The following is a 56828-nucleotide window of genomic DNA, read 5'->3' on the forward strand; positions in this document are numbered from 1 at the left end:
TTCAGATAAAAACAATGCCAACCTTAACCTGCGACAATTGAGAATATTTAAAGAAACCCTCAACGCTTGCGAGCTCAAGGAGATCACACTACAAAATCGTCGATATACCTGGAGCAATGAGCAAGATAACCCGACTCTGGTCAAACTTGATCGTTTCTTTTGTAGCCCAAATTGGGATACCGCCTTTGAGAAGCACCTCCTCCATGCGCTCTCGACTTCGCTCTCAGATCACTGCCCCCTCTTATTATCGGGACAAGGAGACGCGCCGTGCGTTAGAACCTTCCGTTTTCAGAACTACTGGATTCACCTTCCAGGTTTCCAGGAGATCGTTGCTCAAGCCTGGGCTGTGAGCCCTCCACATCATGAAGTTCATCACAGACTCTACCACAAGCTGGGCGCAATAGCTGGTAGACTGAAAGCTTGGAGCAGAAATCTCATCTCCCAAGGAAAGATGCACCTCCACATGGCCCTCGAGGTCATCCTTCGGTTAGATATAGCACAAGAGTCAAGACAACTCAGTCAAGCTGAGCTCAACCTAAGACGGGGCCTCAAGGACAGAGTCATGGGACTGGCAATAATTGAAAGAGCTCGCAAAAGGCAAGCTTCAAGGATCACCAATCTCAAAGAAGGCGATGCAAACACGAAATATTTCCACCATAAAATGAATGCGCGAAGGAGAAAAAATTTTATTCAACGGCTCCGCGTGGGGAATATTTGGAAATTCAAGCATGAGGAAAAAGCGGCCATCATTAAAGATCACTTCGAAGCTTTTTTAGCGCGCCCGCCACCACGCCTGGTAGACTTCGATTGGGATGCCCTGCAGTTACCACCTGTAGACTTGGCAATGATTAACGGGCCCATCACCGAGGAGGAGGTGCTTGCTGCCTTAAAACAATTGCCTGGGGATAAAGCGCCTGGGCCAGATGGTTTCACAGGAGCCTTCTATAAAGCTTGATGGGGCACGATCAAAGAGGACATCATGTTAGTAATTCACTCCTTTGACCAATTGCGAAGCAACAACCTTCAGATTCTGAACTCGGCTAATGTGGTGCTTGTCCCAAAAAAGGAAGGAGCTGAAGGCATAGGCGACTTCAGGCCAATCAGCCTAATTCATGGCATCGGAAAGCTAATCTCAAAAGTTCTTGCTCTTCGCCTCCAACCCCACATGGGCTCCTTGATAAGCCAGGCTCAGAATGCTTTCATTAAAAAAAGGAGCATTCACGATAACTTCATGTACGTTCGGAATTTGGCAAGAAAATTCCACCAAACAAGAACACCAGCGTTGCTGCTCAAATTAGATATCTCCAAGGCTTTTGATTCCGTTAGATGGGACTACCTCATTGACCTTCTTCAACGAAGAGGATTCACAACCAGATGGACAAACTGGATCACAAATCTACTAATCTCCTCAACGTCAAGGGCTCTTCTTAATGGTTGCCCAGGAATTCCAATAAAGCATGGTAGAGGACTCAGACAAGGAGATCCTCTGTCGCCCTTGCTCTTTATTCTGGCCATTGACCCTCTCCATCACCTACTGGAGAAAGCAACAAACCTTGGGCTACTTTCTACTTTGCATGGCAGAGCACCAAGATTCAGAACCTCCCTTTATGCTGATGATGCGGCCATCTTTGTAAACCCTACTGTACAAGATATGACGAATCTAACAGAAATATTGCGAGCTTTCGGAGGAGTTTCAGGCATTCGAACAAACATGAGCAAAAGCCAGATTGCCCCCATTCGTTGTGGGAACATTGACCTTACTGATGTCACGAGCATCTTCCCGGCAGCTTTGGCAAGCTTCCCAATGAAATACCCCGGGCTACCCCTAGTGGTAGGTAGATTGAAAAAGGTCCACATTCAGCCGCTGATAGACAAGTGCCAGTCCAGACTAGCCCCCTGGCAAGGGAGGCTAATGTCATCTGCTGCTAGGATCTGCTTAACGAAGTCAGTCCTCACGGCACAACCAATCTACCACTTAACATCTCTGAAACTACCCGATGGTACCCTCGAGGACATTGACAAAATCAGGAGGAAGTTCCTCTGGGCTGGGGGTGAAAGTATTTCCGGCGGCAAATGCAAAGTCAACTGGAAAAGGGTATGTCGGCCAAAAGATCTAGGTGGCCTGGGAGTAATGGATCTACAGTGTTTCACGTCCGCCTTACGCCTAAGATGGCTTTGGAACGAATGGGTAGCCCCTGACAAACCGTGGGTGGGGATGTCAGTTCCTTGTAGCCTTCAAGATAAAGAACTCTTCTCGGCGGCAACAACCATAACAGTTGGCAACGGCAAAACGGCGCGATTCTGGGATTCGAGATGGCTGGAAAATCAGATGCCCCAGAAAATTGCACCCAACATTTTCTTAGCCTCTAAACGGAAGAATAGAACGGTGCATGACGCCATATAGAATAATAATTGGATCCAAGATATGGACATCCTCCGCATTACATAAGTGGAGCACTTACGCCAGTTTGTCCATCTATGGTCCATGGTTAGAAGAATGCCCCGTTGAATGAAGAACAAGATAGCATTCGTTGGAATCTAACAGCGAATGGGCAATACTCAACAAGATCGGCATATAGGCTGCAATTCATGGGAGCGGCAAGGTCTGCTTTCTACCAATCAATCTGGAAAGCATGGGCGCCGCCAAAATGCAAATTCTTCTCTTGGCTTGCTACCCAGAACAGACTTTGGACGGCGGACAGACTGGGGAAAAGAGGCTGGCAGAATCAAAAGATCTGCCCCCTGTGCTGTGTAACGGATGAGTCAGCCCTGCACCTACTGGCCAAATGTAGAGTCACTAAGATAATCTGGGCCGAAATCCAACAATGGACACAAACTGACCTCCAATTGAGTAAATGGAATAACTGCCCCCCGTCAAACTTTGGTGGAACCTTGTTGCTGAATCCCCTAATACTCCACGAGCCCCTCTGCGAACTCTGCTGATGCTTGTGTCCTGGGAGATTTGGGGGGAGCGTAATGCAAGAATCTTTCGGAGCACAGCCTCCACCCCTGCCTCAGTTATAGCAAAAATCAAAGAGGAAGGGAGAGCCTGGGTTAAAGCTAGAGCGACAAAGCTACAGGAGTTTGGAATTTTGGGAGACAGCTTTTTCCGTTTGCGGGTTGGCTTTTGGCTGACCCTGTACATATTTTCTCTTGTTTTCCTGCTCCTCTATTAATATACGAGGCAAAGCTTTTGCCCTCCATTCAAAAAAAAAATCTAGTTAGGCCCTGTTTAGTTTCAAAACAAAAATTTTCACGCTGTCACATCGAATGTTTGGATACGTGTATGGAGTATTAAATGTAGTCAAAAAAACCAATTGTACAGATTACATGTAAATTGCGAGATGAATCTTTTAAGCCTAATTGCGACATGATTCGACAATGTAGTGCGACAGTAAATATTTACTAATGACAGATTAATTAGGCTTAATAAATTCGTCTCGCAGTTTTCTGGCGGAATCTGTAATTTATTTTGTTATTAAACTACGTTTAATATTTCAAATATGTGTCTGTATATTCGATGTGACTACCAAACCCAAAAATTTCCCCCAACTATACAATAGTAGACTATAAGCCAGCAATAAACTTATATATTAAAGAAATAAAAGAAGAGAGAGAAGAGCAGCATGCTACAGATGTGTAGCCAGCTGCAGCACGGACTCTAAGACGTAATGTGTATATGACAGGTAGGACCAAATATTAATAGTATAGTAGGTAATTATTATATAAATTGACCATTACATTAGTTATAGATGATTCGAAGCTAGTAGTTGGCTATTCTATTAAACATGCTCTAAACAAGGCCTTGATACTGTTCTTACTTCGTGGGGAACAGATTAACATAATGGATAGCCGTAGATGAACGTGTCCACTCGCTAGCGCGACCAGGTCCATCCTATAATCTTCGGATCACATTCAGATCACAGAATCATAGTGTTAATATATGGTTTTATAAGGAAATCACCAATATTTACTACCTATTTTATTAATAAGGGTAAGCTCTATGTCAATAGGTATTAGTTATTATTGTAATCATAATGGTGAAAGAATAAAAGTGGACGGTAAGCTAGACCCCACAGTCACTAGCCATGAGAAAAGATGAGAGAAATTATTTATTTATTCCTTATAACTAGGTAATAAGCATATTATCTAGTACTGGTTACTTACCACTTTCACTGTGTATACTAACTAGTACTCCCTCCGTTTCACAATGTAAGTCATTCTAGCATTTCCCACATTAATATTGGTGTTAATGAATCTAGACATATATATTTATCTAGATTCGTTAACATCAATATGAATATGGGAAATGCTAGAATGACTTACATTATGAAACGGAGGAAGTAGTATTTTATTCCTGGCTGTCCACTTTAGATGCTAAATGCAAGTTCGATTGCTAAATTCGGTTACAAAAAAATTAATTTAGAAGTTTGGACAGAATAAATCCAAAACAAACGTGTCTTCGCTCATCTTAATTATTGCTTATCGAGATGTGATTAGTGATTACCTCTCATCATTCAAGTAAACATGCATCGTCTCATGGAAAAAAAAAACTACTAATAAAGAAACAGATACGTATGTAAGATTTGTGTATAGAAATTGTTTTTTTTATGGAGAGAGTAATGTGAGGATAAATGATGATTTTTTTTTCTCATTCGCTCTACAGCGGTCGAAATATATGCTCCCTCCGCCCCCAAAAATATAAGGGGCACATTTTAGACAGATAGAACACTTACTAATACTACGAATCTAGATAGGGTATCTGGATTCGTATAGTGTGTCCCTTCCATCCAAAATCTTCCGGTCTTGTTCGATAGCCAGTTTTGCTGCAGCCAACAATTGAAAATCGCTGCACCTTGCAGCCGTTTTGAACTACAGTAGGCGCATCTGCTACCAAAAAATCTGTTTCAAACACACTATTTATATTTTGGGATGGAGTAAGTAAGATTGGAAGTTCTAAGTACAGTGGTCTGGACACTTGGTTAAGTGAGAAACCATGTGCATAATATGTGAACACGCTGAGTATTTCCTCGAACGATCGACAGTTGAACATTTTAATTAACTGAACGAGCTAATCTGACTTTGCTATATATACCCAATTTGGTAAGCGTATATTAATCGATGTTTGGCTTGCGGTGCAAGTAAAAAATGGGCGCCCTGATCGACTACTGTACATGCCGTACGTTGAATCACTCTACGGTCTTGATCAGAAAATTAACTGAGAGCTAGACATAACATTGTAGTTACCACTAATTCATCAGGTCCATTAGTACTTGACTTGTAGTGTTGGCCATGCTTACGAGCTAGGAGACGTGCTCGTGGAAGCAATCACGCAAATGAAGGTGAAAGTGTAACATATAATGTGCAACCTTTACAAGATCGTGCTTTAATTTGTTACAGCTTCAGCTTAAAACCTAAGCTAATTTTGAATCTCTTGTTAAAGCTTCATGAAAAGAAAGCCAGGCAACACAGAGTGACAAAAAGGGTCCTTAACACTCTAATCATCTACACGTGGACTTATATATAAGCGATTTTGATTTGTTTTCACTATAAATTTATAGTATGTTATTTTAATCTTGGCTTTCAAATTACGAATAATACAGATTCAAAAGTTTTGTCTGGTTCATTATTTTTTCTACGACTTATCAACAAATCGATCGGTCGAAAGTAAATTAGAAACAGGAAGATTCAACTTTTAAACTCAAGTGACATCAGCAAGCATGCTCCAAGTCTGGTGACCATGCTATAGCAAACCATTTTTCATAGATCATTTTAAGCACATGATAAATTTCAAAAATAGAAACTGAGCACATGATAAACAATCTTTGTGCCACCCAATTTTATGATGGTTTTTCTCAACAATTGCAGTCCGAAGAGGCGTACTCCATTGTACTACGATCCAATAGTGGTCGTCGAATATATGCTTGATATAACCAAAACAGGCATCCCCCATAACTTGATTCGACTGAGGGAATTGCTAAAGATACTGATTTTATATCATTTTTGTTAGCATTTTTTTTAAAGTGGTAAACGTCCTACTTTGTACGGGAACTTTTTATATAAAAGTTCTTTTAAATATCTTATAAAGTCATTTCTAAATTTAAAATAATTTAAACCCAATTAATTAGTAATATGAGCTAATAATATTCTCGTTTTACGTGTCCAAGCTTAATATCCTCATTAGTATAATCAAACGGAGAGTGAACATCCTTATTTTTTTCGCTTATGTTTATACTTGTCAGTCAAAATTTTAATTTTCAACCAAAAATTTAGAGTTGAGTTTAAGATTTTTTTTCATTATAGTTTTTTTCAGTCTTTTTTTAGATAATTTAAAACACATATATGAGGAGGAGAGCTAGGGTTAATATCTCTGCACGAATCTTAAAGCATATTCGGTGGTCCAAAATTTAAAAAATAAGATGTGAGATTTTATATCAATAGATATATAGACAATACAATAAAAGTTAGAGTTTTATTTACAAATTATTTTTCGTTAGCAAATACTCCCTCTGTTTCGAAATATTTGGCACCTTTGACTTTTTAGCACATGTTTAACCGTTCGTCTTATTAAAAACTTTTGTAAAATATGTAAATTATATGTCTACATAAAATTATATTTAACAATGAATCAAATGATAGGAAAAGATGTAATAATTACTTAAATTTTCTGAATAAAACGAACGGTTAAATATATTTAAAAAAAATCAATGGCGTGAGATATTTCGAAAGGGAGGGATTATTCCGTTTCGCTTTTACCTCAAACAAACCACGATGGAGGTGGAAACTTTCCGTGTGGCCGGAATGTAAACGCGATCCCCGAGGTGGATACTGACAGCGACCTCCGCCTTCTTCAAACCGGGCACGTGCCACGACGACGCCCTATCCACCACACTATCCACACACACAAAACCGCATTACTACTCGATCGCCGGCGTCGCGGTCGCCATCCGCCGCATGCATGCACACGCCGCCGCAGCTTCACCGGAAGCTTCGCCTCGACCACCACCACCACCACCGGCCTCAGCTCCCCCGCCGCCGCCGCCGCCTTCACATGCCGCGCGATGGCGACATGCGCGCGCGTTGCGTACGTGCGGGCTCGCGCCACGAAGTCGACGGCGAGCGCCCGATATTCCTCGCGGAATTAATCATCCCGCGCCGTGCGCGCCGTGACCCAACGCCAACGCCGCCGCCGCCCCGCCGTACCGGAGCACGGTGGCTGTCCACGTGGCACCCCGCGCGGGGCCCACCCACCACCTCCTCTCCGCGACGTTTCGAGGAAGGTGAGGGGTGAGGAGGCGGCGGCCGCTGTCACGGGGTCGGGGACGTATTCGAGACGGCGACGGTGTCAACGATCCTCAGCCGTTGATGTCATGATCGGACGGCTGAGATCGTCTCCCGGTTCGGTTGGCCGTTTGACCGGTCGCCGCGTCGCTATAAATACCGTTTCGTTTCCACCGTTTTTACTCCGATATTTTGCAATTCGCGACGCGATCCGTCTCTCGCTCGATCGCCATGGCGGCCATGAGTGACACTGGCTCGAGCTTGGCGCAGTGGGCCGAGCTGTACCACGACGCGTCGGCTGCTCACGGCGGCGTGGTGGCGAACGGTGCGGCGGCGGCGGCGACGAGCCCGGCGTCGCCGGCGGGATCGACAGGCGGGAGCCCGACGCGGGCGCCGGGGGTGGAGGGGCCGCGCGTGGGGAAGCCGGCGAGGAGGCGGTCCAGGGCGTCGCGGCGCGCGCCCGTGACGCTGCTCAACACGGACACCACCAACTTCCGCGCCATGGTGCAGCAGTTCACCGGCATCCCGGCGCCGCCCGCGGGCGCGTTCGCGGGGCCCGGCGGCGTTCCGGTCATCAACTTCGGCTCCGACTACGGCTTCACCGGCGCCGTCCTTCCCTTCTCCGACCACCTCCAACCGCGCCGGCCGACGTTCCAGGACCACCAACAGCTCCTCCGACCGCAGCAGCAGTACACCGGCGCACCGTTCGGTTACGGCAACCTGCAGCAAGCCGGCGGCGCCGGCGCCGGCGCCGGCGACATGTTCAGCCACGCGCTGAGCTCGGCCGAGGACAGGTTGCTCCTGCAGAGCCTCCAGTCAGCTCAGATGCCTACTTCCGCCGCTAACCACAGCGCTAATGGCTACTTCGCCTAATTAACCAACGGTTAATCGAAGACACATCACAAGCAAAGAAGATTCATGGACCAGTTGTGTTTAACCCCCTACAAGTTAATTTTACCCTCTCCTCGATCGTGTGCAATTTCTTTTCTTCTTATTACTTTCACATGTTTGTTCAGTTAAGAGAGAAGATCACTAAAATCAGCTGATCAGCTATCCATGCTGCAGCGATGTAAATACTCCTAATTTTTGCTTCAATTCGATTTCGCTCTTTGGTCACTCTCATAGCCCATGTGTGGATTTTGACAAGTAGTAAAAAAAAAAATTCTGCGTGATTTGATTAGGCCAGGGGAGGAATCAACTTTTGATTTGGGTTGCCAAGTTTCAGAAGCAAAGCTGTGGCGGGCGCACGCTAACCACATGTTGTTTTCACGGGTTTATTATTGCATCGCATCTGCTCCTTCTTCTGGATTAATAGCGAGTGTTTTGTGGCGCGACGTGTACTAGCGTGGGGTTTTTTGTCGACGGATTTGATTGGTCGGCGGGGGCTGACGGGTGGGTCCCACGACATTTCGGGGTGTGCGTGTGACGTGGGCGTGACGTCATGGGGTGACGGGGCAGGGTCAAAGTCAGAGTTGTCATGCTGCTTTATTTAGCTACTGTTCTGCTTTTGGGGAGCGAGGCTCAGAAAACTAATTTCTGAAGCTTCTACTAATCGTCAAGATGAGCACGGGTAGTTTGGACGATTAGTGAGACACCCATGGTATACCGTCATGTACCATTCCTCTATACTTTAGTGTATATATGTCTAGATTTATTAACATCTATATAAATATAGAAAATACTAGAAAGTTTTATAATATAAAGTTTCCACACAATATTTCACTACCTCCGCCCCAAAATAAACGCAGTCGTGGATATCCGTGTCCAACGTTTGACCGTCCGTCTTATTTGAAAAATTTATAAAAAGTTAAAAAAATAGTTACGCATAAAGTATTATTTATATTTTATCATTTAATGACAAAAAAAATACTAATCACAAAATATTTTCAAATAAAACGAACGGTAAAACGTTGGAGATGAATAGTGTAAAACTGCACTTATTTTAAGATGGAGGGATTAGTAAATTTATAGTTTAGTGCCTAACTATCACCGAGTCAAAGGCTCATAGCATTGTGGTGGTAGGCGGCGGCACATGTGGATCCACAGTGGTTGGAGGCGCCTCGTCGTGATGAAGGATAACGAGGAATGGGATCGAGCGGCGAAAGCACCTAAAGTTGTTCCACTATACGCTAAGAATTTACAGGTTACTTATTACTAGCAGGATATATTACGAGTGTATTTTACTGTAAAAGTTCTCTTGAAAATGCTGAAGCTTTTACTAATCATCAAGATGAGCACGGCTAACTAGGTATTAAGTTTTAATAAAATTATGACAGGGCTTTATAAAGATGACCTGGAACTGGAATCCTTGATGCGGCTATGTGTTTCTACTTAGGAAAATATTCAGAACCATGATTTGTACAGCCACCGGTTGGAAGTTCAAAACTGCATGTGAGCTATTATGCTGAAAATATACAAACATATATGGGCTGGTGTTAGTGAGCTGCTAGTGAAGCCTGTGAAGTGAATTTGTGATTCTGCAATTCCCAAGTTCTTGTTGTCTTGTTGATCTACTTCTATGGTGCTAATTTAATTCTCATACAACTTGTGGAGTCATTTCGGTCATCACTCATCTGTCAAAAACTGATAAACTGTTTGTGACCAGCACCAACTTGTTCTACCAGCAAAGTTTGGTGAAGAGCCATATAGCAGATAGGAAACCAACCCCTAATATTCAGAAATTTAGAATGCCTGAGCCGGCCGTGTGCTGTGAGGCATCTACCGGGGTAATTCAGTGCGAAATTAAGATCTTGGTGTCAGATGTTTTGGATGCATAAATCTGGATACGTTTAAAACTTGGGCAGATTAGTGTTCAATGAGTTTCTGTCTGCTGGCTGGCCTGACAAGTTTTAACAATGCTATAGGTCAATTGTTAGTTACTCCTGCCTTAGATCGATACGATATTGGAGTTGCCAATACTCCCAGTTGTTTACCAAACAAGCAGTGTAATCTTCACGCAGAGGTGCAACCAGAGAGTTGATCAAGCATATTGACAAAGCACACTTCAGTGAACGGAAACCCTGAGAATTTACTGCAAATTCAGTCAACAGCTTAAACCTCTCTCTCTAAAAAAAGTTTTAAAGCTCTGAAAGTCTGAATTACTGATCACGTGATCATGTGAGATCATGTGAAAATATATTTGTTTCAGAAATGAAGGTTGAAAAACCAACTCTCTTTTCCGTGCCTGTACAAAAACATTTTCAGATTTCAGGACCCTCTCTTCCTCCTTTGTTAAAGCATGTATTGTTTATGTAGTTACACCATTTATCTTGGAAGTGATGTTTACAGCGGCCAAATATATTCCAGTTTTGCATATGCTTAGCTTTTAAAGATTCAAATTGAAGGAATTATTCTCACACTTGTGTCGATTATATGTTGATCTCGGGCAAGTGAATACTAGTGTGATCTCCTTATCAGTCAATTCGCCTCCTTTTTCAAGAAAGGTAAGAACAGATTCTTCTCGTGCAAGTTGTGCTGTTGCTTTGGTTCCAATACTTGTATAGCTATGACCAGTATTCATACCTTTTCGTACTTGATACGTCCTGCTGATGAAACACCGGTGTCACTCTATCAGAACAGTATTCAGGTTATAGAATTTTTTTGATGTGTCCAATTGTCCATCATGAATCTAAAGCTCCATTCAAAACAGACTATTGGACGGATCGTTGCTATGAATTATCTACTCAATTATAAGAATAAATTAAATAATTTAAAACATGTGGTCTAAACAATATAGTTAAAGGAGTATATTTTTTAGAAAATGTGTTTTTCAAATTATGGAGCAATAATTTGTTTCAACAATCAGATGGATAATCTGAAAATAAGATGCATATGTACTTAGGGGTGTGTTTCCCATTTCCTACTTCTCGTTTTTTTACGCCCATATGTTTCCCAACTAATAAATGGTGTGTGCTTTTTTAAAAAAAAAATCTATAGGAAAGTTGTTTTAAAAATCATATTAATCTATTTTAAGGTTTTTTTCTAATATTTAATTAATATGCGTAAATACATGTTTCGTTTTGTGTAACTGAAAGGAGGATTTCCAACCCTTACTCTCGAACACAGCCTTAAAAGCCTATTAGCACTAAAATTTGTGTATGAGCATATTGGCACTAAAATTTGTTTCGATCACTTTGCTTACTGCTATAGCTCTAGCTCTTCAGTTGTCACCTTTTGTTTTCTCCTTGTCTTTCTCTGCGATGTCGTGGTTGCTCCACTCTCTTCTCCTCTTCTCCTTGCCTGTCTGATCGATCGCCTCGCCACCGCCGCCGCCGCCGCCGCCGTCGTCGTCGTCGTCGTCGTATCGGCATGGAGGTGTCCCACATGGCCAACTGCAGCAACGTCTCCTCACCGGAGCAGCAGCCGATGCCGCCGTCTTCGGCGGCGGCGGCGTCGTCGCCGTCGCGGCCGCAGCTTGACTACGACGTGGTGGTGATCCTGGCGGCGATGCTGTGCGCGCTGGTGTGCGCGCTGGGGCTCAACTCGATGCTCCAGTGCGTGGTGCGGTGCACCCGGCGCGCCGTGGCGGACCCCGTCGGCTGGGTGGAGCACCGCCGCGCCGGCGCGGGGCTCAAGCGCGAGGACGTCGTGGCGCTGCCCGTCGCCACGTACGTCGCCTCGCCGGCGCCCTCCGCCGCCGGCTGCGCCATCTGCCTGTCGGACTTCGCCGACGGGGAGAGGGTCCGGCTGCTCCCGGCGTGCGGCCACCGGTTCCACGTCGTGTGCATCGACAGGTGGCTCCTGGCGCACTGCTCCTGCCCGACGTGCCGCCGCCGCCCCTCGCCGGAGGCCGACGGCCACGGCGCCGTCGTCGGAGAAGACCACCACCATCGCCTGCAAGTTTTGACTGCTGCTTAATTGATCGGCTAAACTTCTTTTACTATAGATTATGAGCGTGACCTATATATGCTCATTATCCGGTAAATAACTTGTATAATGGCTGATGGTTTTACTTCGCCATCATGAGTGAGTAGTTATTATTTTCGTCTATCCAGGAAAATCATCCTGAATGACAGTTGCTTTTATGTATGAGCATCCCTTGTTACTGCATAATAATGCAAAGCTAATCATTAAAACTGGCAATGGGTCTACAGTATTTGCCTTTTTTTTAAAGGAAACAACTCAGAACGCATACTCACACACCACAATCACATCACAACACACGAACACACACAGTCCCTAACACACGCTAGGATTGAGAATGGAGGCACTAGACCTCAGTGCACGGGAAACGTGCAGTCCAACTGAACGCACATGCGTGTGTAACCTATTTTCTAGTTGAGACTGCCCTGAAGGACGAAGGACAGTCCCGAAGAAAATACGGGAAAAACCCGTCGAGGTGAGGCCCCGCGAGTCGAATTCACGACCGACTATTCGCACCACAGCGAACATGCCAACCGAGCTAAGCTCGATCCTTAGTATTCAAAATTTCCAAAAGACCTAAAAAAAAATACACAATCGACTGCACTACCACTCCCTATTTTCTAGTCGAGACTGCTCTGAAGACAGTCCCAAAGAAAGGACTGGAAAAACCCGTCGAGGTGAGCCCCCGCGAGTCGAATTCACGACCAGCCGTTCGCACCACAGCGAACTTGCCAACCGAGCTAAGCTCGGTCCTCAGTATTTGTAGTTTTTTTTTTTGGCGAGGAACAGTATTTATAGTTAACTACTCCCTCTGTTTTAGGTTATAAGACATTTTGACTTTAATCAAAATCAAACTGCTTTAAGTTTGACTAAGTTTGAAGACAAATATAGTAACATTTTCGACCCAAGACAAATTTATTATAAAAATATATTTAATTATTGATTTAATGAAACTAATTTGGTATTATAAATATTATTATATTTGTCTATAAACTTAGTCAAACTTGAAGTAGTTTGACTTTTACTGAAGTCAAAACGTCTTATAGCCTAAAACAGATTATAACCTAAAACAGAGGGAGTAGCTAAGAGATGTACTGTTCACTTACTTCATCAATCAAAATTTCCAAAATACCATAAAAAAGCACAATCGACTGCATTACCACTCCATCCCTAAAAGAATAAACATCTTACTATAAATATTTTTATGAGCTATGGGGAACTAAAGATTTTTTTTTTCGATAATGAAAATCGATCTAGCCTCATAGGACCGGGAGATATGAACAGACTGGCGATGTTCGTTTCACTAAAAATGGAAATGAAGTTAGGGCAAGATAAATGATAAAGTCATTAGAATATGATTAATTGAGTTTCATATTGTCAATTGTTACAAACTTGGAAAATAAATTTATCAGATATTTTAAAATAACTTTTATATAGAAAGCTTTTACATAAAATATACTGTTTATCAATTTGAATAGCGTGTTAACAAAAACTAAGATAAAATCTTTATCTTAACCAGCAAAGAACAGGGCCATTGTACAGTTAGGAAAAATACAACAGGCAGGTCTCACGACTCTCATCATTGTATAGAAAAAAAAAGGAGAGGGAAAAATGAAGTGATTCCCACGGTTTATCTGGAGGGCGTGATGCCCCTTCCACTAAGAGAAACCACTTGACGGCTGGCAGGGCAGGAATGGGATGTGATGAGGAGGACCGAGGGCGACACTGCCGGTTGTTGTCAGTGTCATTGCTCCGCGAAAGCTTAATCGGAACCCAAATTGCCATGGACAGGGAGGGAGAATATCATCATCAATATAGGAATACGGGACACCTTTTTGGAGATATCGATCCATTCCATGGTGTACGTTAATGCACCATACCAAGTGTAGGAAATCAGGTCTGTTTGTTTTGTGTGCAAGCAGTGTGTTACTACTTGCTTCATTCACCCCAACTCATGGAGTCCATGTGTCGCACAACAAAATAACAAAATTCAAACAGGCCAAAAATAAGCTCGGATTATCACAACACAGCATGTATCTTCATGTCGGCAATGGTTTTGTTCGGTGTGCTTAATATTATTCCGAGATACAGAAGGGGCCATCAAGTTTGCAGCCTTCTCTTCCTACATTACTAGGGCATCTGCTGTTATCAATGGCATCAGGGCTTAGCGTTGACGAGAGCCATGTGCCCGATCAAATCCAAGACCCGGTTGCTGGAGCAAAGAAACAAAATCTTCAGGTCAGATAAAGATAGATGGAAAAAATACATGCAAGGCACCATTTGGAACACACGAGTTGCGTATGAAACATTCAGTTTCTGCAGTAATCAGGAAAACGAATAGGTTCTGAAAAGGGCTGGCTAAGGCGTTATGCCATTAAGTGGATGCTCACCTGTAGCCCCACTCGTTGTCGTACCAAGAGACGAGCTTCATGAAAGAAGAACTTAAGCCAATTCCAGCCTTGGCATCAAATATGCTAGACCTGGAAAATATAGATAGGCTTTAGCAATTTTTGCTCCTATGTTCAAGAAAAACATTGTGAAGACGAAAATACTTACCTGGTGTCACCAATGAAATCATTCGAAACGACGTCCTCATCTGTGTAGCCTAAAATACCTTTCAAAGAACCTTCTGAGGCTTCCCTGGGAACAAGGACCAGGACATGGTTAAGTACTATGTTGGATTAACAACTCTCCAGTCCAATCATTCGAACAATTGCAGACAAATGATGACCCAAATACTAACAAAAAATTGAGAAGTTAAGCCAGAAATGATTAGAAAGCATAGAGCGAGAAACTGAACAGAATATAAACACCAACGAAAAAATGAGTGCATTAAGCAATGAAGCAGCAACTAAATGTGCTAGGACATGACAAGAAGATTGGAGGCATACTTGATAGCTGCTTCCACATCCTCATAAGAAGCACTTTTCTCAAGACGGCATGTCAAGTCAACTACAGAGACGTTAGGTGTAGGAACTCGGAAGGCCATACCAGTGAGTTTCCCGTTTAATGCTGGAAGGACCTTTCCAACAGCCTAATATCAAAGCAAAAGGTTTGAACATGAGAAACTTGAAAAAAGAGGAACTCTCCCACTCACCGCGAGAAGAAATAACCTTTGCTGCGCCAGTAGAACTAGGGATGATGTTCTGACTAGCACCCCGTCCTCCCCTCCAATCTTTCATTGAAGGACCGTCGACAGTCTTTTGGGTGGCTGAACAAATAAAATCATTTGATTCAAAAACAATGCTACTTTTATAAGCTTTTAGATGAGAAGAGCAGTAAATCCTGTATGTGCAAATCGAAAAGTATAAAAGAGGAGAAAACCTGTTGTAGCATGGACAGTTGTCATGAGGCCATCAGCTATGCCAAATTCCTCGTGGACAATCTGAAAAGTACAAACCATGATACAAACCAGTATGGTGGCATGGTGCTACATTTTGTAACAGCGAAATGTACTTATCATCTGAAGTCAAGAACCGATCAAAGTAGACACAACATACTCCATGTGTATCCTTAACAAAGAAAGGATACAACAGAACAGAAAAATACCTTGGCAAGGGGCGCAAGACAGTTGGTAGTACAACTTGCATTAGAGACAACATTCATGCTGGGGTTGTAATTCTTCTCATTTACTCCGACTACAAACATAGGAGCATCTGCGGATGGAGCAGATATCACTACTTTCCTTGCACCACCCTATATAAGCCAGATGGAATCTCAGCATTTTTTGCATGTGAATGGCTTAGTTTATTTTCTGATTGGCCAGAGGGGTTGTGTAAATGCAGAGGCAAACCTTTAAGTGTGCTGATGCTTTCTCAGTTGTTGTAAAAACACCAGATGATTCAACAACATATTCAGCTCCAAAGTTTCCCCAAGGAATATCTGAGGGATCTCTGAAATGGAAAGGAGAAGCACCAACAAATAATTTTAGCAAAACTAAAGCACGTGGGAGAATTATTACAACCCAAAACTATATAACAAGAATATAAGGAGTCAAGTATGTCAAAAGTACAATTTTTAAACAAAACCGTGGATTCAACCAGACCTGAAGAATTCATGTTCTTACCTTTTGCTTGTAACTGAAATTTTCTTCCCATTAATCTCCAAGGTTGACTCATCCACAACCTTTATGGTGCCTTTAAATGGACCATGTGTCGAATCATACTTGAACATATAAGCCTAGAACAAGAAGAATATCACGATCAAAGAACTTGAAATACTCTAAATGAAACATATGAAGTTGTAGCACTCAATACAGTTATGTTCAAAAACAGTTTAGTAAAGGTGAACCTGTCAATTTTCTCATTAAGAATAATTATGGTTATCTGAAACTAACAAAATAGTAAAAAAAAAAAAAGTGAATAGCATGGGTTGGGTTCGTGTTCTCATGCAAGACACACCTCCAGCATGTAAAGGACCTTATATAGGAATGCCTTTTCTCTTTAAGATCTTAAGTCAGATAATGATAAACAAAGCATGTTTACTAAGTTAAGAAGAGCTAAAGAGTACTTAGGCATATTATCATATTAGAGTAACAAGCATTTCTACTCAACATGTTTACACTGTTATTTGTAGAAATAATATAAAGATACATTGAACATCATCGGTTCCACTGCAACAGGACGTAATACATACTGTGCTTTTCCAAAATCTAGCAACAGAACTTACCATGTACTTAGCATCGATAAAAGGATCATTAACAGCCACAACTTCAATGTCATCTCTATTAGTTGCAATTCGTAGAACCAACCTCCCAATCCGTCCAAATCCTGCAATAACAAGAATAAAGAGTTCCTTTACAACCAAAGACTAAATAAAGACCAAAAGTAATTTAAGGTCACCTACAGAAGCAATGAAGTTGAACAAGGGTTCACTTCAACGTTCCAAGTTGAGTTAGCATAGCGCAACTTCCAAATAGTAATCATACATTACAACAACTTGATAATGTCATTATTTTTCCAATCTACAGGAGGAACTCACCATTGATGCCAACCTTTGTCTTCTCCGTGCTAGAAGATTCTACATAAAGAAGAAAAAAAAGTTAATCATAACACCACTGCAGTCCTCATAAACCCCTTTTAGTGTTTGATGGATGGAGCAACTTACGATGGGTGGCAAGGGGTGCTTGTGTAGCAGTTGCTCTCACCGGCTCAACGCTGCTAGCACTGCAGTAGAAAAGCAGTTTATTGAAAATGCAATGTGCTACAGCTAATACTGATCAACCGTATCCATGATATGCACAGAGCAAAAACCACAAAAACACAAGTTGAGAAAACGAGGGGTCAAGTCCGTTTTGCTCTCAGAAATTTTCCGCTCTAACCAACAGCTGTGCTCTCGGTTGTCAAATTTTGTTATTCAAGGAATTCGAATAATCTGGATGATGGAGGCACTCACAGTGAAGACGAAGCCCCAACGGAAGGAAAGCCGCAGGTAACCTTGCTCCTAACGCACGACACCTGCAACACAGCAGCAACATCGATCAATTTGGTGGAAATTTAGCAAGTTTCAATCTGCGAAATCATGGCTAAACAAACGCGAACGAATTTCAACTGAACTCGGAAAATCAAGCGAAATACAAGCAATTAAAGTGGGAAACAGCTGAGTGTTCACTACAATACTCCACTCCTACACATAGAAACAAAAACATCGCCTTACGAACAACAGTTTCATGCGCATGAGTTGGCAGCTGTCAGTCACACGAAACAGGAACAGGTTCTCACCGAAGAGACCAAAAAAAAAAATCAGAGAGGGAGAGAGATCGGGATGGCGAATGGGGACCTTGACGGGGTCGGCGGCGCGTGATCCGCCGCCGCTGCCGGTGCCGGCGATGGCCGGGGTGGCGGAAGCGCGGAGGGGGACGGCGAGCGACGCCATGCAGGTGCGGCGGCGCTGGAAACTTGGCTTCCTCTAAGGAAGGCGGCGGAATGGAGGCGGGGGCGGAGGAGACGGCGAGCGGAGTTGTGCGGCGGCGGGGGTCGTCGTCGGCGGCGTGGTTCCGTGATGCGTCTCCCGGTATCTCGGCCTCGGGCGGAGTTGTTTATGGCTTTATTATTACTTGTAGGTTTTTTTTTCTTTCTGTGCCTCTTTTGTTTTATCGCCTATCTTTTAACTTATACTTATACTTATAAATATAAGCTATAATTAAAATTTTTAATCTTAAATTTAAATTTAAAGTTGATTTTAGAATTTTTTTTAATTTCCATCCTAGTTTATTTTTCAGCTTAAACTTTTAATCTTTTAGATTGTTAAGAACATGTATATAAAATTTTTATTTACAAACTATTTTCTATTTGCAAATATGTTATTTCACAAAACTATGGAGTCCTTAGTTTGTTCTCTCTCTTTACATTTGAAAAACGTGTAAAAATATTTTTATTGAGGATTGACTCCGATAATCATTTACAGTTAGAATCGGGTATATCTATCGGCCACTGTTAGTACAGGTGCGGTTTTGCAAAGGATCCATATCAGTAAATTTTGGAAGGAAAAAAACCAAAAAGAGAAGTCACGTGCTTTTCTTGTGAAGCATCTACTACACATTTTGTGAGCGATTCATGCATTCTGTTGTAGGTTCTTCAAGAACTTCGTATGACCATGGACATTTAAAACTTCGTATTTCTTTTCCCTTGTGTTCGAGAATATTTGGAAGGAGTTATTGCTCCTTTCGGTGTATGAAAACAGCAACGAATAAGACCAAAAACCTGCATATGTTAAAAGCGCGAGGTTTAACGTGGGCCTGCACGAATAATTGCACAGTACCTTTCACGAATCTACGGTTTGTTTGGTTTCGGTCAGGAGACGGATCAAACGTCGCGAAACGTTTCGTTGCATCCGTCCGATCTGAGGCGAGGCGAGCCCGGCCCGGCCCAACTGTTCGTCGGAGCTACCCGCCTGGGGGCCCACCCTCAGAGGCGAATATGCCAAACTTTGATGCGGACGAGTCCTTCCCTGTGTCCGCCGTCTCCATCGACACACCCCAAAGGCCCAAAGGTGACCCCAAATACTACTCTACATTTTGAAACTGTAGGGTAAATCACTCAATGTCTTCACTTCGGGTCTGTTTACTTGGGGAAAAAAAAATTTTTAGGTGTCAGATCGGACGTTTGACCGGATGTCGGAAGGGGTTTTCGAACACGAATGAGAAAACTAATTTCATAATTCGTCTGGAAACCACGAGACGAATCTTTTGAGCCTAATTAAACCGTCATTAGCACATGTGGGTTATTGTAGCACTTATGGCTAATTATGGCCTAATTATGCTCAAAAAATTCGTCTTGCATTTTACACGTAAACTGTACAATTAATTTTTCTTTTTATTTTATATTTAATGCTCCATATATATGTCCAAATATTCGATGTGATGTTTTTGGGAAAAGTTTTTGGGAACTAAACAGGCCTTAATCAGACTATAGAGGCCTGTTTAGTTCCAAATTTTTTTTTTTCCAAACTTTTAACTTTCCATCACATCAAACCATTCATACACACACAACTTTTCTATCATATCGTACCAATTTCAACCAAACTTCCAAACTTCAGTGTGAACTAAACACAGCCAGAGGCTCTTTGTTTTCCCTAATAGGTCCGCTAGTTCAATCCCAATAGCTATGATCCTTCCTTTTAGAAACACGGTACAAACACGCGTACTCACAACACGAGCGCGCTTTATAAACACACACAGACAAAACAGGATGTGAAGGGAGATTGTGAACCGAGACGAAACGATGGTCGGTAGACAGGCGCCAGGCGCGCGGGAGAACGGTTGGGCTAGGCTAGTTGAGGAGGGTGTGAAATAATGATGTTACAATTTATTATTATGTTGTTTTTAAATATACATGTAGGACGTAACGTTTGACTATTTATTTTATTTAAGATTATTAAATATTGAAAAAAATAAGTCATTGCTGAAGTATCTTTGATGACAAACAACGGATTAATACTTAAATAGATTTTCAATTAGACTAATGATAAAATAGCATGTCTAAATATACTAGCTTCATTTTCTAACCATAGTTATTTTCTATATGCCCAGTGTAATACTTAATTATCACATCAATCACGTATATGTAATTATTTTCCTTATGTTATCTCAAACAGAGTTTCCTCCCAACCTTCATTTAACGGGTAGCATTACAAATTATGATAGAATTATCTTCAAAAATACTGTAAGTTTTATAGTGGGACACTTTTAAATATAACTACATTATATTTATAATATAATTCCACCACAACTATACAGTAAGTACAATATAAGTTGTATATAAGTATAAAAAATATATGTAAATTTATACCTAAGTTATATAGCGATTATAATGTAACAACAGTATAATTACGTTGTAGTTACACTACTTACATTTTAAAGCTTTTTGCGACAGTTTTTAGCAATTTTTTGTTAAATCCTAATCTCACTTAAACAACCAAACAATATTTATATTTGGAAACTGAGAGAGCAGTATCAAAGCTTGCCTTGAAGTCAAATTTTGCATCAAATAATCGCCCGTAATTACGCCGTGCCGTCAATCAAATCTGGCGAGAGACGAAGCGAAGCGACGCACAACTACCACTCCACCAGTGCGCGCGACTTCCGAGACGAACCGATCTGACGGACGGAGAGAACGCCATCCTCGATCCAACGGGCCAGATCCTCCCTAGCCTCCTCCGTTCCCGTGTCACTATAATGGCAAGACACACACCTCGTGCCACACACAAACTGCAACCAAGAACTGCCGCCGCCGCCGCCGCCGGTGACCTCTCCTCTCCCTCCGGCGACGTCGGCGAACACTCCGTCACCGATGGGCAGCGCCCTTTTCTCCACCATTGCCACCTCGGTGGAAAGCCTCCGCGTCACCGGCGCCAACGCCGACGTGGACGGCGTCGCCGCGGAGAAGAAGCCGCCCCGCAACGACAGGAAGAGGAAGAGGAATAAGGGCGCGAGCGGGAGGACGTACGAGGAGACGCGCGCCAGGTACCCGCTGCTCGTCGAGGCGGTGGAGGCGCTCGCCGCTGCCGGCGAGCTCGGTCTGCCGCCGCCGCCGCACGTGCGGGGGCACCGTCTCCTGCTGGAACGCGTCGGCGAGGACGACGCGCGGCGGCTCGAGCGCAAGCTGAAGGTAGAAGAGCTCGCGAGGGGGAAGTTCGAGCTTCGCCGGCGGCGGCTCACCGCGGCGTTGAAGGAGGCGCTGGTCAAGGCCGGCGGGCGAGCGCCGAAGCTTGAGACGATACAGGAGGAGGAAGACGACGACGACGACGACGACTCCCACGGCGACAGCAAGAGGAGGAAGGCGGCGGCGGCGGCGGCGGAGGAGGAGTGCGGGCGCGGGAGGCGGCAGTACGAGGAGATGCGGGATAGGTACCCGTTACTGGTCGCGGAGGTGGAGGCGCTCGCCGCCGCCGGCGAGCTCGCGCTGCCGCCGCACGTGCCGGGGCTCCGCCGCCTGGTGGAGCTCGTCGGCGGGTGCGACGCGCGGCGGCTGGAGGACATGCTGAAGAATGATGCGCTCATGAAGGTCGTGACCAACCTCCAGCGCCGGCGGCTCACCGTGAATTTGATGTCTGCGCTGATCAAGACCGAGGAGAAGCACAAATGAATCCGGCGAGCCGGCGATCGCCGGTGCAATGCAGCAGTACAGCTCCAGTGTTTTGGGTTTTGCAGTAAGCTCACGCATGGCTGCTTAAACTAATCAGTATCATTAGACAATAATGTAGTATATAATAGACTGGAGTAGTATCTTGGAAGAAGAACCCTAAACCCTTGTTTGGACTTTGGATAGTGGAGGGAAATTTAACTGAAATCCCGGGAAATCTGAATGGATTGGTCTGATTGATCCCCATGTATCTGGAGTATTTTTTATGGCAGCATTAGCTAATCAGCTTAGTGGTGGCAAACTAAACTTTTGGCCATGCATGTCATGTGTGATAATGTTGGAACTTGGAAGAACTCAATTATGTTGATGTTATGATGCTTGATTAGAACTTGGAAGAACTGATGGCAGCATTAGCCAATCAGCTTAGTAGTAAGTATAATGTCAACTTTCAGAACCTGAATAACTCCTAGGTCCTAGCTCAACAGTGCTGAAAACCTATAACTTGATTACCAGTTGACACGGCTAAACTTCATTGGTTTGGTTTATGGAGGAGCATCAATCCCCATATTTCTCAACCGTTGGGCTTGGAAAATTGAATTGGAGAGGTTCAAGTGTCCAACTCAAATCCCTTTGGTTTCGCAGGGATAGCAGTAGAAGGTTTTCGGATTTTTCATAATACCTATTTCTATACAAGCTTGTAGGTTCATACGATTATATATTGGCAGCAACAGAAATAAACTCATATATGTTTTGTTTTTTTTTTGTTTTTTTTTTTGTTCTTAATCTGATCCGCAGTTGCTTCCCATGTCAATCCACCGGATAGTCCAGCATATATTGTTTACTGTGAACTTTTGATTTTTTTCAGATATGTACTGCTTCATGGCCAAGCTCAAATTTAAATCGTGAATGTTCCAGTAGGTCGAGCATGATCAAAACACCACTTCATGTATCTGATATATGCATCCAAACTTGAAGTTCAATCCATGTTGTTTTACTGACCATTTTACACTTGTACTTGGTGAACTGAACCAGAGTTCCTGCATGGTCTTGTTAACAGAATGTGAAATATCTAAACATTGAAAATAGAAAGCTAGAATTTACAATTCTTTATAGCACTGCTCAATTGCTCATTGTTGGGAGAGAGATAAAAGGCTTACATATTTGCTCCTAGTATTGGGCATTGTCTACTCCCCTCTTCATGCATCAGGGTATTTTGGCATTATTCTGAAACAAGAAGCAATCTTCAGTCCTTCACAATCATTTTCTCCAATAACACAGCCTTCAACTACTCCTTCATGAACAGAGTCTCCAGTGTTGGATCGAGCTGCATTGCCATGGGCCAAGCTCGGATTAAGATCACGATACTAATTGCACTCGGCCAAAATTCCACTTAATGACAATTCATTCATACGGCCAAGGTCAAAGATCCGGGGTTGCCTGGCTGACTCTATTTAGGTCTCATTACCCAACTTGCTTGTTAGCTACTGAATGATAAATCAAATTGAAAGGCAAAACACAACATCAACTACGTGAAAAATAAAACAAGCAAGCAGAAGATGGATTAGATAGCTAGCTGGGCGCGGCTGCTTGAAGTTGATCAGCGTGGTTCCCTACTTCATTGCGACAAGGCAATGTGACGACGGAGGTTCAAACGGGTCGGACTTTTTTTAACTCCGAACCCCTCCTGGTAGAGTGGTAGGCTGGGGCCATCTCATGGCCCAAATGGAGATGCATTTACATGTAGATGGGCTGGGATTCCGGCCTGGTAAGGCCCAATAAGTAGCCCAATATCTCCATACCCTTCACAGCCAGCCGCACTAAAATGTGAGTCAAGTGGCCTCACCAAATAAATTGTGCATCCTTTGTGTAATAACTTATTTTCAGTGTTTCTGAACCTCTTTTTCATAGTATAATTGCAGTAATATAGACTAAATCAGCTAAGAATTTTTTTAAAATAAGCTTGAAGTTGATCAGCGTGGTTAACAACTACGCCAAGACAATGAAAAAACGGAGGCTCAAAGGGAATTGGAATTCGGAGTTTACGACCCTTGGTCCCGTCGCATGGCCCATATGAAATAAACATGTGGATGTGCCAGGTCTCGGGCCCTGGTGAGTCCTCAAGGCCCAATATCTGCCTCTGTTTCAGGCCTCAATTCCATAGCCCATCAGTACATCGCCTCCACGAATTCACAGCCGCAGACGCGACGCGATCCATTCGTTCATCTACCATTTCATGTCCGAAGCATATATACTATATAGCAGTTACCGTTCCGATTCTGGGAATTGATCATCATGTCGGCATCCATGTCAGCCATCAGGCTATGACAAAAGCCAAAGGTAATTAACATACCCTAAACATGGCAGTTTAAAGTGGCTGCTCACACTGACGACGACGAATCTGTTGACGATGAATCTTACTAATTTGTGAATTAAGTGACACAGAGAGTCAGCTGCATGCGTGACACCATGTGATAGATCGATGTTAGATGCATAGTAGCTTGCAAGTTGGGGAAATGAGCACCACATGAAAAGAGGTAAAGCTAGTTAGCATGTGTAGCTTGAATGCTTAATTAGACGCAACAATACGTAAAGGCAACAAAATGTGAGATTATCATATTATATTCCTAGATTATATAATCTGTTCTAGTGTAGCATTTGATGGATTCATCGTCAGTGAACCAATGATAGATCGATGTACACACAAATCTTGTCGGATCTCTTGTCACCTATGTTTATCTAGTGTAGGTTTACATACAGTCCGGTGGCTTTGTTAATTTACTCAATGATGAGTAGTAGCCTTTATCTTTAAGCAACAGGACACTTCTCTCGGCTTCCCGCTGGTGTTCTCCAGTTGATTTTAAATTTGTATACGTCTACTAGTTTTTAGCTAGCTCGTCTGCAGGGTTCAGTATTTTGATTGAGCGCCGGATAGACCTTGAAACGGCATGGAGTCTTTTTTAAAAAAATAATAATAATCAAATTTTGATATACTTCGACTTACTTCGATAACATTATGGTCAATTATACTGTTTCAAATTTGAATTCTCGAAAACCATTTGAAATTTTAATAGGAATCTACTTTCGGACGGTGTCAAAACCTCAAAATTTCACAATTTTCGATCACAACGTGAATCCTGGTCATCTGCAGACTGCAGGCATATGGTAAAACCGTGATGACAACAAAACGTACTACATAGTTTATGGTGTTTCTGCAAATGAGCCAAATAATGTGTGATCAGCTATAGTTAATTGTTCATTATCAGTGTGCCAGGATTTTTATTAAAAAAAGAGAAGCAAAAAAAGGGATCAGAATGTTGACTAGGGTCATGAGTCATGCTGCCGTGGTAGTAGACTGGTGAGTTGGTGAGTCGCAAGTCGCAACTGCGCGTGCATGTGACGAGGCTTGTGCGAGAGCCTCCAAAAACCATGTGATCCCTCCACTGTTCCCACATGGCGAGCACGCAGATTTAAAACGCTCCGATGAGATTTAAAACGCTCCAAAATGTTTGTGTTGTTCCGTGGAGCATGTTCTTCTGACCGGTCAAATCGTACGAAAATTCACTAGTTTTTGCTGCCAACTATGGGTACATGTGTGGTTTGCACACCACAGCAGAGGACTGTGTACAACCACTAGTAAGATGACTTTATTCCCGCTCTAATTATGATTTGTGAGCGTTTTCTTGTTTCCTGAACTAAACAAGGCTAGCTAGGTAGGAGTAGGCCGGATTATTCCTCCGTTCAATTTATTTTTCTGGGGGTTCCTGACATCTCAATCAAACAAAACTAAAGGAAACTTATTACACAGTGACATATGTGCATGCATCTCATCTCTCTATGTCTATGCTGTGTTTTCCGACCGTTGTCACCGTTGTGGGCCACAATGCTCACTCTTTGTGGGGGCAGAATCGATCGATAAAAAGCTATAAACACTATCGGATGTTCAGTACACGTATCAACGGATACTATCCGTCGCATCACTGTTGACAAGTCACAACAACAAATGCTGAGTTGTTGCGATGGCGATCGATCTGGCTAGTTGAGTCTCGCGTCGATCGATCGGCCGCACCGTTGTGCTTTTGTCACTGATATGCGAGTCTGATAGGCTTCGGATCCACATATCAGTGACAAATGCGCGGTGCAATCGACTGCGCGGATTTGATCTCCTTTTATTTTCGGACGCAACGGGCGGCGCGCGCGACATTGGCACAGCAGCCGCGCGTGGCTCCGACGCTCGCATGCACCGACCCACCGCCAAATGTTGTACTACAGTAGACTACTCCACCTCGGTACGACCAAAAAAACGTTGGCCGATGTCTCTGCCAATCTGCCATGCGTCAAGGTGCACGGTTGTCATTGTCAACAAGTAGTGTAGTAGTGGTACATACCGATGCAGGTTCATGCATGCGTGATTTCTTGGTTTTGTTTCTCCGGTACCACTACACTCGACTCCAGCTGCCGGCCTAAGCTTTTTTTGTTGGAGAAGAAGCTAGCATAGCCCACAGGTTCCCTTGATTCCTGGAGCTGGCTCATCCAGAGCCAGCTGCTCCCTAATCATCATCACTTACATTATTCTCTTTAACAAAAAACAAAAACAAACAAATGATACTCCATATATACTACTAGTACTAGTAGCCATAGTACTGTTGTAGTAGCTACAAAGAGAGGCTCATGGGTTATCCTTGTGTTTGAAGCCAAAGAAAGAAAATCAGAGACGAACAAGCCACACCAACTTTACACTGGTCCCCAAGCTCACATGGGCCAACGGGAAACCACTTCCCACTCCCCCACTCCCACTCCACTGCCCCACCCACCTCTACTCCTATAAAATCTCACCGACCACATGTACCCGAGACCTCGAACCATCCATCCATCTATCCACCCAACCACTCTCTCGCTCGCTAGCTCATCGCTCACCGGCCGGTTGAGATGGCGGCGGAGGGCAATGCGTCGTCGTCGTCGACGGCGACGGGAAGGGGGTGCGGGCTGGCGCTGGGGAGGTTGGTGAGGAAGCTGAGGAGGCAGAGCAGGATGATGCTGTCCACGGCGACGTCGTCGCGGCCGCCGGCGGCGGCGAGGTGCCAGTACGACCCGCTCAGCTACGCGCGCAACTTCGACCGGAGTGGCCTCGGCGACGACGGCGGCGACGTCTCCGCGCAGCTCTACCACCGCTACACCTTCGCCTCCCGCTTCGTTCTCTCCTCTTCGTCCACGGCCGCTCGCCGGCAGCCGCAATAGGGGCCGAGACCGATGCTAGCTGAGGCACGCATGGCCGGCCTGCGCGTGCCAGTGCTGCGCGTAGCTAAGCTAGCTAGCTTAGCTCTAGCCATTAGAGGTAGATGCACTCTTGTTCTTCATCCTGCAGTGTTGTTAATTAATTAGTGTGTTCATATGAGGAGGGAGTGGTGGTTGTAAGGGATTTCTTCCATGGCTCTCTCCATTGGCCGAGATGATGGTTTCGATCTCTCGTGCTGATTTCTTGGAAATCCATGCACATTATTCCTGATATAAATCGTCCCATTAATTCCTTTTTTTCATGAAATTCTGAAATTGGCTGATTAAATCGCCGAGATCAAGAAAAATTGGATGCTCGCCAACTTTGTAGTAGATGTTGTGTTGATTGCATCATTCAGGCTACAATAGTTGTTACGGCGTCGTTGCGTTGTCGCTGCATTCTACAGTAGTCGGTCACTACTACTACTCACTAGTGTCACCGCTGCGCCACAGCGATTATTCGCACGGGACCCCTGTGCCCACGGGTGACGGTGCCGACCACCGGCGAGGACGCGAGATCGATCGGTGCTACTAGTAAATAAAATTTCACATTTTCACTGCTCCTGCATTGATTCGAGGAGCGGATGGGCTCGAAGAAAAAAGAGAGGAAAAATAGAGAAGAACGGTTGCTCTGTGCAGCAAATTTCCAACGACGGAAAGCAAAGAACTTTTTTTTAGAATCACAGTATAAACGTGTGCACACTTAACCGTATGAATGTATGAACATATATACACTAATTGACATTATACTCCTACTACTAGATTTTTCACGTACCTGATCTTGAGGCCCAATCGTTTGCCAAATTGAAAACCCAAGTCCAATTATAGGCCAGGCCCTCTTGAAGGTGCAGACTTCAGAGGAGACTGCCTGTTTGGGGTTAGGCTCTACTAATGGCCCATTGTACTTATCGGCCTATAGCTTTTGGCCCAGTTCTCCATCGCATAGGCTGAACATTTCTGCCCAAAGTATCACGGTGATCCAACAATGTAAAAAATCAAGAAACACCACGAGCGTAAGTCTCTTCGCTCGAGAATTTCGTTACAGCCTTACATACAGGTAGACCTTCTTCGACAGTCACCAACATGAACACAGACATGGGTTTTTTTTCATTGCTCCTTCCATGATTACTCGCTTAATTAGTACGTCAACAGAAATAATTTTTTTTAGACAAGTACAGCAATAATATTTTGTTCCTAGCAGTTCTGAACATCCTATGCTATTGGGATATCACCACTTCAGCAGGTTGGAGCCAAAAAATCTGGATGATGCCTCAAAATTCTCCAGCAAGGTCGGAGCCAAAACATCTTGATGATGCTTCCAATTCTTCACCAAGGTTGGGGCCAAAACATATTCATGATGACAGGATTGTCTCAAGATCTCTGTCACTTTCTCATCACCTTCATGATCAAACAGATATAGGAAGTCTGACTCCGGCACTTTCTTCTCTTTGAAACCAAGATGGAGCGAAGTAGAGGAATACAAATTATTATAGTCATATATGTTGGCCAGATTCAAAGAATGTTCGGACATGCAAAGGCTTGAGACAAGGGGATCCAATGTCCCCAATTCTTTTTAACATAGTGGCTGATATGTTAGCCATTCTTATTGAAAGAGCCAAAGCCGATGGCCAAATTAGTGGGGTAATTCCTCACTTAGTGGATAATGGTTTGTCCATTCTCCAATATGCCGATGATACAATAATATTTCTTGAACATGATTTTGAACAAGCAAAAAACATGAAGGCCATTCTTTGTGTATTTGAACATCTCTGGGCTGAAAATAAACTTTCATAAAAGTGAAATTTTCTGCTTTGGGGGAGCTAAGGAAATGGAGGACCAATATAGACAACTGTTTGGTTGTAATTCTGGATCCTTTCCATTCAGATACCTAGGAATCCCCATACACTATCGAAAACCTCAGAAATTCTGATTGGAAATGTGTGGAGGATAGGTTTCAAAGAAAACTTAGCACATGGAAGGGAAAAAAATAACTCCTATGGTGGGAGATTGGTTCTTCTTAACTCGGTTCTTTCGAGCCTTCCCATGTTCATGTTATCCTTTTTTGAAATACCTCGAGCTGTACTTCAAAGACTGGATTACTACCGATCGAGCTTTTTCTGGAGCAGTGATAGCCAGAAAAAGAAATATAGGTTAACAAAATGGGATTATATATGCCGGCCAAAAGATCAAGGTGGACTGGGTGTCCTAAATCTTGATATCATGAATAGATGTTTGTTGAGCAAATGGCTATTCAAGCTTCTTAATGGTGATGGCCTATGGCAAAACCTTTTGCGCAACAAGTACTTAAAAGGTAAACCCCTCTCCCACATGTCACACAAACCAGGAACATCCCAATTTTGGACTGGCCTAATGAAAGTAAAAGATCAATTTTTTCAGTATGGATCTTTTAAACCTGGTAATGGGATGGAAATAAGATTTTGGGAAGATACATGGTTGGGCTTGCAACCACTCAAATATCAATATCTTTCTCTGTACAATGTGGTTCGAAAGAGACATTCTACTTTGGCAGAGGTTATGAGCACAACACCGTTGAATGTTTCATTCCAACGATCAATTGTAGGACCAAAGTTAGTTGAGTGGAATGATTTGATTTCTCGACTAGCTAACATAACCCTGTCAAATGAAAAGGATTGCTTTATTTGGTCGCTACATAAAAATGGCCATTTTTCGGTCAAATCCATGTATAATGCGATCATCAATTCCAATGTAAGAATCCACAAGAGGATCTTATGGGAGGTAAAGGTACCACTAAAAATCAAAGTATTTATGTGGTTGCTTCACAAAAAAAGTAATCTTGACAAAAGATAACCTCATAAAGAGAAAATGGAGGGGAAACAAGCAATGTTGTTTTTGTAATACACAAGAGACCATCCAACATCTTTTCTTTGACTGTCATGTTACACGTTTTTCTTGGCGATGTGTCTTCTTTGCCTTCAATATTCCCCCTCCCCACAATGCAAAAGATATTTTTGGTAACTGGCTAAGGGGAGTGCCTAGACACACAAAAAAATAATTTTATTTGGAGCTAGTGCTCTATGTTGGTCAATTTGGCGTTGCCGTAATGATATGGTTTTTAACCATAAAAAAATGCCTAACATCATGCAGGTTATATTCATGTGTTCCAATTAGCTCCACTCTTGGTGTATGATGCTTTCACAGGAACAACAGAATACTATGCGCAATGGTGCTACACGCTTGGAATTGGTAGCCAAGGAACTTTTACTCCGGTTTGGATGGCGTAGTACCTACAGAATTTCGTGATAGAATCTACGTGATTTAAAAAAATATGATTTTAGTAGATCATATTATCGGCAGAAGTTGGGGGTTTGTCCCATCTCACTTTTTTTTAAGCTCTTTTCTATTCACTTCTGGACTTTTTGACTGTGTGCCTACGGGCAGAGGCCGGAGATGTAACCCATTTCCATTATCTTAAAAAAAATGTTGGCCGGATTATGATTTCCGCAGGGTGTATGAACAATTTTGCTTGGATTGTACCAATAGGTGCATCGACCTGTTTACAGAGCCAAAATAAAATGGGAGGTGAGGATATACAATGGAGATAGATCGGTGTAAAAAGTCTGATAAGAGAAAAGTATAGATGCCATCCAAAATTAGATGTATATGATTGCTGCATTATCATTGTATTCATTTTAAGGCAAAAACAGAAAGTGGATGTTACTGATTTTAAGAGCCATAGCACACGATTGGTCCACTACCATAGTCTGTTAAAATTAATTGCATTTTGGGCCACATATTTCTACCAAAAATTCACTTTGAACCACTCTTGAAGTGCTTTATTAACTTTAGATTAGGTATTTTTATCAAATGTTATTACTTTGAATTGGGTGGCCCACATGTCAATAAGACTAACCACCTCTATTGTCTATGTGTCTCTTACATGCGGGCCACCTGGTCGAAACATTTGACAACAATATTTAGTTCAAAGTGAAAAAAAACATTATAAAGGTGGTCTAAAGTAAAACTTTAGTAAGAATATGTAGCCCAAAGTGTAATTTACTTCTAATTTAATTTATGTTGACAAAATTACATATATTTACCAACTACCATAGCTGCACTTCTTCAACATAGTACACAATACATTAAGATAATATCGTAAAGGGCTTAGTGACTCACCAAAACATGTATAGTAATCTTTTGAGTTTTTTTACTGTCGAGCAGTGAAGCCCGGTACCAAATGTGGACAACTGGATAGGTATGATCGGATGGCTGACATCAATTGGTACCTTCAGGTACCATTTACTCCCTACGTGGTACCTGCCAAAGGGGAATGAGGTGGAGGGGTAAAATTGTATTTGCACATTGGAAAGGAATTTCGTCGATTTGATTCGTGTTTTGGATAAGGCTTTGCAGAGGAAAATCTACGACAGTGGCGGCGAGCCGGCGACGCTTCAGGAATTACGGTGCGCTCCACCAGTCTTCTGTGGCCACAACGGTGCTCCAGGAGTTGTTGTCAGTGGCGACAACGGCAGCATTCCAGGAGTTATCGGTAGTGACGGCGGTGCTCCAGGGATCATCTGCAACTGCGGTGGCAGTGCTCCGATAATTGTCTTCGGCGACGACGGCATCACTCCACGGGTCATTGCTAGCGACGACGATGGTTGATTTGGTTGAACAGTTTTTGAGCAAGAAAGATACATACAGGAATAAATTGAGAAGCAGGAAGTTCCCCGCAAAAAAAAAGAGAAGCATGAAGTTGATTTGCCTAAATGGCTTCAGGTTGATTTGTCAGACAAACACAAAATCAATACTCATGCGAAAAGCTCCAACACAACCTCCATTCCGGAACAATTATAGGATGCAGACTACAGCGGCGGTGGCGACAAAGTCCGGCGCGTCAGGATACATGTTGCGGCAGCGTCGGCCATCGGCCCCACTATCGTTGCCGCAGAGCAAGGACACGCTGGGGCTGGGGGGGAGGACAGGTGGCAGCGACGGCGGTGACAGAGACGTGCGCGACGGAGCGAGCTGAGGAACGATGTCATGCGTCAAGGAGAGCAGAATGCGACGGCAGCGGCGACTCGGATATGCCTGTGAAGATGAGGAGATTTCGTCGTCGCACGCTAGCTGGCTGCTTTACTTCATTTCCAATCGTACCCCAGTTTATTGAACGGCCAGATTTCGTTTGGTACCTGTGGTACCAGTACCTGGAGGTACCAACTGCTGGACCAGAACAAAGCTCGTTCCTGCAGCAGCAATCACAAGTTCACAATCCAGTGGATGAAAAAGAAAAGTTAGTCAAATAAGCAATCGAAAATTTGAGCAGGAGTTCAAATTTGTTCCCAATTTGATTACCCAAGGATGTTGTCTGCAATAGGTGCCTAGCAATTCTTCAAACTTGGCACGAAGAAACTTCTCTCGCTTCACAAAGGCTGATCTCACCGTTGATATTTCTGACAGGGCTTGTGTATGCAGTGGGTTTTCAGATGATGATCTCTTTCTTTTCAGTCCTCGGATTGGCTGATGTCCGTGGATCATCGTGTTCAGCTTCTCCCAATCAACGTCAGAGATCACGCAGCCGGAGGAACCGAAATCTCGCGCGGGTTTCAGCCATTGGCGCAGGCAGTCGAGGTTCTCGCCGGAGAGGGAGACGAGGAATGACCCGATCATGGCGCTCTGGGGGTGATCGGAAGCCTCGCCGGCGGCGGCGTAGGGGTTTCTCTTCTTCTCTCTGCTGCTGTTCTGAAGAATTTCGGTGAGGTCGCATTGCCTGGACCAGAGGTGTTCGATCGCCTCATGCTCCGAGATCGGCTTGCCGGCGGCGGCGGCGGCGGCGCGGACGGCGGCGACAAGGCCGTCCAGTGAACGGCATTCCACACGGAGCATGGCGTCGGTGTCAAAGATGTCTCCCGGTAGGTCAGCCTCGTCGTCGGGCGAAGGAGGAGCGGCGGCGTCGTACCAGACGGTGTTGAGGATGATGTTGGAGGCGGGGTCGAGAGGGCCGTAGCAGTGCCCGGCGGCGAGGAGGGAGCGGATGAAGCGGCCGCGCCGCCGCGTCGTCGTCCAACCGTCGCCGGCGGGGAGCACGGCGAGCGCCCGGATGTAGAAGCCATGGATGGCGTCGAGGAGGCACATCTTCAGCGACAGAATGTGCTCGCATGGGGAGAGGTCGTAGTTCAGCGCTGCGCCGGCAGCCTCGTCGCCGTCGTCCGCCGCGCGCGTCACACCCGCCAAGCGTCTGGACAGCTTCGCCTCCATGGTTTCGCAATCGAACGTCAGGTCGGAGATGTACCCGAGTTGAGGAGAGTCGATGCGGCTTGCGTCTGCAGCGATCGTGATTAGGGCAACACGGCCATCTTCCCCGATGGTGGTTCGAAGCGTCACCGTGCCATCTTGGCCGCCGCCGAGGCCGTACGGACGGCGCAAGAAGTCTATGTTGACCTGCGGCCATTGATGACCTAGCAAGTTCTTGATGTCCATGACGTCGCCGGCGGTGAGCAGCTCGCTCCCTTGCAGTTAGGCCATGATAGGGGAGAGCTGACCGGCGGGGAACTGCACCGTCATGAGGCGCGCCAGCTCGTCGGGCGCGGGGTGCGCCGCCTTCAGCGCCGCGACCCTGAGCGCGGCCTTGATCTTGCCGCCGTCGGGGAGCAAGCGTGGGCGCTGGCACCGACGACGGCGGTCGTGGAAGACGAGCCTGACGGCGAGGGGGAGGTCGATCGTGGGCGGCGAGGTGGAGGTAGCGCCTAGCCTGTTCGTCGGAGATGTACCGGAAGTAGGACGACATGAAGGCGACGAGGCCGGCGTAGGAGCGGGAGGCGAGGATACCCCACAGCGACTTGCCTTCCTCGCGAGGGAGGGCGAGGTGCGGCGCCGCGGCCGCCCTGCCGGAGGCGTGGTGGGCGATGGCGTTGAGGATGATGTTGCCGACGGGGTCGGCGAGGCCGAGGCAGTGGCCGCCCTCGAAGATGCAGCCGACGAGCTCCGTGATCTCGTCGATCGGCAGCCGCCGCGCCGCCTCGTCGTACAACCTCTTGATCGACGTGATGATCTTTGCGCTCTCGTCGGGGTGAGGCCGCTTCCCCTCCTCGCCATGGTAGCAGGCGAAGCTGCCCGTGCCCGACCATGGCGGCGCCACCAGGTGATGGGACGAGGAGGAAGACGACGACATGGAGCCCCCACGAGTTGGGGATTTTCTTTCCTCCAAGATTTGCTGGTCCAATTAGGTTTTTTATTATTATTTTTGCCCTCGATCCGACGGCTGCTAGAAATCGGTTTAATGTGGAGAAAAAAAAAAGACCACTTCCTTATATACTTATCTGTACCATATTATGGTACCCTCAACAATTAAAACTAGTCAATACTGTCATGTAAATGTCATGTAAGCGAAACCGTCCTCCAAAACCACCGAGAAAGTCAAATTACACTCATTTTGATAGTTGAGAGATCAATATATCTGGTCGGTTTAAGAATACGAATCAGATTCGATGAGTAGTTAAGGGAGTTCAAGTGAACTTATTAAAAAAATATAATCTCGGATGTTTGGTTCAGGGGAGGGCTGCCTCCTGCCTGCATTGGGTTTGGCTCTAACTAATGGGCCGTTTTAGTTATATAGGGCTACAACTTTTGGCCCACTTGTCCAACCAAGCCCACTAAAAATGCTGAGTTGGCCTACTATGGGCTACGACCAGGTCAAGCACCCTGTCACTCACACAAAAAGTCAACTGTCACCAGATGATTAATGAAAAAGTAGAGTAACGACATCCTGTCGACCAGGTTGATACAAGTGTTCCATTGAAAAGTCAACCCGTCGATCCAGTTGTCCTGGGACGAATTGATGGAATTTAGGCCGCCAGCAAGCAAAGACCGAGCTGTCCAGCTCCAGCCGGGTGTTATCAGGGTCAAAACAATCCAAATATTTTCAAAAATTTCAGTTCGTTTGACTTGGTTTCTGGCCGCGACGTCTGCTTCTCTCGCGTAGCAAGTGGTCAATAGAACAGCAGGTTCCTCGTTTGACTATCCTATGTAATCCAATATTCCCTCCAATGCATTGCTACACTCATTCGGTCATTCACTATACTTTGTGTACGGATTTTTATGTGACCAGTTGTTCCATCACGGCAAGGGTACATGCCAGCCGAACACCTTAGCTAAGTTTGGAATATCGTGGCACACTCCCGCCCATGCAAACCTAGTACAAATAAAGCCCCAACTTCACACAACAAATTTGCATACTGAAGAAGATAAAAAAAAAAAAGTTCGATAGATTCATCGCTCATACTAGCAAGCATGGCAATGCCAGTTGGAGTTGCACCGGTGTTGTTACTGTTGCTTTTGCCATTGGCGGCGGCGACGGCGGCGGCGGAGAGTGACGACAGGGACGCGCTGATGGCGTTCAAGGCCGGCGTGACGTCGGACCCGACCGGCGTGCTCCGGTCGTGGAACGAGACGGTGCACTTCTGCCGGTGGCCGGGGGTGAACTGCACGGCGGGGCGCGTCACGTCGCTGGACGTGTCCATGGGCCGCCTCGCCGGCGAGCTCTCGCCGGCCGTCGCCAACCTCACGCGGCTCGTGGTGCTCAACCTCACCTCCAACGCCTTCTCCGGGAGCATCCCCGGCGGCCTCGGCCGGCTCCGGCGGATGCGGTACCTCAGCCTCTGCGACAACGCGTTCGCCGGCGAGATACCCGACGCGCTCCGCAACTGCACCGCCCTCGCCGTCGCGTACCTCAACAACAACAACCTCGTCGGCGGCGTCCCACGGTGGCTCGGCGCGCTGCCCAACCTCGCCGTGCTCCGGCTCAGCCACAACTCGCTCTCCGGCCGCATCCCGCCGTCGCTGGCGAACCTGACGAAGATCTTTCGGCTCGAGCTCGACCAGAACCTTCTGGAAGGTTCCATCCCCGACGGCTTGTCGCGCCTCCCGGCGCTCGGCATGTTAGCCTTGTCGCAGAACAGCCTCGCCGGAGAGATCCCGGTGGGGTTCTTCAACATGACGTCGCTGCGTGGCCTCGCGCTCGCCGACAACGCGTTCCGCGGCGAGCTCCCGGGCGACGCGGGCGCGCGCACGCCGAACCTCCAGTACCTCTTCCTCGGCGGCAACCTCCTCGCCGGCCCGATCCCGGCGTCGCTGTCGAACGCCACGGCGCTGGTGGCTCTCAGCCTCGCGAACAACAGCTTCGCTGGGCAGGTGCCCGGCGAGATCGGCACGCTCTGCCCGCTGTCGCTGGAGCTGTCGAACAACCAGCTCACGGCGACCGACGACGCCGGCGGCGGCTGGGAGTTCGTGGACAACCTGACCAACTGCAGCGCCTTGGCCGAGATACTCCTCGACGGCAACAAGTTCGCCGGCGTGATGCCGCGCTCCGTCGTCCGCCTCTCGCCGCAGCTCGAGGCGCTGAACCTTGCCGGCAACCGCATATCCGGCGTGATACCGCCGGAGATCGAGAGCCTCGTCGGGCTGCAAACGTTGAGCCTCCAGTCCAATCTCTTCTCCGGCGAGATCCCGGAAGCGATCGGCAAGCTCAAGAACCTTCGAGAGCTGCTGCTAGAGCAGAACGAACTGGCCGGGCCGGTGCCATCCGCCATTGGCGACCTCACGCAGCTGCTGAAGCTCGACCTGAGCGGCAACTCGCTGAACGGATCGATTCCTCCTAGCCTTGGCAATCTGCATCAGCTGACACTGCTTAACCTCTCCGGCAACGAGCTCACCGGCCATGTCCCGAGTGAGCTGTTCACCCTCTCGTCGCTGTCGCTGCTGATGGACTTGTCGGACAACCAGCTGGACGGCCCGATCCCTCCCGACGTCGGCCAGCTCACGAAGCTCGCGTTCATGGCGTTGTCGGGGAACCGCTTCTCCGGCGAGGTGCCGACCGAGCTGGAGAGCTGCCAGAGCTTGGAGTTCCTTGATTTGGCCGGCAACGTGTTCGTCGGAAGCATCCCGCCATCTCTGAGTGGGCTGAAAGGGCTCAGGAGGCTGAACCTGACGGGCAACAGGTTGTCCGGGAGCATTCCGCCGGAGCTCGGCGGGATGCCGGGACTGCAAGAGCTGTACCTCTCGCGGAACGACCTGTCCGGCGGCATACCGGCGAGCCTCGCGACCATGAGCTCGCTGATGGAGCTCGACGTGTCCTACAACCGTCTCGCCGGCCAGGTTCCAGTCCACGGCGTGTTCGCGAACACGACCGGGCTGAGGATTGCCGGGAACACCGCGCTCTGCGGCGGCGCGGCGCGGCTACGGTTGCCGCCATGTCCGGCGCCGGGCAACTCCACACGACGAGCTCATCTCTTCCTCAAGATCGCTCTGCCTGTCGTCGCGGCGGCCCTTTGCTTCGCCGTGATGTTCGCCGCGCTCCGGTGGCGCCGCAAGATCAGGAGTTCGAGAACCGGAAACGCCGCCGCTCGCAGCGTGCTCAACGGCAACTACTACCCGAGGGTCACGTACGCCGAGCTCGCGAAAGCCACCGACGACTTCGCCGACGCCAACCTCGTTGGCGCCGGGAAGTACGGGTCGGTGTACAGGGGGACCCTGTCACTGAAGACGAAGGGGGAGTTCGCGCGCGAGGACGCCGTGGTGGCCGTGAAGGTGCTCGACCTCCGGCAAGTCGGAGCTTCCAAGACGTTCATGGCGGAATGCGAGGCGCTGCGCAGCGTCAAGCACCGGAACCTGATCAACATTGTCACCTGCTGCTCCAGCATCGACATGGAGGGTAACGAGTTCAGAGCTCTGGTGTTCGACTTCATGCCCAACTACAGCCTCGATAGGTGGCTGCATCGCGCGAAGCATACGGAGACCGGGAAATGGTGCGGCGGCGCCGGCGGCCTGGGCGTGATCCAGAGGCTCGACGTCGCCGTCGACATCGCCGACGCGCTCAACTACCTCCACAACAGCTGCAACCCTCCGATCATCCACTGCGATCTCAAGCCGAGCAACGTTCTCCTCGGCGAGGACATGACGGCCTGCATCGGCGACTTCGGCCTCGCCAAGCTGCTTCTTGATCCGGCCAGCCATGGCGCCGCGGCGGCGAACACCGAGAGCACCATCGGCATACGCGGCACGATTGGGTACGTCGCGCCGGAGTACGGCACGATGGGGATGGTCACGGCCTCCGGCGACGTGTACAGCTTCGGGATAACCCTCCTCGAGATCTTCTCCGGGAAGGCGCCGACGGACGGCGAGCTCCGCGACGGCCTGACGCTGCCGGAGTTCGTCGCCGGCGCGTTCCCGGACAACATCGAGGAGATCCTCGACGTGGCCCTGCTGCTGCAGGCCGAGGAGCTCGACGGAGCAGCGTCGTCGACGACGTCGGAGGAGGAGAGCGAGGCGCGCGTCACGGTGCGCGATTGCTTGGCATCCGCCATTAGGGTCGGGCTCAGCTGCTCCCGGCGAGCTCCCTACGAGAGGATGGCCATGAGCGTCGCCGCCGACGAGATGCGCCTCATCAGAGACGCTTGCCTTCGTGCTTGTGGTAAATAAGTAGGACAGTATACTGATTATTTGTAGAACTTTGACAGCCGAATTAGTCGATGGATAATTATTACTACGTCATCGGCATCGAATTCTATCACTATTCGAGGCTTCGAGCAAGCTGTTGTGGAGTAAAAAAAAATGAAAATGTAAAATCCATGGAATTCAGGAGCTCTGATCTCTTGATTTACCTAGTGTACTGTACTGACAGAAAATGGATGTACTCTGCATATTCAGATTTCAGAATAGATTGTTCTGTTTATGTCCAGATTCCAGAATATAATGGGCCTGGGAAATTGATCAGTAACTGGGCCTAAATGGGCCTTTAGACTGAACTAGTCCTGCCTCTTGTTTATTTGGAGTAGTCTTTGTTTCGCAGTAGTTTTTTCTTTTCTTTTACCTCTTGTTTTTTTTCTTTCTTCCCCTCCGGCATAGGCCTGGCGATTGTATTGTATACTAAAACTCTTTTTCTTCTAATATATTGACGTACAATTCTTTCGCGCGTTCGAGAAAAGAACTAGTGGCTATTGCTGATTCATCCTCTTGCTATCGCCGTTGCTGAACAAAGTGTGAGAGCATAAGAGGAAAAAGGAGACGTTGCGTTGTCACTTGCCATTGCCAGCGTGAAACCGTTGAAGATGCCTCATAAATGCGACGGATTAACAGTTTATTAGCACAGCACTGGATAAATTGGATATACGTGCATACGATGGCGTCCATGGTTTGCTTGCTTTTGCTGTGGATAAGTTGGTCACTACTCCACTCACTAGCTGCAAAAAAGCAAGGGAAAAAAAAAGGTAATTGCAATGTGCTGCGTACGTGCGCACCCTGGATGGTGATGTGCTTGTTTACCGTAGGAGGAGCATTTGCGAATTCGTTCTTATCCTAGAGAAATTAATCGAGCCATTTCACGCTGTCAAGGTATATATGATCGGGTTTCAGAGTTTCAGTGTGATTTACCATTTGCCAACAAAGCAACACCTCAATGTAAATAGCAGTAGCATAAAAAAATGGTTCTTTTGGATAGTAAAAATTTTGCAGATTTTAAGTAGCTTTATAAAATTGTATAAAAAATATTTATTTTTAAAGAGGTCGGAAATGTCAAACACTGAGAGAGATCGGTAGCGCTTGCTGCTGCCGCCGCTGCGGCTGCGAGAGCTAAAAATCAGCTACAGCAGCAGCAGCTGAAAACGGCCACAGTCGTGACGGCTGCAGCAGCCAGCAGTTCCGATCAGGCCCACTGTTTTTTGTCAAGTGCTGTAACAGTGTACTTTGTGCTGTAACAGAAAATTGGCTGGTTGTCAGGTGCTGGTTAAAAAGGCCAATTTTCTGTCAAGTTCTGGTTTGTGATTTGTGATGCTTTGGCTATTAGTTACCCTACACAAGTACTCCCTACGCAACAAAGAATGGTTAAGGCATGAGCCCCTACTGTTTGTGTACCAAGTGACAATAATTGGAGCTTTCGATACAAACAATACTTAACCAACTACCTTGTACGGTTCCCATCTGCCGCCATTTTCCAACTAACTCGAGCTACTACAACTAATAATCATCAGTAACACGAGCTAATTAAAAGCATCTTCCAGCACGGCAGGAGGAGCACACATCCATCATCCTCTGACACCGACATGTGGCCCCACACCACAGGCACTTGACCTGTGTCGGATCCGGACCCGCCAACCCGCCAGGTGTTCCCTCCAATGGGAGGCGAGCTCTCCCTCCCAAGAGAATTTAAGAACAGAGAGAGGAAGTGGAGAGACTACTTCCCCCACCTCCGCCTCTCTCTCGATCCATCTCCCCCCTCTCTCCTCTCCTCTCTCTCTCCGTTCCCAATCTGCGGAGGCGGAGGCGGAGCTAGGGCGCGGCGTCGCCGGCGAGGAGTTCCGCAGGCGCGGTGTGGACGGGGCTCCTCTGCTTCCGCGCACGGCGGGCGGCGACGGCGAGCAGGGTTGGAGGGGCGGCGCGGCGACCTCCTCGTTCCTGCCTTGCCTGCCTCCATCTGGGTATGAATCGGACATCAGTTTTTGTGTTTCCGAAATTTCAAAAAATATATGCATGTCGGGTTGGGGGGTTCAGCTCGCCACGTTGGGCAAAGCCGTCCGTGGTGGTGTATAAGTTATTGCTTTCCACATTTGTTAGGAAAAAAGTATGCGTGATTTAATCCGATGGTAGTTTGACTACTAAAAATAGTGGTCGTCTGATAGCTGTGTCTCCTTGGTCAAATTGGGGGTCAAATTGTTGGGATCATTGTCGTTAATAAGTGATTGATCGGTCCAACAGTTAATCCGTTTGTGCTTTTGTTTGCTTGTACGGAATCTGAATCATGCATTCACAAGTTTTTGTTATGGAAAACAGTAGGGGGAAAAATCCTATATGAAGTATCTGTTTGTTGAACAGTAGGAAATACGACCGTATAATTGTATTGAAGATCTTGTGATTTTGAACTGCCCAAGTATGCCAACAGTAGAGTTGGTAGTTTTGCATATACACCGAGTACTAATTTTGCAAGGCTAATGTTTTCTCCCCTGTTCTGAGATTATATCCATGATCCCATGGCTTATCTTCATCCATTCTGTGAAGAGCAATTGCTTCTTGTCTAGAAACCTTTCTACATTTGCTATCTTGGTAAGGACAAACTTTTGTTGTAGGAACCTTAGGTTATGTCTTTACTCGGTAATTGAAAGTTCACACAATAATCCAGCATTTTGATCAAATTAATTAGATCGTTCCAACATACTTGAATTTAGTGGCCAAACATAATTGTTTATATCGGTTATCTCATGGCCACGTTGTTAAAAACCATAACAATCTCCATGTACCTCTTTTTCCATCAAAGTTCGTTGAGAGTTTATACATAAATCAGAAAATAGTAAATATGAGATTGTAATGGGAAGGAATTGTAGCTAGCGATACACATTTATCCCTATAGGTGATTTCTGCCCTAGTGTATTTTGTAGGTTAAGAGAGTCAACGGATTGTCTACACTAGATTTGTACAAAGTTTTCTTCAGCTGTAATTCAATTCAAGTCTATAAGAACAGAACATGAATTAAATTTTATTGAGAATAATGCCAAAATTGGCATTGTTAGCAAAATCCTCTAACTGGAAGTAATCAAATAAAAGTTTCTAATCTCAAGCCCTACTACCCCCTAACTCAGTAGGGACCCAACCCAACATTGCAACCTCCAGCTGGACTAATTTTCCTTGAAGACAGGCTGATAACTTAAGCTAGGCTGAAGAGTACAAGGGCCTTGACACATTCACTAGCCCAGTTTAATGATATTTTTTGGGCCTTGACATATTCACTAGCCCAGTTTAATGATATTTTTTGGGCCTTGACTGACATAATTTTGAGCATACCTAGCAGGCCAAATCCTTGTGGGGCTTGGTCAGGTTGGGCCACTTGTGTTATATCTGGTCCATCGCTACATTCGTAACCTAGCATAATTTATTAGTTAGTTTCAGTTGTCGCTTGTCAGAAAAAAATGCTCAGGTCACAAGTCCCCTGTGAACCAAAATGTTTGAGTCACGAAATTGTCGATGGCAAATTTTTATCCTCTGAAAAGGTCTAGAAAGTAACAAAAAAAGGAAGTGGACCCATATCTTTAATTACTGCCATATCAATACCAAATCATGCTTATCCGATAACTGCGACTTTCCCATCATCGAGTTATATATATACCCTTTTGTTGATTGAGACTTGTACAAATTGAAAAGGAGAAATTCAGGTGCATAAGGAATCTACGTTGCATGCATAAGACGGTAAGTACTAGCTTGTTTGCCAACTTTCCACTTAAATCTAGTTGTGCAATAGCCTGGCTTTAGATAAGTTTAATGATTTGGTCTAGCGAAACTTGTTTCAGATGATCAGATATATTTCTTGTAGTGTTTATATCTGTGCGTGTGCGAAATAAATGCATAGATCGAGGGGGGTGAGCAGTTCAATGTACAATCAGGAACATCCTTCAGATATGAATTTGGCCTGTTTGATTAAAATTTTCTGTTTCCTACATACATTTGACTTTGATTGCCTATCTAACAAATATCACAAATACCAAGGTTTTTAAAATTGTTAGCTAGTACTCAAGCAGTCACAGACCTACTACTGATTATATATTTGTATGCCCTAACTCGCCTGATTGTGTAGCATAACTGGAAATCTAGAACTATACTGTAATAGTTGCCTTATTTATGACCTACTAGATCTGTTCTTCCTTTGTAGTACACTGAGGAATATATACCTCCTACATGTATTAGATGTTATTAGCAGCGTGTACTGAAATAGCCCCCACGTGATCTATTAGATGTGTTAACAGTTTGGAATCCTTAGTCTTGACAGCCTTGTGCTACAAGTATTGTGCCTGAAGGAGATGCGGGTATGTATGTGGATTGTGATTAGTCCTATTGAATCTATGCATAGAAGAGAGACCATCAATACTATTTAAAAAGAGGAATTGGTTCTGGTTCTATGCATGATCAGATTTTTCATTAATGGGTTTAGAATAGACCATCTACACATGTGCTGTTTATAGGATTTTTTATTTGTGTAAAATATTGCATTCTTTCACTGTTGCATATGCATATATTAGTTATCGGTTGATCTTGCATTATTATATGTATACAATTATTTAGATTAGATAATGATTACTTGTTTAAACTCAAAATTTGTGTATATTTATTTCGATCCATCACAACTCATGGGATGTGATGCTAGTTTATCATAATTTAAAATGTGCATGATTATCCTTGATTCAGATATCTGTATCCATTGCCATCAACTTCTTATTTGTTTTGATGCGTGCTCATATTGATCATGCTTTTAGATAGCAATATCATACAAGTATGGTACTGCCATTATTCAAATGTTTTTGAGCCTCAGCCTTTCCCACCCCTTGTCACTGTCTTGGGGCAATATTTAACTATTGAAGAATTAACTATGCTTTGCAGGGCACCTGTGGGGCCTGTTTGCAATAAGAAACCCCGTGGCCACTAATGACTACTAATACAACTCACAGTCTTAATCGTGTGTGTTATCATACAGGGAGGCTTTCAGACAAACATTGAAAATTCTTGCTGACCATATTATTTTCTTTTTCATAAATAAACACTATCAAGGGTCACCTTTTGTGGGCTTGCTTATTTGCACTGAAGATGAATTTGGAAAGGTACTAAAGTACTAGTGGCTTAGAATTTGGCTATGCAAGGTTAGCAGGAGAACCGGTATTGCTAATTTGTGCTAAGGATGAAATTGGTAGGTGCTGAAGTACTAAATGATGGGAGTTTGGCTAGGTAAAGCTTGAAAGAGAAAGTCTTCCTAGGATATGATAGATAAATCAAGGAATTTGTTGCTCACTGTGCCCAAAATCTTAATACAATGATACACAAAGCTTATGTGTATTCGCGAAAAAATGTGCCCAAAATCTAACCAACCAACTGCTAACCTTGCTAGGCAAGGTAGGCTAAGGAACCAAACATGGTTGCTAATTGCTATTGCTTTCTGATCAAACATTCTGTTCGATGATTTTCTCCTGTAGACTTTATTACAAGATCCTTTTAGTTACACTTTTGTGATGCATCATGCATGCTTACAGTTACTTATATCTGCAATTTTTTAGTATGTCTACTAATGGCTGATTTCTTCAATTATGAATTCCCTGCTCTGCTGCTGGTACATAAAACTGATGCTAGCATCTTATGTCGGATGACTATTTTTCAGAACAAGTTTAGACATTGAACTTAAAAGTAAAACTATAGCAGATCGATTCATCTGCACAATTTATTAGTTTGTAACATGGGAGGCTAGGACTATTACCTAATCGAGAATGCAACTGACAATGTTTGTTATTTTTGCAGTGTTGGAAATATCATAAGTTTTGGGACAAGCAAGAGAGGACATGGAGCCATCATCACAACCTCAGCCGGCAATTGGTGTTGTTGCTGGTGGATCACAAGTGTACCCTGCATACCCGCCTGCAGCAACAGTGCCTACAGCTCCTGCTGTCATTCCTGCCGGTTCACAGCCAGCACCGTCGTTCCCTGCCAACCCAGATCAACTGAGTGCTCAGCACCAGCTCGTCTATCAGCAAGCCCAGCAATTTCACCAGCAGCTTCAGCAGCAGCAACAGCGTCAACTCCAGCAGTTTTGGGCTGAACGTCTGGCCGATATTGAACAAACTACTGACTTCAAGAACCACAGCTTGCCACTTGCTAGGATAAAGAAGATCATGAAGGCAGATGAGGACGTTCGCATGATCTCCGCAGAGGCTCCTGTGATCTTTGCGAAAGCATGTGAGATATTCATACTGGAGCTGACCCTGAGATCATGGATGCACACGGAGGAGAACAAGCGCCGTACCTTGCAGAAGAATGACATAGCAGCTGCCATCACCAGGACGGATATGTACGATTTCTTGGTAGATATAGTTCCCAGGGATGACTTGAAGGAGGAGGGAGTTGGGCTCCCTAGGGCTGGATTGCCGCCCTTGGGTGTCCCTGCTGACTCATATCCGTATGGCTACTATGTGCCACAGCAGCAGGTCCCAGGTGCAGGAATAGCGTATGGTGGTCAGCAAGGTCATCCGGGGTATCTGTGGCAGGATCCTCAGGAACAACAGGAAGAGCCTCCTGCAGAGCAGCAAAGTGATTAAGAAGAGTAAATGATCCCTGTGAATTGTCAAGAAGCTTACCACCTGATTCAGAATTTTACTTTTAGCCAGGTTGTCGTCTATTCTGAATTTATGAATAGGGTTAGGATTCTCTCATGGTAGTTGCATTTCTGCTGTAGTGGAAAAGGATTTATGACATGAGAGTATGAGACTAATGGGTTTCAGTTACTATACCGTTTCCTGTCAATCCAAAAGTTGGCCTTTGCGAGGCCATTGATATTGAACCTAATGTGGTTGAACTGCCCATGCCAACGTTTGTAAGCTCTGATGTGGGTCATTCTGTATTTCATGTTTGCATGGTTTCATGGAATCTTCTTTGTTTAGACAATGAAAATGTTTTACATTCGTGGCATCTGCCATAACACATACCCGATGAGTTTTTAATGAAATAATAAGACAGGTGGGGGATACATCCCCAGCGTACTCTTGATTTGCTAGTAAACAGACAACTCATAGCCAAGGTAATGTAGAAAACTACAGTTTATAAAGCCTACAATGGTTTGGTAAAACTGGTCTTGTGGCATTCACATGCAGCCCTATATTAATCTAACCATTTTGTTTGATTTTTTCCACCATTTGAATGATTTATCGTTAGTGCGCTGTGATATTTGCAATTTTGCATTGTGTTTTAGTAGCTTATAGCTCCGTGCTTGTTTGTTAATCTAATGCAATCGGGTCAAAGAAAAAAAAAATAAATGAAACGGTACTGTCCATGGTGAGGGCTGATTAGTATGGTCTTGGAGTGTAGTCAAGCCGTTTTATACAGCTGTGGTCTCTTCGTAAATAACAGAAAGTAGTGTACACGTAAAATAGAAAAAAAGTTCGGAATAAACATTACAAATAACAGAAAGTAGTGTACAAATGCATGATGCCATGATGTCTCCTAACCCATTACGCTGGCTTATTAGGGCGTGTACAAGGGTATCTTTCTCTGTCAGGGAAAAAAAAACTAGCGCGAAATGTGTTGATACTATGAATTTAAACATAACATCTCGTATTGGATTTTTTCTTTTAACGGAGGCAGTATAGGTGCATTGGGCGTGGGGGAGCGTACTCAGTTACTCTTACCGTTGGCACGATGCAACCAAGCCAAGTAACTACCTCTGAAAAAAAAAAGAAAAACAAGTTAATAGATTGAGTATCTTTTGCGAGGAATGTATGTATAAGCAGTTAGTTAATTAGCACAAGTAAACTGAAAGAAATTCAGAAATAAACCCACCTGTAATTTGTAGTCGTTAACCTAAACTTTTAGGTACATCAATATATTACCAGCTTATGTTGAGAGAATATTTTCTCCAATTATCCATCACATCTATTCCCTCTGTTTCAAAAAAAAAAAACTCAACCTAGTATTAGGTGGAACGTTTTCTACTGTCCAGATTCGTTGTACTAGAAGACATCAAATCCAATACTACATTGAGTTTATGGCCCTGTTTAGTTCACACCAAACTTCCCCAATTTCTAACTTTCCATCACATCACATTACATCTAAAACTTTCCTACACACATAAACTCCTAACTTTTTTTTTCTAAACTACCAATTTTCTCCAAACTTTTCCCTAATTTCAAAAACTAAACACAGCCTACGTGAGACAGAAGGAGTACATAGCAAAATCTTCATAGCATTAATGATGTCAAAAGCTCCACGGTGACCAGAGCTCGTCAAGAAACATGACGCCAGTCACTACTCGCCAGCCATTAATCTCAGTTCGCTTTCGCCGGCTGGCCGCAAACGGCAAATATTCCTCGTCCAAGCCGGAGGCCCCGAGAAGAAGACCTTGCCGAGATAGGCAAGCCCGGAAGCCACGTCGAGCCTGCAGCTTTGCTCGCATGCTGATCTCCCAGCTTGGTCTTGGCCGTTTCCTGTCGATCCAGCAGTCAAGGATATGCAGTAATACCGAGTCCAAAAACAATCCTTGTTCGTTTGTTTATTTTCCTTCTTATTTTCATCGGATCAAGAACTGTAGTTCGTTACCTACGCTATGATGCCCATGCATGTGCATGTTTCTTATTGCTATCTTATGTTTGCAAAAACAATTATTGTCCGTCTTTCTTTTTTCTTATTTTCATTCGATTAACGTATCCTTGTCCGTTTGTCTTTTTTTTTTCCGATAAACGTATCATTTTTCTTTATTCTTTTATTATTTTCTGATAACAGTCCCAAAAACATTTGCACGAAAAACGAAAGATTTTTCTCCCCTAGTACACGGACCAACAAATCTAACATCACAAGACACTGGGTCTGTCCAGATTGTAACTAAAATAAACTTTACCAAGTTTTTGACAATGCCAAAATTTTAGCAAGATGACAATATTGTTAAAATTTTAGTATGATTTCTTATGTATTAACCAAATTTAGCAACAAACTAAACGTAGATATTTTTTAATAATTTTAAAAAATAGTATGGTTAAAAATAATATCAAAATGAACAGACCCATTATAACGTTGAAAAGAAGACCAGACGACCCACACGTCATTCTTTTACTCGCTTTTGCGTTTTGCCACAAACGGCATGCTTTAGCTAGGACCTCAGCCAGGTGAGAAGACCTTGCCGAGAGATAAGGAAGGCCGGAAGCCTCATCGAACCTGCCTGCCTTTGCATGGTCCGCTAGACCGCACTTCCAATTAATTGTGTTTACAATTAGGTAGTTTACGCTTTGACCACTCGAAGGCATTTTTATTAAAAACAATAAGTATCTCAAAAGTAACCTACGATGCATATTGTCTTGTAAATACGCGGGCTTCATTCCTAACTAAGAAAAATGGTAAACGGTGTATTTTACAACTGAAAAATTTACAAACTTAAAATTCACAAGTATAATTCGTCACGCACTGCATGCAAATATGCAGTGATGCACACACAGCTAACGGTCCCGGGTTCTCCCACCGCCCATCCCTAGAGACAAGTTCAAGCGCAGTACCGCCTACACTCCCATGTGCTAGCTGCTTCATATGCTTGCCTACTCTCTGTTTACGAGTAGTGAGAAGCAGAGTGAGAGAGACGAACTTGATGGTGATGCACCCTAACGCTGCGCTCCCAGTCAAAGTCAAACGCAGTAGCACCTAGTACGCTCCTACTCCCTCCGGTTTCATTTTAATTAATATTTTGGACAATGACACGATCTACAAAATATATCTTTAACCTTATTTTTCTGTTATAATATAAATAATAAATAAATAAATGTTTATTTTTATTATAGTGCTTTGAAAGATAAATCTATACATGTTGTTCTAGTTCCTTTAAACTAAATATTTTTAAAGTTATTGATGGTCAAAGTTATAAAAGTTTATCTCAACCTTGTCTAAAACGTCAATTAATATAGAACCGGAGGGAGTATACTCGTAGTCGTATTTGATCGTCCATAAACGCATCGCATATCTTTGGGTAATGGATTTTGCACATAACAAAAAGTTTAGAACATTTTTTTTTTTACTAGAGACGATAACAACGTGCTGAGCAATTTTTGACTCTCAAGGAATGATGTTGTTTTTATGGGAAAACGGTTTATTTTCCTTTGCAGGTTGTTTTCTTGATTATTTCTCCAAAAGCTCGGTTTATATGGTATTGTCACTTCACTTATCTATATTTAGAGCAAGTGATTAAGGAGTTTTATACCCGGCATTTGGGTGATGACATAGTCTTTGAGTTGTAAGACCTTGATCTCGAGAGTTGTTTATGATTTTCTCTCTTCTTTTAAGGCTCCGTTCGATCTCTCCTTTTGGAGATAGATTTTTAGTGCACGTAAATGAGAAACCTCATTACCATATGATTAATTAAGTATTAATAATTATAAACATGAAAATGGATTTATATGAATTTTTTAAACAACTTATGTATAGAAATTTTTGCAAAAAACACATCATTAACAATTTGAAAAACATGCTAACGGAAACGAGGAAGTTGAAGTTTGGAGTTGAGAAAAAGAACTTAGACTAAGTGTGCAGGAGTGTGGTGGTCACTTGGTTGTGTGCACTATCGTGATACAGAGTTCGAAAGTATTCTCAGAACACAAATTTTCAACTGAGCCCTTGGTTTAGTTCCCAACTTTTTATTCACACTTCTAACTTTTCCATCACATCAAAACTTTCCTACACACATAAACTTTTAACTTTTTTCTTCAAACTTTCAATTTTAGTCAAACTTCTAATTTTACCGTGGAACTAAACAAACCCTGAGTTCAATAGAACTTCCATTATCTTAAAAATTACCCATAGTCTCGTATGCTGCTTTTGGGTTAGAGACCAGCGCGATGGTGACACACTGATCCAATCCAAGGCTGTGTTTAGTTGGATCCAAAGTTTGGATTTTGGTTGAATTTGGAGATGATGTGACTGAAAAGGTGTGTGTATAACAGGTTAATATGATGAAAAAGGACTGAAGTTTGGATCCAAACTTTGGATCTAAACACAGCCCAAGTCCAACCAACGTTTGTGTTGAGGTGATCTCTCTGAATTTTTCTTGTGCCCGACGACGTTGGCCCTGTTTAGATTTCAGCTTTTTTCTTCGAATTTTTAACTTTTTCGTCACATTGAACTTTTCTACACATACAAACTTTCAGTTTTTCCGTCACATCGTTTAAATTTCTTCAAACTTCCAATTTTAGCGTGGAATTAAACACAGCCGTTGTTTAGATTCCAACTTTTTTTCTTGAAACTTCCAACTTTTTTTGTCACATCGAACTTTTCTACACACACAAACTTTTAACTTTTCCGTTACATCATTTCAATTTCTTCAAACTTTCAATTTTGGTGTGGAACTAAAGACAGCCGTTGTTGCTTTTGCCCATTGGCCTCGTTTCGTTGCTTTTGCTCTCCTGCTGCAATGCTGCCTGCTGCCTGCTGCTGCGACGAACGTCTACCCGCGGAGAGCGACATCCGAGCGACGTTTCGTTCCGAACTTGAAACTTCCTGGCATTTTCGCGCGCGAGCGAGCGAGCGAACGAACTGTACTGCAAATACTCAGGCGCCCGAACGAAAGCTACAGCCATTGGTGAACTCAGGCGGTTGGGTACAGTGCTAGTGCCGTGGAGATCGCGGCCTATAAATACGCTTCGTTGCTTTGCTCCTCTCCTTCAGCTCGAAGGAAGCCGTTCCAGTGTCTCACAAGCCAAGGTAAAGAAAAAAAAAAGAAAGAGAGAGAAAAAAACAGAGAAGGAAATCAAGAGAAGAACACCATTTGATTCTCCTCTCTGCTCACTCCTTCTGTTTGTCCGTCTTGGATTGGAGCTAGCACTTCTTTGACTGCCCTTGTTCATCGAGGTTAAGTGCAGAAATCTTTTCAGTGTGGTCGGATCCCGTTTAATTCAAGCGATTTGATTGGGGCTTTCTTTGGTTTCGATGGACAGGCGGCGAGGCGAGGTCGCGATGGGGCGAGGGAAGATCGAGATGAAGAGGATCGAGGACGCGACGAGGCGGCAGGTGACGTTCAGCAAGCGCAGGGCTGGGTTTCTCAAGAAGGCGCACGAGCTCGCCGTGCTGTGCGACGCGCAGGTCGGCGTCGTCGTCTTCTCCGACAAGGGCAAGCTCTTCGACTTCTGCAGCCCGCCGGTCAGGTGCGCCGCCGCCGCCCGGCCCTAGCTTCTACTACCTCCGTTTTTTAATAGATGACGCCGTTGACTTTTTCTCACATGTTTGACTATTCATCTTATTTAAAAAATTTACGTAATTATAATTTATTTTGTTATGAGTTGTTTTATCACTCATAGTACTTTAAGTGTGATTTATATCTTATACATTTGTATAAAATTTTTGAATAAGACGAATGGTCAAATATATGAGAAAAAATCAATGGTGTCATCTATTAAAAAACGGAGGGAGTATCTCTGTTTCTTGTTAATTTGTTTATGATGAAATGACAATGGAAAATCTGCTTTAAAAGAAATAAGAAAGAAAGAAAGAGTTAAGAGTGTGCTGAACTGCTGATCTCTAATCTTGATTTCTATATATCTGCCTGCCTTAGCATAGTTTTCAGTTCTTTGTGGTGATTGGTTGTGTGTGCGATGATTAATTCAGAAATTTAGCATTGCAATTATTTGTTGCAGTAGATATTTCACTCAGCATTCCAGAGAAATCTTTGGGGGTACTGTTCGATTAACATCTCGATCAAATGGGTAGTGTTCTTCATGGCCTGTGTCACTGAATGATTGGTAGTGGATTTGAGAAATTGGGATCGCTTTCCTTGCATTCAACATTATCACCAGAAATCTTTAGATGGTTCATGTTCTAGAGCTTGCTTTTTCTTTCTGATTTAATCTTTTCTGGCATCCTGAAATTTTGATTCATGTTCTAGAGCTTGCTGCATAGTGCATTTTTCAATTAAGCGGTGCCAATGACCACATCGATTAGTACTACTAGAAGCTAATACTCCTTTTACATGTATAAGTTCACTTCATTGGTCCAATGTACCAGTAATAATATTGTTTCTGGATGTAACATACTCCCTCCATTCCTAAATGTTTGACGCCGTTGACTTTTTTAAATATGTTTGACCGTTCGTCTTATTCAAAAAATTTAAGCAATTATTAATTCTTTTTCTACCATTTGATTTATTGTTAAATATACTTTTATGTATACATATAGTTTTACATATTTCACAAAAGTTTTTGAATAAGATGAATGGTCAAACATATTTAAAAAAGTCAACGGCGTCAAACATTTAGGGAAGTAGGTAGTACTTGATTATGCTTTGTTAAGCTTGATGGAGCTGTTTCACCGTTATGAGATCACCACCAGAAACACCCGGCTTCAGGAGACAAACCGTGATGTTGTGGTAACCGAACTGAAACTAGCACATGTTATTATTTTTTTCTTTTTTAATTAGCTATTTGAAAGGCATTTTATGTCCCACACTAAATTCCCAATCACTCAAAGCTTCATTTCTACAACTAATCTACATGTGTGATGCTGCCTTGCAGCAAATGGTCATGGAGATCACAAGGCTAAGGAAAGAGATCGACCAGCTCGAAGCCGGTTTAAGGAGGCAAACGGGAGAAGACCTGTCATCTGTGGCCACAGTGGATGAGCTCAGCCAGCTGCAGCTGCAGCTTGAATCATCTCTCAGCAAAGTTCATGCGAGGAAGGTACTAGCACTTGCTTATATATGGCAGAGGATTAGTGCAGATCAGCATCTAATCCTTATGGAATATAAAGTCCAACGATTTTCTTTGCTCACAAATTCACAATTAGAGTTTGTATGAGAGAATGCGTTAACTGCATGAGGTGCTTGTGTGCAGGATGAGCTCATGAGCCAGCAGCTGGAGGATATGCGTCGCATGGTACACTACTCCCTTATTGTAGTCGCAGTTGTGGTTTTTGCTGATGAGTGGTGAGCTGAATAAATATATGGATTTTCTGTATGAAATGCAGCATCAGACCGTGCATGAGCAGAACAATTTCTTGTGCCGCATGGTAACTAAAATACTCCTAGTAGTATGCCACTGCATTGGCTTTAATTTCTTTTCGAGTTCTTCCTAAAATGTTTTCATGACTCGAGTGAATATATCCTCTTGTTTCTTACGTGTCATGTAAAATAGTTATCAAATTTTTTTTTAAAAAAACTGATAAGATAGATCAATATGAAAATATTTCACTCAATAAACATACAAGTTTAAATTCAACTTTTATAAATTGTAAAAAAATGACAAATATAACTGTGAATGCGTGTTAACTATTTCCAATTTAATTTATTCTTTTTTAACTTGTGGAAGTTGAATTTAGGAGTATTATAATACTCAATTTGTTCGGCTTTAGATGAGTTAGAATTGGCAGAGCCCTGGTTCCGGGGAGGCGTCGGCAATGGAGGCGCTGACGATGCTGCCGGCGGCGGCGTTCAATTGCTTCTTCCCGGAGGAGGAGGAGAAGGGGGTGGCGGCGTCGAGCACGTTGCTGCAGCTGTGGCCGCAGCCGCACGACGGCGACCAGCCTGACCTGCGGCTCTGGTAGGTAATCAAGGAGTACTTTGGTTAATATTCCACTAAGCACAATTAGCCCTGATCAGTTAGCTAATCTGTTGCACATTATTCTTCTCCTTGCAGATTGAGGATCGCTGACTTGTCAATTGAAACAGCCTATATGGTGGCTGGTGGACGTGGATTTCATGGACGTCCTTGCAGTAATCTAGCACTAAGACAGCATTAGCATAGTGAACTTACAATAGCTCGAGATGAAATAGTCGTCGTTATGTTTAGATAAAACAATGGAACATAGCGAATTAGTGATAGGGATGAAAGAATGGCACTACTCGTTTGCCATGTTTGATTTAGCTTAGGATTATTATAATTTAAATTATTAGAAGTAAGCTGAAACAAACAAGTAAATTATTATGATAGATTATTATAATCTGTAAGCCAGATTACTATAATCTAATAATCTTCTCTAGCGTAGCTTTTTCCGGATTATTGGGTGACTAAAGACCCACTACCCTCAAATGACTTCAACAATTCGGAGAAACAAACAACTTGCAACTTATTTTATGTTAGCTTATTATAATTTAGCTTAGAATAATCTGATTTAATAATCTAGATTAAAATAATTTTAAGCTGAAACAAACATGAACTTAATCTCGTACAATGTATTAACCACTGGGAGTGTATTTTAGTGTTGATGATTACGTGATAAATTAACCTCGTAATATATTTTTTTAGCATTATTCAACCTTTTGTGTTCCTACCTGTGGGACCACATTGTCAGTCGCTGAATCAAATTCAAACCTGGCCAACTCGCTAGAACGGACACGTCTCGGTTGCCACGTGGCACAGAAAGGCTCTTTTTCTTGGGCCCGCAACCGCCTTCACCGTCCTTGGCTACCACCAGGCGAGGCCTCCTTCTCGCGGAAGCTTCCCTACCACTTGTCCCCCTCTCTCTCCCCTCTCTACGCCGCGCCGCCGTCGCCATGGCCGCCGCCTCGCCTCCTCTCTCTCTCTCTCCCAAACCCTAGAGCCAACGCGGCGGCCGGAACGGCCTCCAGATCGCGATCGCGCCGCAGCGGCGTCTCCACCCCCCTCGTCCGCCGGTTCTCCGTGCCGCCTCTTCCGTGGTTGGGATGGTATATATACTCTCCTTCGGCGACTCGACGAAACCCTAAATCCTAGCCTTTGTCTGGTTCTTCCTGAATTTTTTTGGTGGGGGAATTTTGTTTGCGATCCAGCCGTGGTGGTGGTGCTGCGGCCGTTCCTGCGTTTACCGTTTGATTGATTGGTGGTGGGGGTTAGGGTTTGGGTCGGAGGGATCGCGACCGCTACGGCCTTGATCCTTTCCCATTTCGTTGATTCCCCGCTCTCCCCTTCGTGATCCCAAGTTGAATTTAGTCGCGATTCCTTTAATTACACCCGAATCGCGCTCGGGCTCGTGGTTGCACGATTGCATATGTGACATGGTGATGGTGTTCGCGGTTTTTGTGCGATTTGGTTCGGCTGTGCTGGTGGTTAGTTTGTGAGTTCATTGCGAAGTTGCGATTAGGGCTATTGACGTCTATTAGGGTTTTCAACTTGGTATCTTGTTTGGGCCCCTTTCTTCGGAATTTAACCTGGGATAAGAGTTCGTCCAGTTGGGCAGGTTATGGTGCTATTCTTTATGCATAAATTCGTTACACATGAATCTATATCTATCACTGGACTCTGGTACGAACGTTCACCGCATAAATTTTGACTCGTGTAATGCTAAATTGCTAACTTCTAAGGCTCGTGTAGCTCATTCAAACAGTAGTTTTCTGTTTTGTTTTTCTGTAAATAATGGTGCGCTGTACATCGAATGTAGATTTGATAAATAATGTTAACCTTCAGTGGTTTAAATTAAACACTAAGTGCTTAGGTTAAATTCATACGTTCAGTTCATGGAAAGTTTCTTTCCATCAGCAGCAATTTTCTGTTTAGGTTGATTTTGAAGAAACCCTCTCTGATTTAGTGTGATTCCTTTACAAGATTGGCCTCTGAGAGTCCGTTTGATGATTTCCATCAATTATATTAGTGTATGCTACATTGGTGCTAGGGATAAGTAAAAAAATAATTTCAGTTAATATCAGAATTATTGAGCTGTATAAACCTGGGAGTTAAATTAGTGCAATAGGTCTCTATCATTCTTCTTGAGGTTTAATTCTATAAGTTTTTGGTTGGTTCCAGAAGCGTATCAAACTGGTTGATTCACTGGTGTGTTTTTTTCGTTTTCGTGTCGTTTTATGTTACTGTCAGAAGGATGGCTATTCCCATATATCACACATATTTGGAGAGTTCAGCTGAGGTTGGAATTGTTTTTTTTTCTCATCTGGTGTATTTCTCAAAACTGACCGGTGGTTCTGAATATTTCAATGCCTGATCAGGATCAATTTTTGCATTTCTCGAGTTCTTAACAGAAAAGGATTTTGCTATACACTCTGAAACCAGTGACATTATTTCATTGTGAGATGCAGATTACACTTTTCCCATATATATAGTGGTTGGCAAAGGGCTCCTGGAGTCCTGGTTCTTAAAGATCAATAACAGCTTTCACCACAAAGTTCTCTGCAAATTGCATAAGATCAAATACATGATTCTTTAGTGCATCCTTGCCATCTGTTTTGATACTTCTATATGCAAGTGATCTGGTGTTCTTTGGTGAATTCATGTGTAACCACTGCTCCTTGAGGCAGTTGAAGGGGTATTGGACTAGATCCATCCTACACATAACCCTCATGTGCAAGGGTTCTGCTTGGATATGCAGTTTTTCTACACACCATTGACAACTGATAAGTATATCACTAACCATGTTTCCTCCTTCTGCAATCTAATATCATTAGGTCATTTGTTGGTTAGTACTGTTTTTTTAGTATTGACCTCGACTTAGTATTATCATTATCCATGATTTGGTCCCTAGGTGGTTTAAGGAGTAAGTAGCACATTTACACCTATCCTTGTACCTGAATACATTGGTTGTTTCCTCCTCCTGCAATCTAATATCATTAGGTCATTTGTTGGTTAGTACTGTTTATTTAGTATTGACCTCAACTTAGTATTATCACTATCCATGATTTGGTCCCTAGGTGATTTAAGGAGTAAGTAGCACATTTGCACCTATTCTTGTACCTGAATACATTGGTTGCAAACTTCGCAGTGGTAACTCAATATAGAAGTTAGTTTACCTTTGCATGTTATATAGTTTTTTGTGTCTGGATCTCAGTTGACCTCTGGTTTTCTAGTGGAGTTTAGGCTACTGCATCAGTATCACTTATTTAACTGGTAGTAGAATTCAACCTTTAGTTTTATGTCTATACATTCTAGGAATAGTACGCCTTAGTTTTTATGTTTATACATTCTAGGAATAGTACGCACATAGCGTAATTTCCACAGTACCATAAGAGAATCGTCGAGAACGAAATCCTCAACCTAGCATGTCATAAGTCATTCTCTTTCATGCACCTGTAAATCCTTTTATGTATCGTGTGGCAATTATCTGTTGTCATATTTTTGACATAATGCCTTACTTTGCTTCTCTTGTAACTGAATTGTTTGTTATAATGTACTCCCTCTGTCCCAAAAAAACAAATCTAGTATGAGATGTGACATCAGTTCAAATTAGTATTACTAGGATGCGTCACATCCTGTGTTTGTTTATTTTGGGAGTGGTTCATGTTTTTGTTTTGACTCTTGAACATACTTGTTTATGGTCATTTATTGCACTGGATTTGTCAAGTTAACTAGTGACGCTGACATCAATAATTTTTTTGAAGTTTTGATGATTTTGTTCATTCCC

The 56828-nt window shown here is 44.2% G+C and overlaps 8 protein-coding genes across 8 annotated transcripts; 6 read left to right on the forward strand and 2 right to left on the reverse strand.

The window, feature by feature from the left end:
- Positions 1-7456: 7456 nt before the first annotated feature.
- LOC127777235 (VQ motif-containing protein 22-like) lies at positions 7457-8397 on the forward strand. Its single transcript, XM_052303797.1, has one exon. It carries the CDS (start codon positions 7513-7515, stop codon positions 8152-8154), a length of 642 nt encoding a protein of 213 aa, XP_052159757.1. The 5' UTR covers positions 7457-7512; the 3' UTR covers positions 8155-8397.
- A 2903-nt stretch (positions 8398-11300) lies between these two features.
- Positions 11301-12426, forward strand: LOC127777760 (RING-H2 finger protein ATL74-like). The gene has a single exon (XM_052304380.1). It carries the CDS (start codon positions 11590-11592, stop codon positions 12136-12138), a length of 549 nt encoding a protein of 182 aa, XP_052160340.1. The 5' UTR covers positions 11301-11589; the 3' UTR covers positions 12139-12426.
- A 1346-nt stretch (positions 12427-13772) lies between these two features.
- On the reverse strand, positions 13773-18214 carry LOC127775543 (glyceraldehyde-3-phosphate dehydrogenase GAPCP1, chloroplastic-like). Its single transcript, XM_052301799.1, has 14 exons — positions 17923-18214; positions 17539-17600; positions 17251-17309; positions 17125-17163; positions 16813-16913; positions 16211-16323; positions 15938-16037; positions 15694-15840; positions 15469-15529; positions 15258-15355; positions 15036-15178; positions 14701-14784; positions 14535-14624; positions 13773-14356 (listed from the first exon to the last, which is right to left on the reverse strand). The coding sequence occupies exons 1-14, from the start codon at positions 18016-18018 to the stop codon at positions 14302-14304; spliced, it is 1248 nt and encodes a 415-aa protein (XP_052157759.1). The 5' UTR covers positions 18019-18214; the 3' UTR covers positions 13773-14301.
- An 8352-nt stretch (positions 18215-26566) lies between these two features.
- LOC127777416 (uncharacterized) lies at positions 26567-27294 on the forward strand. Its single transcript, XM_052304003.1, has one exon. It carries the CDS (start codon positions 26652-26654, stop codon positions 26958-26960), a length of 309 nt encoding a protein of 102 aa, XP_052159963.1. The 5' UTR covers positions 26567-26651; the 3' UTR covers positions 26961-27294.
- A 4528-nt stretch (positions 27295-31822) lies between these two features.
- LOC127777711 (uncharacterized) lies at positions 31823-34169 on the reverse strand. The gene is made up of 2 exons (XM_052304324.1): positions 32331-34169; positions 31823-32221 (listed from the first exon to the last, which is right to left on the reverse strand). The coding sequence occupies exons 1-2, from the start codon at positions 33453-33455 to the stop codon at positions 32117-32119; spliced, it is 1230 nt and encodes a 409-aa protein (XP_052160284.1). The 5' UTR covers positions 33456-34169; the 3' UTR covers positions 31823-32116.
- Positions 34170-35231: 1062 nt separating this feature from the next.
- Positions 35232-38805, forward strand: LOC127776048 (putative receptor-like protein kinase At3g47110). Its single transcript, XM_052302365.1, has one exon. The coding sequence runs from the start codon at positions 35265-35267 to the stop codon at positions 38448-38450; it is 3186 nt and encodes a 1061-aa protein (XP_052158325.1). The 5' UTR covers positions 35232-35264; the 3' UTR covers positions 38451-38805.
- A 1393-nt stretch (positions 38806-40198) lies between these two features.
- On the forward strand, positions 40199-45511 carry LOC127775541 (nuclear transcription factor Y subunit C-4). The gene is made up of 2 exons (XM_052301797.1): positions 40199-40444; positions 44295-45511. The coding sequence occupies exon 2, from the start codon at positions 44336-44338 to the stop codon at positions 45086-45088; it is 753 nt and encodes a 250-aa protein (XP_052157757.1). The 5' UTR covers positions 40199-40444; positions 44295-44335; the 3' UTR covers positions 45089-45511.
- Positions 45512-50214: 4703 nt separating this feature from the next.
- On the forward strand, positions 50215-53513 carry LOC127777553 (MADS-box transcription factor 30). Its single transcript, XM_052304160.1, has 8 exons — positions 50215-50366; positions 50453-50659; positions 51801-51876; positions 52022-52186; positions 52340-52381; positions 52473-52514; positions 52857-53044; positions 53141-53513. Exons 2-7 carry the CDS (start codon positions 50472-50474, stop codon positions 52863-52865), a joined length of 522 nt encoding a protein of 173 aa, XP_052160120.1. The 5' UTR covers positions 50215-50366; positions 50453-50471; the 3' UTR covers positions 52866-53044; positions 53141-53513.
- Positions 53514-56828: the final 3315 nt, after the last annotated feature.

This window comes from Oryza glaberrima, chromosome 6 (assembly GCF_000147395.1).
Source record: "Oryza glaberrima chromosome 6, OglaRS2, whole genome shotgun sequence".
In the NCBI taxonomy this organism is placed as follows: Eukaryota; Viridiplantae; Streptophyta; class Magnoliopsida; order Poales; family Poaceae; genus Oryza; species Oryza glaberrima.

Excerpts from the sequence above, each read along its gene's own strand:
- LOC127775543 (XM_052301799.1), bottom strand. The coding sequence starts at position 18,018 with ATGGCGTCGCTCGCCGTCCCCCTCCGCGCTTCCGCCACCCCGGCCATC. Across the intron at positions 15,179-15,257 it reads GTTCTACTGGCGCAGCAAAG|GCTGTTGGAAAGGTCCTTCC; the intron begins GTTATTTCTTCT and ends CTTTGATATTAG. Across the intron at positions 14,785-15,035 it reads GATGTGGAAGCAGCTATCAA|GGAAGCCTCAGAAGGTTCTT; the intron begins GTATGCCTCCAA and ends CCTTGTTCCCAG.
- LOC127777711 (XM_052304324.1), bottom strand. The coding sequence starts at position 33,455 with ATGGACATCAAGAACTTGCTAGGTCATCAATGGCCGCAGGTCAACATA. Across the intron at positions 32,222-32,330 it reads ATTGCAGACAACATCCTTGG|GAACGAGCTTTGTTCTGGTC; the intron begins GTAATCAAATTG and ends TTGCTGCTGCAG.
- LOC127775541 (XM_052301797.1), top strand. The coding sequence starts at position 44,336 with ATGGAGCCATCATCACAACCTCAGCCGGCAATTGGTGTTGTTGCTGGT.
- LOC127777553 (XM_052304160.1), top strand. The coding sequence starts at position 50,472 with ATGGGGCGAGGGAAGATCGAGATGAAGAGGATCGAGGACGCGACGAGG. Across the intron at positions 50,660-51,800 it reads TTCTGCAGCCCGCCGGTCAG|CTTGATGGAGCTGTTTCACC; the intron begins GTGCGCCGCCGC and ends TGCTTTGTTAAG. Across the intron at positions 51,877-52,021 it reads AGACAAACCGTGATGTTGTG|CAAATGGTCATGGAGATCAC; the intron begins GTAACCGAACTG and ends GCTGCCTTGCAG.
- LOC127777760 (XM_052304380.1), top strand. The coding sequence starts at position 11,590 with ATGGAGGTGTCCCACATGGCCAACTGCAGCAACGTCTCCTCACCGGAG.
- LOC127777416 (XM_052304003.1), top strand. The coding sequence starts at position 26,652 with ATGGCGGCGGAGGGCAATGCGTCGTCGTCGTCGACGGCGACGGGAAGG.
- LOC127777235 (XM_052303797.1), top strand. The coding sequence starts at position 7,513 with ATGGCGGCCATGAGTGACACTGGCTCGAGCTTGGCGCAGTGGGCCGAG.
- LOC127776048 (XM_052302365.1), top strand. The coding sequence starts at position 35,265 with ATGGCAATGCCAGTTGGAGTTGCACCGGTGTTGTTACTGTTGCTTTTG.